Source organism: Nelumbo lutea, chromosome 4 (assembly GCF_056320005.1).
Source record: "Nelumbo lutea isolate HS-2025 chromosome 4, American lotus-T2T, whole genome shotgun sequence".
In the NCBI taxonomy this organism is placed as follows: Eukaryota; Viridiplantae; Streptophyta; class Magnoliopsida; order Proteales; family Nelumbonaceae; genus Nelumbo; species Nelumbo lutea.
The window spans coordinates 19207103-19278233 of NC_142687.1; the positions used below are offsets into that span (position 1 = coordinate 19207103).

Genomic DNA, 71131 nt, shown 5'->3' on the forward strand with positions numbered 1-71131 from the left:
TCCGAATTGGCACTTCAGTTATTTAGTCTCGAACTGGATTGGGTGTCGAGGTGTCTCTACGACGAGGTGGTTTTTTGGCCGAGGTGGCTAAATACCCGAGCTACGAATGCTGAAAACTAGGTTCATTTGGCTGAGTTGTCACCAATCGATCAAATCGCGTCTATGTGTCCCCTTCTTACTAGGTCGTGCCAAATCACCCTTCATCAATTGCCCCCCACTCCTCATGCTAGGGGTCCCGACCTAGTGCGGGGAGTTCATGACGGATCCAGGTGGATTTGGAATGAAGTCTAGGCGACTTGAAGGATGAACCGTTGGCTGGACCTGCTCAATCATCTGACTCAACCATGAAATGATCCAGATCATGTCTCGGTCATGTGCAAACGTCACATTGTTTATAAATTCTGCAGACGCCAAAGGGCGTGCTCAACCGATTTCGTCCTCCGGTAGCATGCAACCGGTTTTCATGGGAGCAATCGGATCACACTGATCTCAATCGTTGATTGCTGGATGTGGTGGACTATAAATAGGGTGCCGAATGGCCCATTATCCTTGCCATAAATCGTGTAACTGAGCTCTCTTGAGATCGCGTCGGAGTCCTTCACTAGTTGTTATGTCTTCTTTGGTGAGTTCATCCTCCTTCACTAGTTGTTCCCTTTTCCTTTTCCTGTCCAATATGTATAGTACTAGTATAGATATGTTACTTAGTGATTCTAGCAAGCTCGGGGGTGCCGAGGTGTGATCCTCAGCTCCCACCGTTGATGCCAACTCTTCGCTAGAGAGCTCATCTTTAAACCTTTTAGGAGAAATGCCTTTACCTGACGTCGGGCCATATCGGCTTGAGGAACCCAAACCTCAGGTAGAGCGGCCGACCTTTGGAGAGGGGGTCTTGTCTTCTACTCAAGGTTGGGATCCGGACAACTTTGGCCCTTCCATGATGACCTCAGATAGGTTGTTGTCCTTGATAGTTCGTTACCACTCTTGTTTTCAACATTCCTTTGGGTCAGTGCCCATGGGTTCACGATCATTACGAACTCGCAGGTTTTGAGGAGCAGCTCGTAGTTGGGTTGTGCTTTCCGCTCCACCCCTTCATCATAGAAATCATTAAGTTTTTTAACGTCACTATTGACCAGCTACACCCGAACTCCATCCGTACCATTGTTGGTACGATCTCACTTTTCCACGAGTATAACCGACCTCTTACCCTATACATCTTTAGCTTGACTTGTTCCAGTAAGAAGAACTCTTTTTGCCTGCACGGGGACACCCGACAGAGCTACTATATCTCACCTTGCCCCAGGTTCAAGGTCCTGTTTGGTAACCTGAACAAGGTATTGGCCTGGAAGAGGAGGTACTTCTTTGTTTGGAACCTTGAAGGATGGCCATTCCCAACTCACTGGCGAGTGGCCATTAAGGACCCCAGGGTGAGGCTCGATGCAAAGACTAGGGCGGTCATCCACTCTTGGAGGGACCTCGGCCTTGAGATGGAAGATTTCCTGGCCAAGGAGAAGCTTGTACGAGCTGGGCTGAGTCCTCTTGGTAGGCCTCCACCTCAGCACACACATTACTTCTCCTTTTTCCTTTTCGCACTTACTTCAGTTCGCAACTAACTCTTTTTCTTCTCTCTTGTAGAAGCTATGACAGGTGTTGACGGTGCTAACCTTTTAAGGAGTGTTTAGAAGGGGAAGAAGATAAAGGCCTCGAAGAGGTCCCGTTGGGAGGAGGCCACCTCTTCGATTCCTTCTGAACTCGAGGTCAGAGCGCCAGAGCCCACCCTTTACCGAGCTCCCAGGGGAGGAGGTTCATCCCCAACCTCCGGTTGTTGACTTGGACGAGGATAAGGATGAGGGGACCCACCTTGCAAGCCTGAAGGTACTTCGGTGCCTGAGCCTCAGCGCCCCTCAGCAAAGGAGATCATAATGACTCTGAGGCTCGGGCTCCTTAAGAGCAAAGATGTCGTGTTTCCTGCGGAGGTCACGGAGTGGGCTGACATGCCAACAAGTCAACTCAAAGGGAGGGCAACTATCTACTGTATGGTGGTAAGTAATTTGTCCCTTCGTTTTCTTTCTTATTCTTTTGTCAATGACACTTATACTTGCTTTATATTTTTTAGGTAAACTCCGCTATTCACTCGCTCGTCTACCAATCTGAGATCCACTTGAAGAGAGCTCGGAAGGCCGAAGAGAACGCTCAAAAGCTTTACCGCGAGTTGGACTTAGCTCGGGGGGAAGTTCTTAGAGCCAAGAAGGGAGCTCGAAGCTAGGAGGAGCTGATCCTAGTGCTGACGGAGGAGAGAAGAAGCTTAAAGGGGATAAGGAAGCTCTCCTCTAGGAGAATGAAAACCTTGAGGCGATGATCAAGGAGCGCACTAAAATCTTCGACACCGCCATTCAGGAGGCGAGGATTCAGAAAAGAGATCGCGCCATCAAGGAGTTCAAAGAGTCCCCTGAGTTTCACAACCTCTAGGTCGAGTATGGCTCTGGCTCGTACCAATCAGGCTTCAAGCTCTGTAAGTGGTTAATGCGGCAGAAGTTCCCTAAGCTCGATTTCATATCCATTTCCATGTCTACCATTACTATGGAGATGGCAAAGGAGGCTGACGAGGAACCTGACTTCTCCGATTGAGAGAGCGATGACAAACTTCTCGAGGCAAGACTGTTAGGGGAGGTAGGTCGAGATGACGCGAAGGAGGACCACATGGAGAATGGAGACCGACCTTCCTGTTGGAGGGGATTCTGGCAGATTTGATGTTTAAACATGTCTTTTTTCTTGGACCCCCCCATATAGTGTATGTCTCAGGCCTCCGAGCCCGGTTATAGTAACCATGTATTCATAATCTTTTTGTTAATGAAATATAATGATTCAAAAAATCTTGTGAAAAAATCTTTCTAAGTAAAAAAATTTCCTAAGTGTTGGTTAGCCCGAAGTGTCACACTAGCGAGTTGGACTCCAGGTGGGATTAACCTTATATTATTGTACGCCGAGGTGGATAGACACTGTAGGGTATATACTCGACCTGTCTATGCATGGGTTACTTAGAGGCAATTGGTTATTCCGAAGTGCCAGACTAGCGAGATGGACTCCAGGTGGGGTTAACCTTATGTTTGTTGTACGTCGAGGTAGATAGACACTGTAGGGTATATACCCGACCTGTCTATGCACGAGCTACATACTAACTCAAGCCGAGGAGGTGACTGGGGATCATTGCGCCTATGCCGAGGAGGTGACTAGTACTTATCTCCCTATGCCGAGGAGGCAACTAGGACTTGTCTGCTTATGCCAAAAAGGTGACTAGGACTTGTCTACTTATGTCGAAGAGGCGACTAGGACTTGTCTGCCTATGCCGAATAGGTGACTAGGACTTATTGTAGTGCCGATGTCATTTTGTCAGCTCGGCACCATAGCCCTTAAGTTATGGGAGTGACTCACAGTCCTCTCTCTAGTCGGTCGTCTTTTTTGAGCAATTCGGTGGTCACATAGACTTAAAGAAATTTTACCTTTGAGTCACGGGCTCATAAGTAGTACCTTCTTAGGTTATCGATATTCCATGCTTAAGGGACCTGCTTCCCTTCCAAAGTCTCGAGCTCATATGTGCCTTCCCCAAATACTCGTTTTACATGGTACTGACCTTCCCAATTCAGTCCAAGCTTACCTACGCCGAGCTCAGGTACCATAACTTTCTAAAGAACTAGGTCGCCAACACGGAACTATCATTTTCTGACTCAGGTATTATAGTACCAAGCTACTCTCTGTTGGTAGGTTGCAGTCCGAATGTAGGCCAGGTCCCGCACCTGCTCTGCCAGGTCCAGGTTGGTATGGAGCTCGTCATCGTTTGTTTCCTCATCATAAGCCTCCAATCGTAATGTGGGTACCTCGATCTCTACCGAGATCATCGCCTCTGCGCTATACGTGAGGTTGAAGAGGGTTTCACCCGTCGCAGTCTTGATAGTAGTTCGGTAGGCCCAAAGGACACTGGGTAGTTCGTCCACTCACAATCCCTTGGCTCGAGTTAAGCGAGCTTTCATTCCATGAAGTATCACCCTATTAATTACTTCTGCTTGTCCGTTCATTTGGGGGTGTGCCACCGAGGTAAAGTTTTTCTGAATCCCCATCTCGACACACCAGTTTTGAAACTTAACATCTTCGAACTACTTCCCATTGTCGGATATCAGCACCTGGGGTAGTCCGAAGTGGCATACTATGCTTTTCCAAAAGAAATTTTGTATGTTATGGGTTGTGATCATTACCAGGGGTTCGACTTCCACCCACTTTGTAAAGTAATCTACTACTACAACCAAGAACCTCCTATGCCCTGTTGCTGGCGGGAAAGGACCAAGGATGTTGATTCCCCACTGCATAAAGGGCTACGGGCTGGTGAGGTATTTCAAATCAGCAGCAAGATGGTGGTGGATGTTGGCATGCCTCTGACACTTGTCACACTTTTTTACGAGATCGAGTGCATCTGCCTTCATTGTGGGCCAATAATAGCCTTGCCTTAACACTTTCTGTGCGAGGGCTCTGCCCCCCAATTGTCCACTACACAAGCCTTCATAGGTGTCGCAAAGTACGTGCTCAACTTCTGAGGGTCGCAGACAACACAGATAAGGGAACGTGAAGGATTTTCTGTATAGTTAACTGTCTATGAGGACGTACTTGGCTGACTGACACTCTACCCTTCGAACCACATTGCGTTATGCAGGTAGGGTCCCATGGAGCAGATAACCAACGAGTGGGTCAATCCAGCTTAGTCCGCTTGTGACACGGGAGCAACCTCTTATGCCCCCTCGAGAATGCTGGGCCGGGGTAAGTCCTCTATGTACACAGTTCGCATAGTGTTGTTGTTCGTGCTCGCTAGACGTGACAAGGTATCGGCCTCAGCGTTCTCAGACCTCAGAATTTTCCTGATAAAGCAAGAGACGAAGTTGTGCAGGATCTCTCTAACTTTGGCCAAATAAGCTGCCATAGTTGGGTCATGGGCTTTGTACTCACCAGTGACTTGGTTGACCACTAGTTGTGAGTCATTGCATACAATGAGGTGCTTTGCTTTCATTTCCCTTGCTAAGGTTAGCCCATAGATTAGCGCTTCATATTATGCCTCGTTGTTCGATGCCTCAAATCCGAACCAGAGAGCATACTCCAGCTTCACCTCGCTTGGGCCGTACAATATCAATCCTTCACCACTTCCCTGCTGGTTGGACGAGCCGTCTATGTGGAGGATCCAGGGCTCCTCGTCCTAGGTCGGTTCCACTCTGACTGGGGCTGGTGCCGTACTAGTTGATACTCCTATCGTGTGAGCAAGCTCGGTCAACTCGGGGGTCACTGAGCCGAACGTGCACTCTGCTACAAAGTTTGCCAAGACCTGGGCTTTGACTGCTAGTCGAGGCTCATACTGGATATCGTATTCGCTTAGCTCGATGGGCCACTTCGTTAATCTTCCAGATACCTCGGGCTTGAGCAGAATCTGCCTTAGGGGTTTGTTAGTGAGAACAACGATAGTATGGGCCTAGAAGTACGGGCAAAGTTTTCAGGCTGCTATGATCAGGCGTATGCTAGTTTATCGATCTCCAGATATCTAGTTGCTGCATCATGCAAAATTTTACTAACATAGTAGATGGGTCGTTGAACCCGATCTACTTCTTTGATCAGTACCGAACTAACCACTTCATCGCTCACAGAGAGGTATAGTTTTAACACGTCCCCTTCTTCGGGTTGAGTTAAAACCGGGGCTGTACTTAAGTACTTTTTCAGCTCGTCAAAAGTGAGCTAGCACTCTTCAGTCTATTCGAAGTTCTTGCTCTTTTTTACAGCTTAAAAAAATGGTAGGCATCGGTTTATCGATTTAGACATGAAGTGGCTTAGGGCGGCTATTTGGCCAGTCAGCCTCTGGACCTCTTTTATTTTTCGGGGTGGTCTCATATCTAGGATCACTTTTATTTTGTCTGGGTTGGCCTCGATGCCACGTTGGTTGACTATATAGCCTAGGAATTTACCCAAAGTGACTCCAATGATGCATTTATTCAGATTTAATTTCATGTTATACCTTCGTAAACTTTGAAAAACTTCTTTTAAATCATCCAACAAAGAATTTGAAAGCTGGGTCTTCATGACCATGTCATCAACATAACATTCTACTTTATTGCTGATCAATGACTCAAAAATTTTATTTACAAGGCATTGGAATGTTGCCCCAACATTTTTCAATTTGAAGGGCATGGCCTTGTAACAATATAACCCAAGCTCAGTTATGAAAGCGGTCTTGTTTTTGTCAGCAAAATCCATCCTAATCTAGTTGTAACCGAACTAAGTGTCCAGGAAGCTCAGTAACTCATGCCCTGAGGTCGCGTCCACTAGGCGGTTGATCTTGGGTAGCGGGAAGCAGTCTTTCAGGCAAACTCTGTTAAGGTCGGTGTAGTCGACGCACATGCGCCATTTTCCATTGGCATTTTTCACCAGAATCGGGTTGGCCATCCAGCTCAGGTAATGGACTTCCCTGGTAAAATCTATCGTGAGGAGCTTCCCAACCTCTTCATCGACTACCCTCTAACATTCTGGGGCGAGGTTGTGTTTCTTTTGTCTTACTGGCCTGATAAAGGGTTAGTATTAAGCTTGTAAGTTATCATTTTTGGATCAATCTCGGGCATCTCTGCCGCGGACCAAGCAAAAATATCTAAATTTTCAAATAAGAAACTTACTAGCTGGGTTCGAAGCGGTTAGCTGATCGAGGCACTGATCTAAAGAGTTTTGGCTGGTTCGACGGCAAAGACTGGTATGTGGACCGTTTCTTTTTTCGGGGTAGCTCGCTCGTCAATATACTCCACCGGTTGCTCGAGCTCGACATCCTCTGCGAATTTTGCTTTTCCTTTTAAGGCAGCCACGTAGCACTTGCGGGATTCGAGCTAGTCACCTCACACGACTCCCACTCCGTAATCAGTTGGGAATTTCATTGCTAAGTAGTAAGTGGACACTATCGCACATAAAACGTGCGTGATAGGCCGACCTACTATTGCGTTGTAGGGGGAGGGAGTCGCGACTACCAAGAATGTATGTTCAAATTGCACAATGTTTGGCCACGTGCCGACTTCCACAGGTACTATGATTCGACCAAGAGGTTTGACCTCCTCGCCGCTGAACCCTATCAAAGGCATATATACTGATTTCAGGTCGCTCTACTATAACTGTAATTTGTCAAAGGTCTCCTTGAAGAGTAGGTTTGCCGAGTTGCCTGAGTCCACCAAGATGTGTTTCACCTCGAAGCCATTAATCCTTAGCTTTACTACTAAAGCATCACCGTGCGGGTACTGGATCTCGCGCGCATCGTCCTCAGTGAAGTAGATCGGTTCTTCGAGCCGAGATCACTTTGGCGGGTTTTTACCTTCGTTCTCCAATTCGCAGATTGAGGTCCTCCCAACTGCCAATGTACATCTGGCAATGATGGACCCGTCGGTGATCATGTTGATCACCACGTGGATTGGTCTTTCCTTTGGCAACTATCGTGGTGATTGCTCATTTTGCTTGCTGACATCGGGGCCATTCCTCCTCTGGTCCCCCTGTCAATCTGCCTGTTGGTCTGTTTGCACCCTCTCCTCACAATATGTAATTCTCCAGGTACCCACAACGTATAAGTTCCTCGATCTCGTCGCGGAGATTCCTGCAATTCTCTGTGTTGTGTCCATGATCTCGGTGGAAATGGTAATAGACATTCGGGTTTCTTGTTGTCGGGTCTTTCCTTAACATGGGAGGCCATTTGACAAAGGGGGAATCCTTAATAGCCATTAAGATCTCTCATTGCTTAGCATTCAAAGGGGTATAGCTCGTTTTCTCCATGGGCGGCGTCTTGGAGCACCGACCTGGCTTGTGAGTGTGCGAGGGGGACCAACTTCTTGACTTGCTTCTTCCCCTGCTTGGGGACTTGCACTTCTTTCTTTTCTGCCCACCATTGCTCGTCCCTTCATTCTCTCTCTTCTGGTGGTGGATTGTCAATCTTTTGGTTGATCTCCTCCTCGATATTGATGAACTGATCTGCTAACTTGAGGAACTCGATGATATCTTTTGGTTTGTTAGCTACCACGTGCCACTTGAACTCTTTATGGGTGATTCCTTTCTTTACTGCAGTGAGTAGCACAACTAGATCGAGGTCCGGTATCTACAGGCAAGTATCGTTGAAGCATTTTATATAGCTTATGATTGATTCTCCTTCCCTCTGAACCACGTTCAGAAGGTTTTCTTACGATTTCGGGTTCTTACTGGTAATGAAGTGCACAGTAAACATGTCAAAAAATTGGGGCCAGCTTTTGATGGAGCCCGGCGTGAGGTTCCGATACCAAGTTTGGACTACCCCCCTAAACGTAGTAGAGAAGGCCATACATATGCAGGACTCATCAGCCCTAGATAGGTGCATCTAAGACTGGAAGGAATCCACATGATCGTTGGGGTCAAACGGCCCGTCATACTTATGTAACGGGGGCACCTTGAAGTCTTTTGGCATCGGAGTTGCTAGGAGCTTGGGAGATAGAGGAGATGATGGGCAAAGCAATGGAGGCATAGTCTTTGTTGCCACTGAGCTCACTTCTTCCTTTTCTTTAGCTTTCTCCGCTTGCTGGTTTGGCTTCACTGGTGGACTGTTTATGGCTGAGGAGCGGCGTGTTTTGTGATGTCGTCGTTGTTGCTTCTTTATCGGCTCTACGTTGGTACTACTGATTTCAATATGGTATGGCATTTCGACATCACTACGAACATTATCGCGAGGTGGATCCTAGTTCCTTCTTGCCAGGTTCTCTTGGTTGTGGGGTTTGCATCGACTATCACAGGGGACTGAGGGGTCCTGCCTCGAGTTTGCACCTCCGACTTCGGGCTGGTTGTTATCTCCTTGCAAGCCGTTATTTTCTTGCTGGGAGTGTCAAGCCGGATTGGCCCTATTGAGTTTACTATCCCCGAGCCTACTTCTAAAATTTCCTTGTGAGACTGGAGGAGTGTGCTAACCGTCTCTCCTCCCATGGGGTGAAACCTGATCCCTAGGAGGAACTGACACCTGCGAGGTCCCCTTACCCCAATGGGGGGATCGGTTGATGTTTTGGCTAGTTCCAGGCCGATTCGGGTTTTGGCCCTGACGCAACCTTGGGTGCCAGGGTGGAATTGGTTGTTGGTTCGACTGCAGTGGTGGGAATTGCTACTGATACAGATAATACTGTTGATATTGTTGGAACTGTTGAACCTGTTGCATCTGGATCTGTATTGTCTGGATGCACTGAACGAGGTCATGGAATTGGGAGTGCCCAATTCCAGGAGGGACCACAGATGGCTCGAAGAAAGTTGCACCCACTAGGGGAAGTAGGATGTTCACTTGGGCAGTGCCCTACGGTACAGATAGTGACGGGGCTCCTGAAGCTATAAGAGGAATAGTAAACTGACCAATGCATACCGTAGGACCTTGGGGGAAAGTTGATTGCTGATTTTACCCCCCAATGACGTTCATCTCGATGCTTTTTTCAGTGTTGTTGGAAGAATCCATTGGGATAAATCGAAAAATAAAACTGCAACTAAGATTGGGATGACCTTTCGATCGAAATTCCCACAAACGAAACCAATTGATGGTGCGCGATCTAAATACTCCTAGTTGGAAGATGATTCAAGCTCCAATTGCGCGATGAGTTGGACCTAACTGCAAAATAGTAGATCAGAGAACTTGAGGTGGCTAACCCGACGATGTCGCTTTGATGCTTAAGTCAGTACTATACTGTAGATGCGAGCTGAATATTTGAATGCTTGAATGCTAATGAGTAAATAATCACGCATACCTTTACCTTGGGGTTTCATGTCCTTATATAATGAAATAGTTGTAGGCCTTACGAAAAAGCTTTGGGATCTTCAAACTGTGCGGATAAGATCTGTTTTGTTTTTGAAGGAGAGCAATGTGTTGATAAGGTTTATCATCTAACTCTGATTCAAGCGGAGCTAAGATGGGTTTCGTCGTGATCTCGAGAAATTCAAAGTCTGTTGGGAAAGCCTTTGGAGTTAATTATGTGGCGTTTTGGCTCTTTAGCTCCGAATTAGCACTTCGGTTCTTTAGTCTTGAATTGGATTGGGTGTCGAAGTGTCTCTACACCGAGGTGGTTTTTGGTCCAAGGTGGTTGAATACCTAAGCTCCGAATGTTGCGAACTGGGCTCGTTTGGCTGAATTGTCAACCCTCAAGCAAATCACGTCTACACGTCTTACTAAATCGTGCCAAATCACCCTTCATCAATTACCTTTAAATTTGAAAGTTAGCTTCACCCACTTTTAAGGTCTGTTTGGAAGGGCATCAGTGTTGATTGAAATAGATTGACTAAAGCCAATCTAAAGAAGCCACCAAACTAAGGCTACATTTGACATTCCTTATTTTAAGGACTTATCTCTTTTTTTGTGACTAAAATACCCTTATGAACACCAAGTTTTTAATTGCAAAAAGGAGATGAGCCCTTAAAATAAGTTATATCCAAAATGTACAATTTTCTTGTTGATGTACTATACTCTAGAGGTTGCAGAATAGCTTAACAAGAAAAATCTCCGGGTGTCTCCCACTGGTGGAAAAGAATAAGAGGAAAAGCTCAAGAAGTAATTTCATTTCAAATTTTTTTTTTTTCCTGAATCTTCAAGACTCGATAATCAGTAACAGTTATACCTCACGTTCCAGCAATTTCCATAAAATGCACCATGGGTTTTGTTACTGTTATCTTACATCAATTTTCATAAAATGCAGGTTTTACCATTATTTATCTCTCTCTCTCTCTCTCTCTCTCTCTCTCTCTCTCTCGTGTGGGGGTCTTTGTGTGCGTGCGCCAGCTCGAAGCTCATCCTTGAAATAGTTTAGAATTTTAAGCAAATATAACCTTATTAACAGAACGATAGATGAGTCGAGAACTCGAGAAAATGATGCATCTAGGTAGAGAATGTGACAAGGTAGGCCAGTCAACTGTTTACAAATACCGAGGGAAATTGGGTAAAGCCGAAAAAAAAAATCGCATCTTTATCTAAACAAAAGACTTAATTAAACACTTTCAATGCTTATGCCATGTCAATTTAGATGGCAATTGGTACCATTAAAGTCATGACGATTTACCTTGTTGCTGCAAATTAAAGCTGTCACACAGTAGAAGTTATGCATCTAGCCAACAATGCCAAATGATGCTAGTATGCTGCTATATTGTTCAATTAAGTTTGGAGTTCAAAGGAAGCACTGTTAATTAAGGAAAATTTCCAATATATACAAGACTTTAGGGGCTTCTTAAGGTTCTAAGATCCAAGAATCTAAAGTGGACTTTTGCTACAAAGAACATCTTGCAATCTTAGCCTAGATATGATCCAACATCCCCACTTCTCTCTCTCTCTCTCTCATTCCCCTCACTCCAAGAAAGGAATACTGAGCAGGAATAATTTAAAACACCCGAAGTTACTGAGTTATGTCACTTGGAATAAAGAAATCGAATGTGACATCAACAGAACCAGACCTTTCACCAGTATCTTTGTACTCAACGCCTGTTATTGTTCCAAACTCATCTACATCCTGATATTGAGATTTCACCCGTCGGACTGGCACTGTGACAGAATACACAGTCCCAAGATCTGGATCTGTTGAGACACTAAGCTGGACTTTATCCTGTGAATCTATCTCCACAAAATCAGACAAAACGCACACAATGTTCTTCACAATCTTCTGCTTTGCCTCATCACTAACAGCACATCTATCAGAGAAGAGGATCATCTTCATGCGTTGCTTGGCAATCTTCGCATTAGATCTCCTCCTCGTAATTAGTGGGGGGAAGAGTATCTTCCAAGCCAAGTTTAACCGTTCAAAGAAGCTCATGTTTATTGCATTTAGGAGGAAGCCCTCTACTTCTTGGTTCAAGGTTTTTGAAGAGAGATTATTGTCAGCTGTGATCCCAAAACTACGGTGGCAATAGCACTGCACATTATGGCATTCAAGGGCAATGGGGGGCCACTTGGGTGTAATTTCAGAAATACTTGATCCTCCACTAAGGAAACCACAGAATGCTACCATCTTGATGCAATGAGATAAAAAAAGTATAAAATCATTAGATTGACCAAACTATCTCTAATACAAAAGATGAAAATAATCTCTGATACAAAAACAATTTCAATATATGAGGTGCCATAGAAGTTATTCAATGAACAAGGATGTGGAATAAAAAGGTAGAAACTGTATGATCATATCATAACTCTATTTTACAAAGAAAACTAGTCTCCATATGATGGCCTCATGCAAAAAATAAGGCCTCATTAGTTTTTTTTGAATATAAATAAAGAAAAAAAATTATCACTAAAAAGAGTTTTACAGCTCGTAGGGTGACAAGAGGTCACCCCCAGAAACAACCAGAAGAAACAAAAACAAACAGGCTTAAAAGCAAAACAGAAAATTAAGCATACAAAGAGCTCCAGAAGTCTGCCCCAAAATCTTTCTTTAATCCCTGAAAATCTGGCAAAATTAACACCCAACCTATGACTGATGAACTGATCAGAGCGACCACCTCTTCCCAACTTTTCTTCTTATTCTCAAAGACTCTTCTATTTCTTTCCTTCCAAACTTCCCAGCACACCACGAATTGAATGCAGCTCCACATCAGCTTGACCTTAGAGCCACCCTGAACTCTTGGCCAAAGTCCAAAGGTTTCAGCCTGATCTCAGATTGATCACCGGTCCACCTTAAACAGCTTGAAAAAATAGAACCAAATTGGGGAAATGAAGCTGCACCTGTAGAACAAATGCATGATGTTTTCTTCTCCAGCTAAGCATAGGGCACATCTGCTTGGGAATTGAAATCCTTGACCCTTTATGTTGTCCTGAGTCAGAATACACCCCTTGGCTAACCACCATACAAAGGCTTCCACCCTTAGGGGAACACGCTTCTGATCAGAATTGAGTACATTGACTTGATTGTAAATTTTCCATCCTTGCATTCCTTCCACCACCTAATATCATCTCCTGACGGATTGATTTCCAAAGCCTGCAATTTGGACAGCAGCTCCACACATTCCTCCATCTCCCAGTGGAGTAAAGGTCTGAAATTTGGTGTCCACACCACAAAACCATTTGAGACTTCATAACAATTTGAAATAGATACACCTTTCCGGACCTAATCTGTACAGCCTTGGACAGATTTCACAGAGCTTCCCTAACCCAGACCAATCATCCTCCCAGAATCTAATGCTGGATCCATTCCCCACCCTCCAGGAATAGTGAGAAACCATTAAAGAATTGAAACTCATTATCCCTTTCCACACACAAACCCTATAAGAGTATTTTACTTCCTTTGAATCACACCCAAAGTTCACCATCCCATATTTTCCAGCCACTACTCTCCTCCATAAAGCCTCCCTCTCTCTTCCAAATCTCCACACCCACTTTCCCAACAATGCTTTGTTAAAGACCCCCACCCTTCACACCCCAAGATCCCCTTCTTTTTTAGGCTTGCACACCACTTCCCACTTAACTAAATGTACTTTCTTTCTTTCACCCCTCACACTCCACAAAAACTCCATTTCGATTTTTCTCCCCCAACACTGCCTTAGGAGCTCTAATCTAATAAAGATAGGTAATAGATCGACATGTTAGAAAGGACACTTTTTATCAATGTAAGTTTCCCAGCAAAAGACAGAAAATTTTCTTTCCAACCGGCCAACCTTTGGTCTATTCTGTCTAGCACAAGTTGCCAGGTAGAAGCAGCAGAAGCCCTAGCCCCAATTGGGAGCCCCAAATAAGAGAAAGGGAAGTTACCAACCAGACAGCCCAAGGCTCCTGCACACTCTTCGAGAACAGAATTTTGGATGTCTCCCACTCCAACCATAGTACTCTTACCAAGGTTAATCTTGAGGCCATGCAACATTTTAAAACAATTAAGTATGCTCCTAAGAAACTAAACCTACTCCAGTGACGCACCCAAAAAGATTAAAGTATCATCAACGTATTTGCAGATGTAATATGGTTAAACCCTCCTTCCCAATCTTGAACCCACAAATTAAACCTTCTTCACACCCTTTAATAATCAATTTACTTAACACCTCCACCACAAAAACAAAAAGTAACGGTGAGAGAGGGTCCCCTTGCCTTAATCCCCTTGAAGAGCTGAAAAATTCTGTTGACACTCCATTTACAATAACAGAAAAGGACAATGACAAAATGCAAGCAAAGATCCAGCTTCTCCAACTTTCCTCGAAGCCCATCCTCAACACTTCTTCCAAGAAGCCCCACTCCACATGATCACAAGCCTTCTCAAGGTCAATCTTACAAATTACCGTACATGCCCATTTCTAATCTGAGTCAGCACATTCACTATCAATCAGAACCCAATCCAAGATTTGTCTTCCTTGCACAAATGCCAATTGGGTGGGCCCCACCACAGTATGTAGCACCAACTTTAACCTCCCAGCCAGCACCTTTGCTAGAATTTTATATGGGCTACAGAGCAGGCCGATAGGTCTGAAATCTTTAACTCGAACAGCCCCAACTAATTTCGGTATGAGTGAGATAAAAGTTGCATTTGCTGATTTTTCTAGCTTTCTCTCCCCCCAAAACTCCCTAAACATTAACATTAGGTCCTTCTTAATGATGGCCCAACACATTTTGTAGAAGCTAATGTTGAAACCATTCGGCCCCGGAGCTTTACCTCCATTCATCTTCTTGATTGCATACCAAACCTCTCCCTCCTCAAAGTCTCTCTCCAACCACTCCCTAATCCCCTCTTCCAACTGCCCAAACTCCAAGCCCCCTAAGTGACATTTTCTATTTGGCAATGATTTAAACAGCTTCTCATAGAAGCCCCTACCATTTGGCCCCAGAGCTTTATCTCCATTCATCTTCTTAATTGCATACCAAACCTCTCCCTCCTCAAACTCTCTCTCCAACCACTCCCTAACCCGCTCTTCCAACTGCCCAAACTCCAAGCCTCCTAAGTGACATTTTCTATTTGGCAAGGCTTTATACAGCTTCTCATAGAAGCCCCTTATTTCTTCAGCAATCTCCTGTTGATCATCAACAAGTCTATTTTCCCCTTCCAATTTCATAATTGTATTCCTTTTTCTTCTCCCCCTCACCATAGCTTGGAAAAAGAAGTATTTTTATCTCTATACCCTTCTCTAAGCCACTTAACCCTTGCTTTCTGCATCCACGGAATTTCCTCATGAAGAATTAAGGCCCCGTTTGGCGCGTGGGCTGTCGGCTTTTTAGAAGCTCGGCAGCCCGCGTTTTGGTCTTTTCCCGTTTGGTTGGGAAAAGATCTAGCCGATAAAAGCCACAGCCCCGAAAAGATGCAGGAAGCCCATTTCAAGTTATTTTCGGGAAGCTCCAAGTGGAGCTTTTTGCCTTTTTTCAACTTGTTCTCGCACGGACAGACACGCCTTAACCAAATGGTCTTCACGCTGTTGAGATCTTGATACAAAAGCTCACATTGTCTTTTGACTGTCAAAGCTTCCAGAAGATATTTCAAAAAAGACTTGCCAAATAACCCCTTAATTTTTCTAATTCTGCTTTCTCTCCCTCTCCATCCTCCCTGCCTGAAATAGATTATCTTCCTCCTCCAATCTATCCAGCCTAGCCATTCTGTCTAGGACCTCCTTTTTTTTTTTCTCAACATTCCTGAAAACTTGAGAGCTCCATTTCTTTAAATCCTCTAAAAATTTTAACTTCTTCATTAGATTGAAACCTGCCGAACCTTCCACCTGATAAAGATACCATTTCTGCTCTATGAATTCCAAAAAATTTGGATGATCCATCCACATGCTCTCAAATCTGAAAGGTTTAGGACCTTTCAGCCTCACAAACTCCCTCATTAGTCACAGGAGGAATTGCTTCAAATAATGCAGATGGGCTAATTGCCAGACTGAGAACATGATAGCCATAGGGCACAGAGAAGCAAGGCTATAATGATGTGATGCAAGATATCAAGATATCATATATAAACTGCATTATCTACATTTAGTATTACAGTATTACTTAAAACAGTATGTATCAACACAAGTAGCATAGGCTGATAAGCATAGTTTCATACCATGAATGTTCTGTAATACAAGACAAACATCCCTTCCAGATTTAAAATGAGATAAAAGAAGAAATCCATAAATAAAACATGCACACAATTTTTTGAGAGCCTGTAAGCATATCTGCCACCAACTGATCCTACTTTCCATCTAAAACACTATATTATTCTTTGGACAAGTTCCCTGACATCCACTCAAATACCAAACTAGCAGGAAAGAGTAAATGAAAAGAGATAAAAAAAAAAAAGACAAAAAGAAAAGGAGAAGGGACAAAGGTATCACAAGCATCATTCATTGTCTCTTTTTTTCTTCCTCGAGTCTTGAAGATAACTTGTCCACAAGATCCTCTATGCCAAAATGCCAATGTACAAAAAACTACCTCAAACACTCTACACTAAGAAACTATCATGTTAATACCCCTTTTAAACTGTTATCTTGATTGGAAAATCAATATAGCCAAATGTTAATGAACCTATTGGCAGTGTGAAGTGGAAGCAATAACAGCATTTTCAATGTTTTAGTAGCTGGAAAGATTAAGTATGGAGATTAGCCACTGAAATGGTATTCTTATCAATTAGCCACTGAAATGGTATTCTTATCAACAGGTATATAGAGAGTCATTTGGTTATCATGGCTGTTTGGAACATCTTTTGCAGAAATATTGCCATTTATACTTTTTTTTTGGTATTTAACAGAATAGAATAGAGGAAGAGGATTCATGTAGCTGACCCCATATAGATGGACCAAGGGTTAGATAATGATGAGGATTGCAGATTGCTATTTATACTTTTTGGTGGTCGGCTTCTATCTCAATCAATGTGTGTGTGTATATAAACATGCAATATATGTATATATAATTATTTTTGAGGCCCAAAAAGGTTTTTTTTTTTGGCAAAAATAGTGGGGCAAGGTGCCTTTGGTGCCTTGGGATACATAGATCTCAAAAAGTTACCCAAAATAAACAAAGATCACCCCAATTGGACATTAGAGTGCAAAGTTATTGCCTTTGAAAGTTTGCACATTGAATGTGCAACCCACTACCCAGTGAACGGGTCAAACGGGTCAATAATCGAACCACCCAGGTTGAACTTTTTTTACCAGGTCAACATTTTTTTGACCAAATGGTGGGTTTCAGCAGAACCAGACCCGAAATTAAGGCTGGTGGTGATTTGAATGGTTCAACTGGCTGGATCAACGACAGGTTGAAAACACTGATCTCAATGGTTAGCAAGTTAGCAACTTGTTTTATATGGTTGTTGATACCTTAACAACAAATTGGATCATATACAAGAAAGGGGCTATCAAGCACTCAAATCTTAATTTTACAGGGTGACATATGCAAAACCTAAACCATTTGTCTCAAAAGAACAAAGCCCAACAAAGCCAAACATAATAAATGAAAAGAGACAATTCACACTATTTTGCCAGATTCCTGAATATTATTATTTAATATGAAGTTTCATTGGCATTTGTCTGTAAAAACACAGTAAATATATAGAAGTTAAAACATGAGCTGCAGAACTCCAACTCTTAAAAAGACATATTGCTACAAATGGGGGTTGTGGACAAATTTGGCATAATATGAAATCAATCATTTGAGAAAGGTGGAGATTTTCAATGGGCCAACATTCACACAAATATATACAAAGTGGGAAAAAAGAATCAAATATAAGTAATGTCACCAAGAAACCTCAAAAATAATTGTTCCATTGGTGCTGACTCTAGGCACTTAACATTGACATGGTATTTCTTGTAACATGTTGATAATGCTTTAAGCTAACATAATAAAACAGATTTCACTCCTAGACAAGTTATCGCGAGAGGGACACCAAACTTTGGTTCTCCGGGTTTATATTTAATTCCTAGCCTTGGTATACCTTTTAAAGTATTGATGTATTTTTACACCTATATAACCATGTTTCTATATCACGATTTCTAGAGTTTAATTTAGCTTACTGGACAATGATACCTGCTTGATGCCGATAAAAAAATGATACCTGTTTGACTTTCCAGCTAGAATGCAACCGGAAAGAGAACATGTGATCTTAATCAAGGATACAAGAAAAATTAATTTTTGTGGGGAAATTCTTCTACTTTATTTTATTTATAATTATAGGGTGGAATTAGCAGTATATTCATCTTAAAGATGCCTCGTTTTTAACTTTGCAACTTAATGATCTAAGAGTAACGACTCAAAAGCATGTAAATCAATTGCAAGCAGCACAATGAAAGTAGGATTTATATTTTTCTGGACAATCACTTCCTAAAATGACGAAATGCTTATTTATCAATTTTATAAGGAAATACCAGGTACCAGAGAAATAAATCTCAATGCAAACAAACAATTGCTCGGAAGAAATGTATGAATACTACCCAAAAAGAAAAAAAAAGTCACTTCTCCATATGCCCCCTATTTTAAGATGATATGAGAACCATGGTAGCTAGAAAACCAAATTCCATAAACAGAGTTTTACATAAACGCTTTAAACAAAACCTACAAGGGAATAGGCGTTTCCTCAAAGGAATCTCTTATGCATTCAATCTATGTAAAATATGGCAAGATTCAACAGTTACTTGCATGATATCATTAATGAAGCCCCATAAAGGAAAATTCCATTTTTATTTTTGTATGTACTTATAAAAAATAATTCCATTTGTATGCACAAGTTCTTTTTGCAGTGGCAGAGGTTTTGGGTAGAACAAGAACTCCAACAAGCAGAAATTCATACTTGAGCTACTCCAAAAAGGAATCCTAAGTCATAATTACTTATTATCAGTAAAAGAATAATAATGAAGAGCTCTACGGATGAAATATTGATAGGCTGCATGTAAACCATTAGACAAAAGTTAAGATTTTCCATTGACAATCGAAAAGGGAAAAATGAACTAACCTTTGTAGGTGCAGAAGAACGTCGAAGGGGGTGCGCAGGATAAGAAGAAGCCAACGTCGCAGAAACCCTCAAATCTGCAGAAATCGCCATCACTTGTCTTTCTGCCTCTCTCTCTCTCTCTCTGCCCTTTTTCTTCTGCTTTTACCCTGTCTCACTTCCTCTCGTTCAAATCTAAGGGCTCTCAACGCATTTCATCTACTTTCCTTTTTTCTTCAGGCATATTGGAAACTTGGGACTCCGGGGACTCGGGAGTCGGTACCAGCAAAGAGGGAAGCCAATTGGTGAATTTTTAGTTCACATCGGCGCCTCGCAGACGCCCTACAGCACATCCGACCGTGTATTTGGAGCATCTCTCTAGAAAAAGTACGGGAGATGATCTCAATGCACGCTGAGATGTGCATGTGGGGCGCGCCTGTGGGGAGCTGATGTGATCTCGGGGCCAAAGGGCACTTAAGCATTTTTAAAGTGAAAAGAAGGGCACTTTAGTCATAATGAGGCCATATTAAATCACCCCTTCCCTCCATCTCTCCCGGATTCTTCTTCCTCTTTTTTTTTTTGGGTGGAAAACATATTCAAGAGGATTTCTTCTTCCTCCTCTGGTCCTCTCCATCTGCCCGCCAGACCTTCGGCGACGGTAAACAGGGAAAATTAGTGAAATGGTTGAAGAAAACGAAAATGGGGAGATGGAGAGCTTGCCTTCTCCTTAAAGACATAACAATAAGGTCTCAATCTCTTCTGCATTGCCCAATTTTATTGCCTCAATTATTACCCGCTACGATATCAGGAATTAAATCGTTTGGTTGTAAATTTCTCTCTGCAATTCCGGCCCCAAGTGATTTTTATGACAATGAATTTATTAGTGGGAATCCCCATTTTGGCCAGAAGTACACCCTGGAACTTAAGGAGGAGGAGAGGGTCGGAAAATTTCCTGTCAAAGCATACTTCCCCTGTACCAGGTATCCTTTTCTTTTTTTGGATGTTACTTCTTGTTTTTCCTTTCAGTTTGATATCTGGGTTTTGTTTTTTGGTGTCTTATTTGCCATATGGGCTTTAGCTTTCCCAGTTTTTCAATTTTGTGTTGCAGTTGTGGTTTTCTGGATGGTTATTTCCTTTTCCTTTTTGGATTGATATATTTTTATATTTTCTTTTCAATATGCGTTCATCTTAACAACATCAGCACTCCTAAATGAGATATTCAGAGAGTACCACTACCACGGTACCACCTAGCAGTCCAGTAGCTTATGAATTTCCACTGTGTGTTTCTGTCATCACTAGGCGATTTTTGTATTATTCCTTTTCCATGCACCCGGTCAAAAGGAGATGCCGGTGCATAATAATCTGGTATTGGGTTTGGTGCCCTCATATTCATGCTATTCCACACAATTTGGACTTTGGACTTCTCTTTCTCTCGTGATTTCTCTGTCCACCTTCGATCATTTTTAGTGCCATTATATCCTCCACCCTTCTTTCGGTTGTAGCTTCTTCAACCTAGGTTCGAAGTTGGCATCCTTATTTCTGCAACAGCTTCTGTGATTATCTTCTTATTTGTCAATTTGGGGCTTTGGCCCTCTTCCTCCTGGCCAAAATTGGGTAGACAACAATTCAACTCTAGTTGTCATTCGAAAATCAGTCCTAGCTCTTTAGGATCTCTTGTCTAGTTATACATAATTCTTCATTGCATACGAAGTTGCTAGGGATAAGCTCAATTAAATGGTTCAAGCACTTTGTTTCCTATATCACATTCACGTATGAATATATTGGCCCTTTCAAACACCGGATGAATAGTGAATTGACATCTGTAGACAAGTTCCTAACAGTACACCCTAGGGGGTTCCTCTTGGTCAAGTCTGTAATATGCAACTATATAATATCAGAATCAAGTGCTATAATTTTGGATGAAATTTTAATTTGTAATACTTGATAGATAATAAATCTCAGTTATAAACATTAATAAACAACAAAGTTCAGTTGTAAATTGTTTTAATTATTTTATGTCGTTTGCATGGATTTATGTTTCTGCAATTAAATCCTTTACTTTTTTAATCAATTCTGGTGTTATTTTATACAAAATAATTGACATTAAAGTATCAAAAGGTCTCAGGTTGTGTTTTTTTTTTTGGGATTTACCTGCATCCATGTAAAGTAGCTGATCTCACTTTTTTAATATCTTTATACAATTCATATTTCCTATCCTGCTGCATGGTTTATTTCATATCATTTTCATTCTCTCTCTCTCTCTCTCTCTCTCTCTGCTATGAATTATGATACCTCGTTGCTTACAAGGGTGCTATATCATGTTACACAGTTAAGTGTTTAAAGTAAATTTTGTATCCAGCTCTGCCCTTGCCGTATCTGGGTAACATAGCATGTGTTTTGTACCTTGTACTAATTATTTAGGGCTCCCTCCTTACTCTCACCCCTTTCTTTTTGTTATCTTTTTGTTTTTTATAATTTGGCTGTCTCAAATTCATGCTTTTGCCAGTGTCAGTTTGAGGAGAATGCAAGCAATGTTGTTCTTCGTTCTCATTCATCAAATTATGTTGTCCTCAAAATTGCAATTTCCCTAAAAAATCACTGTAAGAAGATGGATGTGTGTGTATATTTGTACTTGTTTTTGACGGTGCATGCCTATTTTGAGTTTCTTATGTGAATAAGACAAAAGGATGATTTCATTCATTTCTTTTTCTATTTATTTACTTTTACTACTACCACTGGAGCACAAAAACATGCAGAGTAGAGGGTTATGATGTGCTTTTGCATACACTTATGCATCAGATATATACAAAAAGCCATAATGAAAAGGAAAAAAAAAAGAGAACTAATGATATTGTTGATTTCAACTTTCCAAAACAAGAAAAGAAGAAATTATTGGTTTTTAACTTGTTTTACTTTCAACAATTAAGAAAATTGTTTTTTACTTTTGGCCTTCGTAGTATGAGTGGTGATGAAACTGAGTTTTATGGAGTAGAATGTTCAATATAAGATAGCATGTGACAATGAGGTCTCACTGCTATATGTTTGAAGAGAATGAAATGAAAGGTGTATTTTGTTAGTCACTTGGTCCAAGTTGAAGGCTCTGGTAGGACAATGTGAAGGGAAAAATGATATGGATTGAACCCGTTTAAAACAGATTTAATACTTGCTTTAATAGAAGATCAATGTATTATGGAGTAGGATTCACATGCAGTTAGCTCCATTTTCCTTTGACAATTCTCTTAGTACTAATGGTGGTTTTATTTTGGGAAGATCCCACTTGGAGCTGTATAGATTTCTTTCCAACTCCTGAACAAGAAAGCCAAGGACATGGCAAGCTGGCTGACCTGGTATGCGTAATAGGGTGGGGTTAGGGAGCTTATATGAGGCATATCTGGAACATTAAAATGGATACATCTCTATAGGATCAAGCCAGAGTCTGTTATGACCTCAGCCTTCTTGTTCTGGAGTGGAATTTTGATAGTCACAAGTGGAATTTGAGAGTCTGAGCCTGCTGTACAGTAGAAGGTGCCATGTACCATCGAAGTAGTGGTGATAATATGATGACATTATGAGGGGATATGAAACATCCTTTAACTTTCCTTGAACCATCAGTGAACCAATCATTCTCTTGGTCTCGTTCTCCCCCTTTCTTTCTTCGAGAGGGATATGTGCCCTAATTTTATTGAGATGAATTGGAAGTTTTAGTTTTAATTATTAATTAGGGCTCCTCAACAGACAGATTTCATAATTGATCATAAAATTTGACATCGAAGCCATCTTTCTCTTCATTTCTCAACATAAACTTCTTTTTCTGTTTTCACTTGTTTTATACCTTCATTGTTAACTAGTAAATGAATCCATGCAATGCACGGGGTTGAATAGAAATTGGTAGGAACCTCTGGAAAAAGATTTTATATGCATTAATGTCAATTAATAAGGAAATATTTGAGGACCATGGAATATTTTTGTCATAAAATATCATTCAATAGTTGTTTATACTTTATAGTGTTCGACTAATATATCATCATCATCTAAGCCTTGCGTAACTATATGGGGCGGAGTTCAAGTAACTATGACATTTAATAAGTACATGATATATGGCTAATATTTATATTAAAATAAACAAAGAATCAAAGAAAAAAGAAAAAGAACATTTCTTGTAGACAGCTTAACTTTATTTAATGGTATCCAATATAACTACAAAGCCAAAATAAAAGATAAAATGTGAAAATTGAAAAACATGGGTGGGAAGGCTTTCGAACTTGAACAACCCGCCAAATCATCACACGTTGTGATGGGTTTAATTTAGGTGGGATTTTAGTTGGCAAATTTGGCTAACCTTAGTCTAGACTCAGATCTGAAGTCCATGTCTTAAGGCTGGGCTTGAGCAGGCTCTTAATCCAACCCAACCCATCTAATTTTATACCCCCACTTTTATTATAAACTTGAGGGAATGTGATTGAAAAGGAGAGATGGAAGGATTTAATAAATGAGGGGGAGATCTTACAAATATTGACCATTTGGGAGAGATAGAGAGGGATAGAGTTGATAATGGTTTTATTGGAGATAGTTATGGTAGTTTTTTTTAGAAAGAATTAAGACTTGAGAGGGTTTCATTGTAATTTATATTTTTTAATTTAAAATTAAATAACCACATGTGTGAGAAAGAGAGGAGGAGGTTTGTTCGAGCATTGACATGAGAGGACTCTTAGCTCCCTCTTTTAGACAGATGATTTTCACTAAGGACCAATTCGTTTGACCAATTTCCTTGTATTCTTTTACAGGGAGGTGTAGGACTCAGGGAACCTTGGTAAATTTTTGGTCCTGGGTAAGTTTCTCTTCTCCTAGGTGGGTAAATCACTTACCCAGGTACCCATGGAGGAAAATTGGCCAAAATTATTGTGGAACTAAAATGCCTTTGCCAATACATAAAATTAGGTCTCTTTTGAGAACTTGTTTCATTGATCCAACTAACATTTCTTGACAAAAGAAACAACTTTTTGGCAAACGAATGAGGTGTAAATGGTAAGCTTCTATTAGGAACCTTCCAAGGCTTGACGTTTGGGTTGCAGTTGGATTCTAAAATCAGATTCCATACTTGATTTATATAATCTGTATATATAAAATATCTATTTTCGACAAAATTTGATTTTGAAAATTTTTGGATTTAGTAATTTAGCTAGGCTCTATTGGAGTGGAGGAATACACTTGGGCTCAATTCGGAAGGAGTACAAATGCAAATATGTAGAGTGCAAAACTTGGTATTTTGTATTATTTTGTATCTACTAATAATTAAACACATGCATTGTATGTGAGAAAAATTTCTTTATATTAATTACTTGAGTTTTAGATATATTATAGTTAAGATAAAAATAAAAAATGAATAAAAGTAATAATATCATTAAAAATAAATTTGAATTCCCATGGTAAATGTGCATGTGCATTGCACATGAAAATCTTAAATTATAATAACAATTATTGTTATTATTATTATTATTATTATTATTATTATTATTATTATTATTATTATTATTATTATTATTATTATTATTATTATTATTATTATTCGGTTTCAGTTATAAGTAAAAATATTTTTGCTTTGATTTAGTTTTAAATTATATATTTCATCTATATTATATAAATAATTTTTACTTATCACAATTAACTTTTGTTTGGCATAATTAATATATAATTTTTTATATATCTTTTATTACTTGTACTTTTTATTACATTTTAAGGATTTATGTTCAATATAATGAATGTATAGTATTAGAGATGTACCCAATAGTTTATCTTTTATAAATATATAACATTAGATTTTTGTCCAAAAATTTCTCTATTTTTTTATTTGTGTGATTCTTTGTATTTTTTATTTTTTAAATTTTTATTATTTGACTATGGTAGCATTTCATTTCTAGGTTGATTTTAAGTTTAACATTTCATTTTCATCATTTAGATTTCATATTATTTTTGTTTTTTATAGTAAATATACAATATTAGAGATGTCTAATTCTTTTTTTGTATTATATATTTATTATTATTTATTTTTTTTTATTATTTAATTTGACATTATTTATTAACCCATTTAACCCCAAATGGTTGAATTGCTTACCGACCGCCAAGAGGGAAGAAAATGGTTTTGTTTTCAAATTAATTTTCAAAATATTTATTTTTATACTATTAAAATTAATATTATGGATTTAATTAATAGAATTTAATAATGAAAAAAATATATCTTAAATATATGAGTTAATGAGAGAATATACCTTAGATATGATATTTAATGAGAGAGAATAGGAAAATAATTTTATTTTCAATTGGTTTTAAGTTTTATATTCTACTTCCATTATTAATAAAAACATTTCTTATTTATCATACTTGTTATTGTTTAATATGTCGAATATATAATGTTACAAATGTTCTCAAATTTTTAATATATATATATATATATTTGTATTTATCTATTTTCGAATTTTATTATAAAAGTATAAGTTTTATGGTATTTGAATTAGTAATTTATTATGTGTGGATTTAATTAATAGAATTTAATGATGAGAAGAAACAGAAATGCCTTAAATATATGATTTAATGAAGGTGAATGGAAGATAATATATTCAATGTTGTATTTAATGAGAGGGAATTGAATGCATTGAATACCTTAAATTTACCACTTTTCAACTCATTTAATATTAATAATTGATTACCCTAATTTTTATCAATAAATTTAAATATAAAGTGGTAATTTTTGTCCTCAAAAAATTTCAGAAATATTCTTAAGGCTATTCGTGTTTTTTAAAGTAGTATAGATTTGTATTATACATATTTGTATTATATTTGTAGGCTTTGTTTGGAAGGAGTACAAATACAAATATGTAGAGTGCAAAACCTATTAATTTATATTATTTTGTATTGTACGTATTTGCATTTGTACTCTTTCCAAACTGAGCCTTTATTGCAAATTAATATTTAATACACCATTTGCAATTCCTGGAGCAATTGAATTCTCCCTCCACAACAAAAGAATGAAAAGAAAAAGAGATTGTTGGTAGATGGAAATTTGATTCATTTATATTTGAATTAGAATTGAATCTTATCCATCGGATTTATATTGGATTTGAAGCAAAATAAAATATACTAAAATGACTTTCATGTTGTATTTTTTTAACAAAATGAATTGAAAATTACTAAACTTGAACTTATGGCAATTTAATAAATGACAACATTCAAACACAATATAAATTTTAACTATATATATTTTTGCTGAAAATTTTCAACATTATTAAGTAATTTGGTTTTAGTAAGATACACTGAAACACTAAATTTAAATCTAAATCTAAATCTCAAATGATCATAAATAAACCATATACAGATAAGAAACACATGATTTGATATATCATGTGAAGTATAAACTATCGGTAAACATTGAAATCAATATTATAGTTGTTAATATTTACAAGTGTAGATTTTAATGAATAATTAATTAAAAAACATCACAGGAATGCACTTAGAAGAAAAGTAAAGACTTTAAAGCTTAGAAATGATGAAACTATAACAGCTAAGTAGGCGTGTACCGGTAGGTTTGCTGGCTTTCATCTAACCTAGTTTTGAATCTTCTGGCATGTCATTTTTGTAACATAAAAATTGTGGGGCTGTACAAATTTTAGTGGGTTATGAATTTGGTAAAATTTTAATTCCAAGTATGGGAAGTGGAGAGAATTAATGTATTAAATGGCCTTAAGGTATGGAAGAAACTTTGAATGTCAATCCCAAAGAGTCAATAGGAAAATGAACATGCTAATGGAGAATTTATTAGCCTGTAAATATGGTAGGAGAGAGAGAGAGAGAGAGGGATGCTGTGTAGGGAGCCCATCCGTCTCATGTAGCTTACCAGTTGTCACATACCAGGCACCCAAAACATATTTTAATGTGTTTACACGATTCATGTATCACTATTAAAGATTTTAAATAAACGTTTTATATTATGGTCACAAATATTTGTTTGTGTTATATGTGGGATAAGAATTTAAGCTGATATTTTGCCCTATCAATTTTTAAGGTGTTTTACTAAAAAAAACCTTTAAAGTGGATGGAATGAGATTTTTTAAGCAAAAAGTCTGCATATACTGTGAAAGCATAGGAATTTAACCACACATTGGGAATATCTTTCCGTGATTTTGACACACGTGGAGATATTTTTCAATATATGGCTGGATGCTATGTGAACATAATTTTTGCTTTGGGGAGATTTGGGCCCCTATTTAAGGGGTGATTGGTATTGTCAACAAGAGATTGCTTGCTATCGGTTCAGAATTTTTGCTTTCGGGAGATTCAGGCTCCTATGAAAAGATTGGTTCAGAACTTTATATCATTCCCTAATTTAGGGGGTGTTTGGTATTGTCAAGAAAATTTATGCTATGGACTGGTCCATTGGGCCCATTTTTGATGTGGTTGAAATCACGCCACACATGTACAAAATGTTCTACACCGTGGTGTGAGTGTGAATGTCCATCGACAAAAAAATCTTGTAAAACTTTATAAGAATGCTTAAATATATTGTGATGTGGGCATGTATTGTGTGCATGGGCCCACGTTAATTCCAAATTATGTTAATAAGAGTGTCATTGGCCGAAGTGAACCATCCAAATCTTTGACCACGGATCAATAAAAAATTTGAGAGTGGTTTGGATGGATCGGATTCTTAAACCTGAGATCTTGTCATCATAATCACACCCAAATTTTTGATAAATTTTCATTGGTTTTTTTTGGAAAAAGCCCGTAAGCTGCTTCATTCAACATCAAAATTCATAGTAAAATGCGAAGGTGATTTCACAACTTATTTGATACAAATGGATAAATTTGAGGATTGAAAACAGACTTCTGATATGGCCATCTTGGGTCTTGGCAAGAGTGGGCAGGGCAGCCTTGTTGGCTTCACGTTGGACATGGGAAAAGGACCCCCGTCTCCTGATTTTTGTTTTACATTCAGGGGTCAGAGACCAGCTTCCAAGGGAAAGTTGGGGCAGATCCTTTAAGAATCTTAACTTTTGTGAGTGAGGGAGTGAGTGCCCTTCATTCTCCAAGTTGGGCCAGAGATGTGTTAGGGGTGAGGGCTGAATGCAAGCGCCTCTTCCTCTAGAACTGAACAGGAAGGTCTAGACAGAGCCCAACCCAGACAAACTGATCCATATCTAATCACTTTACACCTTGATAGTTAACTTGATAAGAATACTAGTTAGGCCAAAGAGAATTTGCTCACAACCCCCATTTGAATGGTTAGGGTTGAGACATTTGAATAGCTGAGGATGGAAGCTGGCTCAGATTTCTGGTACATGGTAGGGTTGTCGAAGTTTTGCCTAACAAAATGACATTGATGTCACAGTTTCATAGCTCGACTTGTGGCCGTGGCCCATGGGTATCTGATTATCTGGATGGGTTGCCCAGGTTCAAGAATTTCAACCATACTGACTTGGGTTTAGGTTCGTAGGCATTCAAAATTTAACAAATGCTCAATTTAACCGGCTGGATGAAACCAGACTTGAGAATGGTTCTATCCAATGGATCCATGAGTTCAATACCTGTGTGCTATTGAGTTCAACCAAATGATTACCAAAACTGAATAAATAAAATATGTGAATATTGAACTTCATAGAAGATAACAAATTTACTTATTTTTTTTTACTTTTAAGGATATGGATGCAATAGAGTTTAGATTTTAGTAGGTGTTTCAACCTCTGTTAATGTATCTAGGACTACTAACTGTACCAATTCAATTCAATCCATTTATAATTGGATAAAATATGTATCAATTCCTATCCCGTTTTGACAAATCAACCCTTCCCCGTTTGAATTTTAATAAATACCAGTTGCTCACTTGCTTGATTACCACTTGATTGATTATAGTCTTTTTGGTATCGTATCTTTCTAGTATCACGGTCCAATCCATTCAAATTTGCTACATATTATTTATTTTTTCATTTTGGTTTGACATGATGCGGAATCAACCGGCGTCGTAAAAGTGGTAACCATTCAGGTGGGTTTGCCTTAAAATTCACTGGAGGGTATGGTTTTAATAGGGATGCATGTACTCTCTATAACTATAAGAGCCCATGGGTTGATTCTCCAAATCAATAGTTTGTTTAAAAAGCTAACCAAAATAAGCAAGGAATAATCAAATGTAGCTGTTACTCTCTTAGCAAGAAATACCGACTACAACACAGCAAGCAAAAACAGTCTTTTAATTTCCCGGTACCAATACAAGAAGTAAATGTTCAACCAAAGGGATAGAGAAGAAATCGCTACCGGAAACTGAAAAGAGAGTTTATAGTCCAGGCTACAGCCAAAACAAGGGCAGCTGGCAGTATAATTGAAGGACTAGAGGAGGTGGAGCTGCTTTTGGTGGAGGAACTGGGAGAAGGTGCGGCAACGGGAGGAGGTAAGGGGAATTGGTGAACGGGGACAGCCAGTTTCATGCCATGCCAGCAGTATCCTCCGCTGCTGAGGAAGTAGTAGGTTTTGGCTTCCTTAAGATTAAATACGTCCCTTCCCGCTCCACGTGTCACGTTTGTGATTGGGTCCCTGTCATTGCATGTTTCGTAGCTCGTCTCGTTTACCTCCAACACGTTGTAATAATACCGATCATATCCGAAATCTGAACCCCCCAAAAAAACAAGAGAAAAAAGCAAAACAGTTAAAAAGCACAAACAATAACAACTTTAACCCTAAAAACCGGTTGAAAAGTTGAATAAAGGAATCTGTGATGCCATCAGATTAGCTTTATAGTAGAAATGACGGAAAACGTGAAGAGAAGAAAAAAAAAATAGTATGGATTTTATTAGTCTGGTATGGAAGCAGAAAGAAGAACATTTGAGAGTTGAGATGAAATTAATATATGCTAAGTAAAAAGCTTCGCGGAGAAGATCTGCGAAGCTTCATAATCTACTAGAAATGGTGAAAATGTAGACTTGAAAAAGGGGAAAGAAATCTTGATGGGGCGGAATGAAGGGAAAATCATCCATACGTGAAGATAATACGTAGAATTGGATAGAAGAAATCGAGGAGGCAATGATAGAGAACACGTTAATGACACATTAATTGTAATACCAGGAATACGTACAAATGCGGGGAACCTGAATTTCTATTTTTAAGATCAAATCATTTTAATACAGAAGGAAGCATATCAATGTAACAGTAAATATGGAATACTAGGGTTTTACTTAAGAAGACGACAGTTAATATAGGAAAAAAAGATTTGCTTGTATGTGTTTCAGAGAGAGAGAGAGAGAGAATTACAGAGCCATAAGCCGACGTAGAAGTATTGTTTACTAGCCCATTCAGTGTAGTTGACGTCGGGATTCCACCCTTGTGATGATCCTCCAACACGAAGCATTTTCCCTGAAACGCGTCCAATGCAAACTATCATCAAGAGAATCATCCATTGAAGAAGTGCTCTTCTCGATATCGCCTCCATTACTAAAACTCGCTTCTTCTCTGTCTGTCTGTCTGTCTCTATCTCTCTCGTGCTGGGAATGGACTCCTAATCTACTATTTATAACGATGGAAAGGGCCGAAGGGAAGGGAAGGAAGGAAAAGTAACTGTCACAACGAAAGAGGGAGAGAGAGAGAGAGGCGGGTCAATTTGAGTAAGAATTAAAGCTGATGTTGTGAGCATTACGGTGCACATTAGCAATAACAGTAGCGATGGAGCCACGGGAGAATCTGTTGGAAGCCAATCCGACCTGGGGGGTGTTAAGTCGAGTGGCTCGCCGTTCGTCCGATTCCGATCCTAGGGTTGCGAAGTGCATGTGAAAAAAAACAGTTACTGCCATTGAGAGAGAGAAAAGCGTGAACTGCAGCCGTTTCATTTTCCTTTTATGGAGCAATACGTACATCATATATTCTCTCCACCACAACCAGTGACCACCACTCACCAGTGGCCCACAAATTATGGACAGATCGGACTTATGATGCCACTGCCAAGGGAACGTGCCATCAAGACTCTAGATCTAGATCCTTCTGCACCGCTCAACTAGGATTGACAGTTGGCAAACCATCACCATCGGTGGGCCATTGGATCTTGTACGCGAACCGTGGCCATTTGATGGGCTACGCTGACAAGACAACTGCATCATAATTAGGGCTCTCAAATCAATAGGCTCAATGGCTATTTGGGCTTGGTTGATAAATTTTGTGTTGGGCCGGGCCAAAGCTGTGATCCGTTGTCACTCAAGGATGAGAACAATTTCCATACGCCCTACTACGAGCAATTCACAGACCCTGCTAGTGCTCTCTATAACAAATAAAAACTCTAAATTACAAGAAAGCCCCTTTTATGGTTGCAAGTTGCAACAGTCACAACAAATAATTTATTGGGGTCATCAACTGCACATTATATGCTTATCTGCTCCGTTGGACAAGTCACAACAAATAGCGATTTCTATTCTGATTTGAATTTATTTTTAACAACTTTTCTGTTTTCTTTTGAAAAATGGTTTCATTCAACTTTTCAACCACAGTGAACACAACGAGAAATAATGGTTGATTTTTATTTGTTCTAATTTCCAAATCCAAATGGCAATAAGAGATGAATGGAGAAGGTCGACGTGGAGATGGACATTGGGTTGAACTGGCTTTGTATAAACGTACAGCAAGATCCACCCAAGTTGCACGCTTTTGACAACGCTCACCAGTGGCCAGTCAGTCACTTTTTAGCGAGGTTAGGTGTAATCAGTTAACAGAGATAGAGAATAGGCGAGAGATGCCTCCTCGCCGCAACGCACGCATCCCGCCTTCTCAGGAGCATAAGCATAATGCATGGGACCCGCCGTACAGAGGCAGCTTTCAACGCACCTACAGAAATCGCGATCCGCAATTGCGATAACACCAGACCACCACAGACTGCGTCCTATTTAATTTCGTCCCTCGGGGTGCCACATCACATTAGAGGGGATCCTTCTTAATTTTAATTTTAATATAATTAAAAAGAAAACACCTAACATCAGATATCAGATCCTAGTCAAAGGAGAGGAATAGAGTTGTGTAGGCAAACCGGAGAAAGTGGAGGCTCTCTTAAGAGGTCTCTTACACGGCTGACGGAAATCTGCTCCTCATAAATTGGCGCCTCACATGTACATCCACCCTGCATATTAAGAATAATAAATACGAGAGATGCTCCTAATGTATAATAGGATGTGTATGTGAGGCACCAGGTAAAGGAACTAGTTTTGGCGTATGAAATGGATGAATGAGGGGTTTGCTTCCCCTTTATACTGTACATCTCATGGGGAACAGGAGTATTTTGTCATCAGAGTATCAATGGACCGGTTTTGGATTGGACTTCATCCGGTCCAAAATCAATTTGGATGGATTGAATGGATCAATAAGACATTAGATTAGATTAATTCAGTCCAAAATATTTATTAAATTAGATTAAATCTGGTCCATCCATAACAAATTTATATTGGATTGAGTTGAATTAAGTCAATATCTAATTCATTGATATAAGATAAGAATATATATTTCAATGGATCCTTTAGTTTAAAACCAATCTAAATCAAAATAAATTTGAAAAGATTGAATGGTCTAAATATTGAATTGGACCAGTCCTTGGTCCATAACATTCATTAAATTAGATATGATCTATTTATAATGGACTCACATTTAACTGCATCGGATTGGACCAAATTAAGTCCAAGTGATACCCCTAATCACACAATCCTGTGTCCTGTCTTTGATATTTGGACTGGACAGTCTGGACGGGCAGAAGTCCCATCTTATTGCCAATCCAATGGCTATAACTAAAGAATGATGCCTTCCCCTCAAGTGGGACCCTTACTGATACTTATACTGCATCACTACCGTCATCTGATGCCTCAAAGTCAATAATAATAATAATAATAATAATAATAATAATAATAATAATAATAATAATAATAATAAGATGCAATTCAATTATACTTCTGTGGGATGTAAACATCTGCTGTGACTAATCTTTGAAAAATGACGAGAAATTAAAGCTTTTGCTTTCCCCCTTATCTATACATTGCATTTGCACAGTTACAAAAGAAAGGAAATGCCAACTAGGATGCACATGACGAGTCAGAGTGAGAGGGCCGGGGGCCAGGCCCAGGGGTTTATGGGTTGTTCTTACCCCGAGTTCACATTCCCCCCCGCCCCCCAGACGCGCCCTACATGCACATCTCCATTGAGAATATCTCCCGTGTCGTAGATGTGCATTCCCCTCTGCTTCTTATTCCATCCCCAAAAAATAACCCACTCTCATCTCTGCCAAACATGTCTTTCCGGTCGTTATAGATTTTTGAATTTTTTTTTCGATTAATGACGATTTCGAATCGCCATTCAAATTGTGGTGGCCCAACCACTGCTACCAGACCAGCCGACCCAGACCCGATTTTTAGGGTTCTGGTCGGCATCACAGTACAGAATTCAGAGCCGGTTAATCCGATGGATATCAAGTGTAAACCGAAATGGATGATTCACTGCCACCTCAGATGAAGATAAATAAATAAATGGTAACAATAACACGACGCGAAAGAATGCCATTTCCAAGTTCCAACCACCACCTGCCTGCCTCCTCCGACTAAAGCTGGTTGTGTTGTGTTACACTCTTACCTTTCATGACTAAATAAATAAATAAACAAACATTTCAATGATCCCATCCACCGACGCTTTCTTCCGCCTTCACGCTCAGCTCCGCATTCATCGCTATTTTAAATTGCGGGACATCAATCAACAAAAGACCGCGTTTTACTCCACCGTGGATCGCGGACTTCGGGTCATCCTTGATTCAACTAGAAAAAGGTGAAAACAACTCAAAAGCAATCACTGTTACAGAGTACAAATTTGAAATTCCCTTCCTTTTAACAACTTCATTCAAACGTTTACAATCAAACTCTCCTTCACAAACTCAAGCTAGGGACTGGGGAGCGTGGGGCAGTTGGTTACGTCTTACTAGTACCAAAACCCAATGAAGTTGTCCCAAAAGAGTGCAACAATGGCGAACACAGCTGGCAAAACAATCTGGCTTCCGTAATTGGACGGAGACCCATTCTTGCTTTTCTCCGGCAAAGATGCTGGCGGTGGAGGCAATTTCTCGACGTGGACAGCGACTTTCATGCCGCCGTAGCAGAATCCTTTGCCACTGATGAAGTAGTATGTCTTGGTGACATTGAGTGGAACCACATCCCTCCCTGCGCCGGTGGTCCAATTGTGAATCGGATGGTTCTCGTTGCACGCCTCGTAGTTTGTCTTGTTCACTTCTAGCACGTTCATCTGGTTCCTGTCGTATACAAAAACTGCGAGCAGGGGAAGTGCAGAACTGGGTTAATTAATAACGGAATAACTCAAATCAAAATCATTGGCAAACAGAAAGAAAATCAGCAAATAGCGATTTTTCATGGGTTTTTTATTTGGCGAGCACGGATTTTCATGGGTGGGAAAATCGAGCTTGGACGGTTGAATTAAAAAACCAGAGCTCTGTGGTGACACCGTGAGGACCCGAGTTCCAATACGTTCTAGAAAGTAATTGTTTCGTTGAAGAACACGCATCGTCTGCTCCTCGGTCAAGTTCGCAACCTGATTTGAAGCAGAAACCAGAAAAGACTCCAAAGACGGAAGAGATGGAACGAAAATAACAAGGATTGATGTAATTCAAGTAAAATGTAGTGAACTAATCATTAATGAAGTATTTAGCAATCGTCAAAACACAGCTGAAAAGGCAGTGACAAAAGAAAATGGAAAATCCGTCGAGGTACAGAAGATCTGAGATGTTCAGAGGTGGTCTGATTAAAATAATAAAATAAAAAAGACCCAGGTGAAAGCAAAAAATGGGCAGATCTGAGTTCACCGTTAAGAGAGAATCATAAATGAAAGGCAAATGAAAACCCAGTGAATGGACTGAAATGTAAGTCCATTATTAACCGAAATCTGAGAAACTGAGCAAAGATTGAAGAATTCACAGCCCGTATTGCTGTATCTCATCTCAATGCTACCCGTTATTCAGAAGATAACTTCCTGACAGATGTGTAAAAATGTCTTTCGTTGTCCTCGAGAATTGAAGAAAACGAGACAAAAAGGTTCAAATTTAACCAGCTTCATTACTGGAAACATTAGCGATCCAAATACAAGAATGTTAACAGCAAAAGTTCAAAAAGTACACGAGAAATTAAAAAGATATAAGAAATTAAGATTTAAGAATACACAGGAAATTTTCATCAGCTACATAAAATTTCAAAAAATTAAAGAGACAAAAATGCGAAGGAATATAGGAGATTTAAGATCTGAAGCGGAAAAAAAATACGGGTTCAAAATGCAATCCAAGCGATTTCGTAGCAGAAATCAAGCAAGCATCGATAGGACTCCAAAATGGTATCTTGGTTTTACCGAAAATGGGGAAGATTATTCGTCAGTGCAATTATTTTAAACAGAAAGAGTACAAGTGAGGCATTATGAAATGCCTTAAGTTTCTAGCTAAAAATTAGGGGGAGAACAGCATCAGTACAAAGATCTGAAGCAAAGAAGAGAAAGAAGCAGAGGAACAAGCAGAAGCGGCCCGAAAGAAAAAGGCAGATCTTAGCTTAAATGGCGAAAGACGTAGATCAGTCTTAGCGAGAGAGAGAGAGAGAGCACTTACAGAGCCAGTCACCTAGGTAGAAATGTTTGCCTTTTGCCCACTCAGTGTAGTTGACATTGGAAGTCCAGCCCATGTTTGCTCCGACGATGAATCTGGTGGCGGAGACTCCCGACATCAGGAAGAGAATGGTGCATGTTAGCACCAGAAGCAGCGTCGACGACACAGTCTCTCGTCTCCATACCTCCATAGCTCCAGAACCCTCTTCTCTGTCTCTTCTCTCTTTCTTTCTCTCGCTCTCTTCTCTCTCTAGCCACTCCCTTACAACCACTCCCGGTTGCACGGTCATTTATTTATGAGAAAAGTGAGTCCAGATAATATACCTTAATAAATACGGAGAATATCATTTTTTTTATTTTAAAAATTAATCCCTTTTGTTAAATGAGAGCGGGAGATCGCCTACGCGTACGCGTACGGTACTGTTGAGTGCTGTGCTGTGACTGACGTGGATAACCGTACACCCAAGATCCAACTGGTGCTCACACCCTGTCTTATAATCTTATTTTCACGACAATATGGGACCCACAAAGATTTTATAAACCGAGATTTTGGTTTATCAAACTGAACAAATCTTTTATATATATATATATATGAACGGGAAATAGGATGAAACTTGCACTCCAGCCTTTTTTTTTTTTCTCTGCATAATATAATTTAATCTATTAGATCACTTCAAATACAAGGAGAAGGATGCTCTTCCCAAACTCCATAAGTTTTAGTCCCCAAACACCAAGTAGTAACCTTACGAGCTAGTACATTGATGTTTCTTTTAATATGGGAAAAAGACAATATGCAATGCGAATCAGCAATAGTCTTTGTATGGCTCAACATATGACTCTATCCATGCTAGTGGTGACTTAGAACGTTGCATGTGTGTAATCATCGATAAGCAATCACCTTTCATTTGAATCAGTCTCTCGGTTATTGTCTCCACTATCAAAAATAAAAGGGTTTCTAGCATATAAGGGTAATTTTTTAGGTTTAATATCAATAAAAATAATATATTTAAAAATCTTTCAAAAATAAGTTAAATTTTTAAAAATAATAAGAATTGTGGTTTTGAAAAATGAATTGATGACCGAATCAGTCAGGGTCTGGTTACTGGTTCGAACGGTCTGAAAGGTCGTTCTGATAAAAAATAAAAAATAAATAAATAATTGAAAAATGGTCAAAACGGTTTGAACGGTTAACTGGTCGGTTCAGCAGTTTATTGACTAAAATCAACAGTTTTGAGAAAAAAAGCAATTTTGGAGGAAAACGAAACCGGCAGGTGATCAATTCTTGGTTTTTCCGGTCCGACCGTCTCGTCTGGTCTGATTTTAAAAATGGTGATATGAATAAAGGGAACAATCTTCTTGTTCTTTCCATTTGTTCATCAGAGCCACGGCTAAACCGTTTTGACATAAATGGAATTAAGAAACTTGGAAATTTATAATTAATTGACATAAATTTAAAAGATAAGACAAAATAAAGAATAGTTAACTAGTTTGAGTGCCGACAGCTAAAGCCTAACCGAACAAGTAACCGACAGAAACTTGGAAACAAAAAGAAAAAAGTTGCCCCGGCCCGCATTCCATTCGTTGGATTCTTTGGCCAAGAAGGATGAGTTACTGCTGTCAATTTTTCAATTAGTGCAGCACCAAGTCGACCGTGTACACTCGTTGGATTTCCGTTGGTTCTCCTATTACTTATTAGAGTTGGGTCACGGCTGGAAATCATGGTCTAAATGGAATCCAGCGTGTGAAAGGCTGAAAATCACTCTGGAACTCATGTCACATTCAAAAGTTCAAAATCACTCAAAAAACAATTTCTATATCTTGCTGGTAGTTTTTCGTTTGAGAACTCATATCTTTTTCATACCTAATTACAGCTTATAATGGAAATCAATCACTTCCTTTATAATCGTTGATTAGGGATTAGGGATTTGCCCATTTGAATGATTATCTTTTTGAAGAGATATAGTGCTGAGCAAAGTTGTGGGCATGTGGGCTCATCATAACCCACTGGCGATAACTGCTTCCAAGGACCCAAAAAAGCTCAAGAAGAAATATGAATGGGGACTATGGCTGTACAGACTGTAAGAGCAGGCACAGGCACTTTGCTTGATTCTTAATCACACTGAGCTTCAACCTCTGAAAAAAGATCACAACCTTAAAAACAACCCTTTGTTACCTCAAAGCCAGTAAAGAAAAAGGTAAAGCAAGATTGTCCAAATTAGTGTGATTTCCTTTGATCACTCCCCGGTGTTCATTATTACACGAACAAATCATTGACAGCCCCCAAGGGAAGATGGATTCCAATTACCTAATCAAAATTTTCAGGGCCATGGATTGGAAAAGGACAGAATTAGAAATAACATACAATTGATGTTTAATTGGCACAAATCTTTCAGGGTCAGTTTCGTTTGCAGAATAAGGGTCTGGAATTGGATTGGGGGAAATCCGAATCCCATTCCTGGTAAAATGGCATTCCCCCATTAGAGAGAATGGCCAGTCCTTTCCCCTCTCTTGGGAATGAAAATCAATTTCAGCTGATTCCAATTCCCATATAAAACAAACAGGTGGGAGGAAAGATCATTCTGATGCCCATTCCAATGAATTTTGATTCTGACTGTGAACCAAACGGACCCTCAGTTCGTTTTTTTGAGGGCGGGGACTGACTTAAACGAACATGGTTGATACAAACTAAAATACAGGAGACCAATGGAAATGGACCCGCAAAATCAACTCTGCGACATGAAATCGGTCGAGATTGGCACTGCATTAACTTTTATACTAGAAAGCAATGCAAGAATAAATATCTTGCCTCTCGACTCTGAACCCTTTTGTGGGAAAACAAAACTGACACTTGTTGAGATTTTGGGGTGCCCTCTATATCATCGACAGTTCTGCCATGCTTTCACTGCTCTATGCTATAGTGCCAGAGCAACTTAAGCCGGCAATGCAGGTTTTTCTGCAAAGCAAATTGCTTTGAGGTCGAAAATCCAGATCATCCACATGGTCTTTCTGTTCACCTTAGCTTAGAGCCTACTGCTTGTTCCTACTAAAAGCCTACAAATCGGAAACCATTCCTTCTTTTCCATGTGACAGAAGGCTATTTAGCCAAGCTAACATGGGCCATGCAGTGTCAATGTAATCTTACTTATCAGAAGAAAAAGGAGACCCCCCCCCCCCCCAAGAGAGAGAGAGAGAAGAAGAAGAAATCAGTGCATCATGTGAATGTGAAAAGCACTAGCAAATGGGAGCTATAATGAGGATAATAATTTTGGCAAAAATGATGTTTGAATTCTAATCTCAAAATTCCTCTACTTTAACGGAATCAAGCACAATTTCATATGCATCCTTTGGCCTGCACTTCTTCACACCAGCGGTGAACCAAACCTTGTCGAATTTGTAGCTTTCGACAGCTACACTCGTCACTTTAATCCATACCAGGACCTTTGTTTTCATTCCTTCTATCCCTGTGAGCTTTCCTCTCATCAGTGTCCCTTTAACTCGAGTGGCATACCTCACTACAGAAGAATCCTTGAAGCTAACTTCACAAACAGAGGGCAAGTACACAATCAGCTTGGCCTTTGATTCCTCAAATTCATAGCATATTATGTTCCGAGGAAAGAGGCCTGGTGGTAGATTGTACTCTCGTAGAAGATCTGGCTGGGATTTCAGTGGCTTGCCTGTAGAGAGAGAGAGAGAGAGAGACAGAAGAAAAACACCAGATATATAAGCTTCCATTATATTGGGTGCACAAAAGTTTGTCTGTGTGCACACACATTGACAAACATGTTTTTATCATAAATGAAGTAATGAACATCACAAAATTCATGCACAGTCGTGCGTAAAGGACATCTAATAGCTAATAATGTAGAAACAACTGTTGGTTAAAACACTCAGATTGGTCCAAGTGGCTGTGAAGAGGCAATGGTTGTGACTAGACCAGAAAAATAGTAGACAATTGGTTGACATATAGAGGGGAATCCTACAACACTTCCAGACCAGAGAAGTTGAATTAACAGAAGAGTTCCTTGTTCAAATCCTATAATGAGAGCTGATCAATTTAGAGAAATACATAGAAGCACTCAGGCTGCCACCTGAACTGCTATCACTTCTCATAGAGAGCCTAAGGAATTATAATAGATTCAGAAAATGAATCCAGTCCATCTAATTACCACACAATTTAAAAGTATGATTAGTTAACCCTTCCATTGTCCTGCTCATCATTGAGATATATTCCATAAAGAATTTTTCCAATCTCAAGAAAGTATTTCACAACAACTGGGGCAGCAAGAATGAGATTTCTTTGTCGAATAATTAATGGAAAATACATGGAATTCAATAGCCACAATCTGGCAACAGCGCATCCCAAAACCTCAGACTTATATCCTAAAAGAGAAAAGCTTAAAATCACATAAAATATTAAGTTACTCTTTTTTCCCTCAATAGATAGCAAAACTCAATATATGGCCACATGTCCAAATCTAAGAGAAGCTAGGATTCACACTTTCCTTCAGATAATTGTCCAAAAAAGTGGAGACATCTTAAAGAGGAATGGAAGGGTGACTTGCGTCAGCTCATCCATTGTGTGCTTCATCTGCAATCTAAGTTGTCTTGCCAAGCAATGCGAAATTGGATGAAGGATGCTGAAGGAGTAAAATAACTCAGCTCCATAAGTTATGAACAAACAACATTGGCATGAAAATTCTGTGCTTGACCATGACAGGTAAGATGACAAAACCTACCAAATGAACCTCTCTTGCTTTTGTGCTTGAAAATATCTTGGGATCTCCAAGAAGACAAAATCCCCACATCTTACATGGAACAATTTAGGCCCCCATATGAGCAAACAAGCCCCTTTCTCCCAAAACATAAAACTTAATAACCCCAAGAGAGAACAATTGATAGAAGAACATACAAGAACATAGGTAAGCAATATATTTATGAGAAATCAGTTTTGGGGCTTCTAGAGAGGAATTGTTGTTTCATCAGACTTACATTTCCTTGAACCAAGAAAAGATACATTTATATAAAATAAGATCCACACCTTTTAGCTTGTTGAAAATCCATTTAGCCTTCTCTTCAACAGTGCTCGAGAAAGACTGCAATTATATGTAATCATTTCAGTGCAAGAATAAAACCAATAGCAACATATGCTTTCCGGTTTCACTATGACATGAATTTTGGAACTAAACAGGTAACCAAGGGCGAGATAGAATTGCAGAGCATAGATAGTTCTAAGTCAAGCTATCCAAATTCCAAAGAGTATTGAAATCCTTGGCTGTCAAATCAAATTCAAAGCTAACCATAATTAATGCTGTCAATGGGCCAAATTAGGCCAGGGTCAGGGTAGACCTGGTCCTGAATTGGTAATAAATGTTCAGGGCCAGTCCCAAACCAAGATCTCATAGTGTTTAATAACAGACCCAGAACAAACCTAATTATGAATCGGGATTATCAGGTATGATCCAATAAGACCCTATTATAATTGGTAAGTCTAATTTTAACCTGTAATTAGACAATAAAACTGCTTGCTTTTTAAATTGACATATTTGGACATGACAATATGATGATATTACAACCATACCATGGGAAAGGCGGGTATTAAAAATAGTTGTCTTTGTAGTATGATTAGTTCAGGCTGGAAATTAGGAACCAAAACCTATCACAACCCGGTTTGGGTCCATCCAACTCATTGATGGCCTTAACCATGAGTATACTCATTGACAGCCTTAACCTAAGGACTCAATTTATTACATTTTGATCCAATCTCCCATTAATAACCCTATATAAATAATGATTTAACAAAAAGTTTAGGGGGTCAAGGACACCCACCAGTATACTTGGCTCCGCCCCTTTCCCCAACAGATGGCCCTCACACAAATTGAGACAAATGTTTATTTGATAAACAATTTAACCGAACAGCGTTTCAAACTCTATTGGGAGAAATGGCTATGTGGCACAGAGCTGACACCGTTTCTTCAGATAAATGGCAACAGAACCGAGAACCATCTAAATTGTAAAATAAATTTGCAATAAGAAACACCATTAAATAAGATGACAACTGTTTAAAAGTAATATAGAGAAACAAGACAACCAAGACAGAGGAGAGCAATGAAACCACGAGATATTAAAGTTTCTCCTATCAACACAAGGGCACAAAACATATTGTAGTCTGCGTAAGCAGGCACCTTATGCATGCAGTGTAGATACAAAATCATCAAGATCCAATGAACAATGATCCACAGTAATCCTATCAATTGCAAAGAAGAATCTCCACCTTATCCAACAAGAAAATGATAACTAGAAAAGTGATAAAAAAAAATGATAACTAGAAAGATACATTGGCAGTTGAGCATTTAACTTTGATAATTTAGCAACAGAATGGAGTATCTTGGAATTGAGCTTCAAGGGCATAACTTTATGGTGAATAGTGGAATTCTTGAGCTGTGCTAAGTTAGTAATAACATGGGGATTTCGAGATTGATTGAGCTTCAGGGCATAATTATATGGGGAATGCTTCAACTTTCTCTGTGCTATAGCAGGGTGTTTAGCTCATCTAAGACCGGAAGCTCTCATTGATTTAATATAATCACAGCCCATATTTCACCACTTTGTAATCTTTTTTTTTTTTTTAATTTACTTTGAAGGATGGAGCAGCGTACAAGACAAAGATTTGAAAATACCAGAAACTTTTCAAAACATAGCTTTGAGATCGATGATATCTGTCTCATTTCAGTTTTGATTGACCAGTACAAAATAAAATATAAACTTGTCCAAAGAGGTTATGATTATGTGGAAATAAGAACCAAAGGAACAGAAAAGCAAAGCAAGGTACTGGAGGAACACTCAAAAACATCTTACTCCCCCCCATCCAGAACCCTTTTCATTGTTCATAACAACTCATCTTTCACTTTTCTCCCTCTTTTATTTTCGGATAGATGACACAAAATTATCAATTAATGAACCCCGCAGAACAAGATCTTTTCTTCCTTCTTTTACACCATTTTTTTTTGGGAGGAGGGGGGACAATGATTTCCCCTTCAACCACTAATTTTGGAATATCGATGCGGAGCTAACTGAATATCATCAACTGGATTGGTGGGTTGCCTAGAAACGAGTGGCAATGTAGCAATAGGGTCCACAATTAGCAGATAAATACAAGTTAACCCAGAATTGTAAACAGGAAATAGAAATGGATGAGTAACCTTTTTAAATAGCATCATCAGCACTCACAGTAAGGTCTTCACTAACATTAGAGATCTCCTTGGCTTTCCTCGAAATCCAAAAAGTCCCAGCTTTTAAGCTCTGAACCGTTGTCAAGGCTTTTTCCATTCCTGTCTCCTCTCTTCCCTTCTCACCAAGGTGAAGGAGCTCTCTACAATCCAAAATGCTCTTACCGGCTTACCGCCTTCTGCCTTCAGCGGTCCAGCCTCTCTCTCTTCCTCCCTCTAAAACGTGGCACAGTCGTCAGAGACAGGCACGCCACTGTTGGAAGAAAGGAATCCGGATTCAGTGGACCCTTCGGTTCACGGGGCGCGTTTCGGGGATTGCTATTCCGTTAACGTAACGTTGTCAATCCGAACCAGTTAGATAAAAACAAAACCGGAGCCCTATCTTCCCCCCCCCCCCCCCTCATTCGTTTGAACTCTCTTTCCCCAGTTTCATTTTCACCATAGCCCTAGCTCAAGAGCAAGAGGGTGGCGTGCAGCGATTTCAGGGATGGAGTCAATCAACCGGCGGTAAGCATCCATTCTCCTCGTTTTCCTTTCAAACCTGCTATTCCTCTCCAATCTAATATTCTTTCTTTCTACAGACCACCGATGGCAATTTCTCTGTTTCAATGAGCTCTAACGGCATGGAATCAACCAGAGACAAGTGTAAACCAGCAATTGGGTTGGGGCGTTTATCACCGGCTATCCAATATCACGAGCTTTGACCCAATTGCATCCTCGTTTGGATCAATCTACGTAATGGACAACCCACTCATAGCCACACCCGATATAAATTCAACCCTCATGGGGCGTGCTCAGGGGCTCTATGCCATGTTTTCGCAACAGAACAAGTTCAGCCTTCTAATGACTCTCATCTATGCATTTGTCAGCTGACCATACAATGGTAGTTCCTTAAGTGTAGTGGGTCGGAACCCAATCTTGAATGAAGTAAGAGAGATGCCAATCGTCAAAGGCACGGGAGTTTTCCGGATTGCATGTGGGCATTGCTTGGCAAAGAACACTCCATGGCAGTATTTGATGCAGTAATCAGATATAATGCGACCCTGATACATTAATTAATGGAGTTCTTATTTTTGTCATCACCCATGGAGTAACATATAGACTGTACTGGGACAAGAGTGAAAGTCTTGTGAGTTGTGAAGATGCCAGAATTAAATGGCCCACATCTTGGGAAGAACAAGGTCTAATTTATGGGTCTTCACGTTGTCGTAGATTGATCAAAAGCTTGAAATGTTGTCCATCTATCAAAAGAAGTATTCCCATCCAATAATAGCTTGTTCTCTCCATTTTTTTTATCAAACCTTTTATCTAAGGAAATACAGATAAGACAAAAATTGTTAGATTTTGAATGTTAGAACTTTAACAATTAAGACTGACAAGTAAAGCCGATTTACACTTGTTGTCGGTTGATTTCACACGGTCGGAGCTTGGTGAAACAGAGAAATCACCACTAGTGGTGGTCTGTAAAAAAGAGCAATATCATATTAGAGAGGAATAATAGGTTTGAAAGGAAAGTGAGGGTGGTGGATGCTTATCGCCGGTTGACTCCGCCGTCGGACTCATTGAAATCGCTGCCGATGGTCTCTTGCTCTTGAGCTAAGGCTTAGGTGAAAATGAAACTAGGGAAAGAGAATTCAAACGAATAAGAGGGAAAGATAGGGGGCTCGGGTTTTATTTTTATCTAACCGGTTGAACCGGACTGACAACCTTAAAAAACTCGTTACGTAAACGGAATAGCAATTCCCGAATAGGGCGACGTGCATGCCTCCTATTGAAGGGTTCACGCGCCCCATGAACCGAAGGATCCACTAAAAAGGGAAAAAGGAAAACAGGAAGGAAGTGGAGCCCATGGCCCATCGGTAGGGAACGCCGAAAAAAGAGGAAAATTTCCATTAGATGGGTATTTTGATAATCTTACCAGATGGCCCTGCCTTGGCCACGCAAGTTATATGAGTGATCTACCGAGTACCGACGAGAGACGACAACGGCGACAAGCATCAACAATTATTTTGCGCTCGAAGATTGTTGGTAGCGAGCAAGGTTTAACCAAATGCTTTAGTGATAAGGTTTTATGCCAATATTAAATATATGGGACCCGCATCTTTTACAGTGGCACCATGAATTGAATACCGGCGTAGAACTGTAAAACCTCATCATCATTGGTTTCACAGTCCGACGAAATCACCCTTTTATTGTTTGAACTTTGAACGCTGGAGATACGATCATGAGACCGGTGATTATTACAATGGTGCTTGCTTTTGCCCACTATCCGAAAAATGGCACCAATTCAATGCTACATAGCTGTTTCTCCAAGTGCTTTGAATTTGAAGTATTATTTAGACCATGTTTGGAATCATTGTCGTTTTTTGATAAGTATTTTTTAGAAAACGTGATGCATTGATATGTTGTTTTCTAAAAAACTTTTTATTTTTATTTTTTATTGCTAGATGATGCTACATAAGAGTTTTTCAACACCACATCAGCATATTATTGTTAGAAATAGTAAACAATGAGAAAACACCAAAAAATACATAAAAAACAACATCGATTCCAGACATTGACTTGGTTAAACCGTTTATTAAAGAAATGTTTTTCTCAGGTTGTGTATGAGCTCTCTGTTGGAAGAAATGTCTTATTTTGATATTTTTCCAACGCTTAAGTGCTTTTTCACTATTCAGCTTATATGGTGTTCAATGGCATGTAATGGCACCTAATTATCAAAAAACCATTAAAAAGGTTTTTCAACAAATTTTGCTCATTTTTTGGAGAGAGAATCATACAAAACATTTGTTAAATAAACATCAATCAAACTAAACAATCCCTATAGTAATAAGCTTTAGAGACATTTTTTCACAATTTGAGCGGTGATTAATGGCATCTAATGGCACCTGAGACCTGACTACCAAGAAATGTTAAAAACCTTTCTCATGGGGCAGACATTAAAAAAAAAAAAAAGCTTTAGGGGAAATGCTACCCCTCGACTTGTGTAGCACAATAAGGTTTTATCAAAAAATAATGTTAAAAACCTTTTTCACTATTTTTTTTCGTATTTTCAAGAGAAATTTCATACAAAACATTTATTAAATGAATGGCGATGGAACAAAACAGCCCCTATAATAATAAGCTTGAGAAGACGTTGCAGGTTTTGTTGTTCTCAACTAGATTACTAGACCCTAGCTCGTACTTATAAAAATGAATGTACAAAATCTACAGATAAAACAAGAGAGAGCTGTGACAGAGTCGAAGACAATCCAACTGTCAGACCTTGATTATTCATGGGCTGAAGCTGAACAAAACCTCACTAAAGGTCCACACCACAGCTTGGCTCTTTCCCCCAATTGGAACCATCGTCACCCAGTTTTGTTGAAATATATGCGCAACAAGAGGGCTATAAGAGTGGATGCTTTCCAAATCATTAAAAAATAAAAACATCTCAATGGATCATCAATAAATAACGTAAACACACTGCGCCTCCTAAAGACAGACAGGACTGTGTGAGCACCAAGAAATAGAGAATTTGACAGAAACAATAGCAAATAAACAATGGCACCCACCACTGCCGATTCACAGAGCACTGAGCCCAAGTGACGGAACCTAGAAATCAAACAATAAAGACTACAATTGGAAAGCTCTTATGTTTCCAATCAAAATAAGTAGCATAAGCAATGGCAGTTGTGAACCCATGCTCTTGTAATGCGAATGCCTCCAAATAATGCCTTGGGAATATCTGAAGTGGATTTGGGACATGCTGTACTAATTAAAAATCCCAAAAACTAATCCAATCCATCTTATATGTTAACATTGGCATCCACAAGATGACAAGGCCTCCATGTTTGATTCTTTGTTTATTTTCTTTGATTTGAAGTGGGAAAATTCTCTCTTCAATCCAACCTTCTCAACAAGTATTCAACCTGAACCTCCTTTGTCAAAGGCATGATCCATTCTCCATATAGTTCAGCGACTAAGTTTGGCCTGATTTTATATACAGGATCATCTTCATCTCTCTCCTCATTGACAATTATTTCCTGCCCATAAGTTTTGGCCTTCATCTCTACTCTTCTCTTTATTGCCGCTTCCACAGTTTCATATGTTAGCATTTGCATCAATTGGGCCCTGTCCTGCAAAAGCAAGCAGCAGAACAAAACTGAATCCAAAACAAGAAATCATGAAAGTAAATAAAATAGACCATATAACATAGAGGAAAGAACGCATACCTGTTCTTTAATAGCGGCTTCATAGGCAGCAGGAGAGGCCCGGAACTTTGCCTCTGCTACAAATTTACCATAGTGGATTCTCTTTGAGAGTGCCTACGGCAATAATGTAGAAGAAAGAAGTTGGTAAGCAAATAAAAGGTGAAGAGTTCCAATACCAGAGCCTGAAATAGACTATAATACCACGTTTGCAAAACTTTTTTACAGGTGCTACACCAAATAAAAGCCTCATCTGTTTGGATCGCAGAAAGATAACCATTCATTTGATTTGAACCATATAAAACACCTTCATATTTGGACATGGCGAATTCATTATGGACATGTCAGGTGCAAGTGTGAGGTCCTATCACTGAATTAATCCTGCATATGATAGTAGAGAATGGCCACCCCGTACTAAGTACCGGGCCAGTATTCCAATCAATTTTGTTTCATACCCATTATTTATACTGTAAATTTAGGTTATTTTTTATTTGATATATAGATTTTTTTAATTTAAGAGACAAAATCAAATTTTATTTGCAAACAATAGCCCATTTTATGGATCCTACATCATTTGAAATGAGTTTTTTCAGTGGAGATAATTACCATTGACTTTTTTGAGAGTGAAGGTAATTACCCTTTGAAGCAATCTAAAGACTTTGTTTTAAATTTCTAATGTCAATGAATCAAATTTGGGTCTACCTATCATCTGTTTACAGATAAAAAAAAATGTTTCCATCAATACCCCATGCACACAAGAGGATAAAAAATGTGATGTATTGTGGCCATATCAAATCAAATCATCCATGGTGTGCCCAATCATTTTTGTGTCAAAAGTCAAACCATTTTTATGACGTTTCGCATGAAGTCGTAACATCATAATAGGAAGTAAAATTAATGGACAAAATAAAATAGAAATTATTAATTTTAATAATTACTATTTATAATCATAATTAATAATTATTATAAGAAAAAGTTGTTATATCCTCTTGTATACTATACTGTAATTTAATCATTCAATGTATGGTGGACCATCCGTTCTATCTACCTTATCAAACATTAAATTCCTTTTATTGGAACTTATGCCAAGAGAGTATATTAGAGTGAGGGGTTGGATCGTAAATATCTTGCTTGTTATGGTTAGTACGCAAGATTGTCTCTGCTCTTTAACTCTGACATTAGAACTTAGAAGGTTGCTTTTCATTTCAATCCCAACTAGCTTCTCACAGTTTCTTAACCCATATTTGTTAGAATTACTACCATAATACTTTCAATGGGAAGAATTTGATAAGTAATCACCAATAAAGTAATAATTTAGGTAACTTTCTCCAGGTTGCAGGTTGTTAGAAAGCACAAAGGCTAATAAATCTTCTCATCAATTTGAGTACCCAAAATTCCCCCATATTAGTAAATTTCATTCCATGAGCACTAGAGACCGCTATCATCAATGTAACAGTTGGAGTTTATAACATTTAGAAAAAAAAAAAGAACAATTATAAAAAACAGAAAAAAAAAGAACTATGCTTGGAGAACCTTGTTTTAATATATAGATATCCAAGTGGTTATGTTTATCAAATAGAAGCATTAGTTCAACAATCTTATTTGCATATAGCAAGAAAGAACTCGTAATAGCAGTCAGACCACACAGACTTATCATTACCAACCATATCAAGCCATGTGGGGTTCTCTAGATAAATCCAGTTTCTCTATCCCACTCTATCCAGTGTCACAACTTCTGTTAAAAATGACCTGTAAGATATTTTTACATTATCTGAAGCCAGAGTCTGATTTTGTCTTCGCCTTGCCTTTCTGAGAATCATCATTAATTGCTTTCCGTTCCTTTATGGCAGAACATTCTCTTAAGTTTTTTCTATCCTGTTGTCAGTTGTTTACCCCATGTTGGTGCAAATATTGAAGCAAGGAAGATAGATGGAAAAACAAATTAATTTTCTAATTCCTACACCATTTCAGAATTTTTGGATGGTAGGATATTGGTATTGGTTCAGTTTTATTATTAGTTTTCTAGTTGTAGGTGTCTTAAGAATAGAATTCTGTTTTTACAATTTTATTGCTATTCCGAAGCCACCATTTGTGATAACTTTTGGGCTTGCTATTTATAGTAATTCTCATAATTACTATGTTTAGTAAACTCACAATCTACTATTTTTAGTGATGTCTGGTGCCTTTTGATTAAGTTGGTTTTAGTGGGATTAGGAAAGTATTAGCAGAGTTATATTTATCAAAAAAAAAAAAAAGTGTTAACAGAGTCATTTTATGAGTTAGGTCCTTGTTTATGTGTCTTTCTGGGTTATCTATGGATTTGTCTTAGTTCTAAAGCAATTTTTGGATCAGTTTCCTAGTGCAAATTGGAGTCTGTAAAGGGACATCCGAGTTCATAAATAGAGTCATCATAATTGGAGTTTAAGAGGAGTTGATTTGAAGAAATAAAATTTGGTTTAGTGAACTCTAGTTGTTGCCAGGATTTTTATTTTTCCTTTTTACCCTCTCTCATCTATTTGTTCTTATAAGTGATCGATCTCTTTGCTGTTTACCCTAACAGCAAGAGCTTCCCTCTCTCTTTCTATGTTATTGCCCATTCTTTGGTGGACAGCAATCTACCTGCTAGCTTTCTTACCCTTATTCTTTACCCTTGATTGACCAAAGATCACCAGGTCTTAAATTGGTAGGACCCCTACCCCGTCCTACATCACAGCTTTCCTGGATGCATTCATTTGTAATGTTATTTTTTCTAGGCTTACCACTTTGCCAAGGTAAATTGGACAAAACTTATCAATTCTTTCAAGTTTCCCACCTTCTCACTGATGCCTCCATCACAGAAGATCATCAAGTCATCTGCAAACTGCAGGTGAGTTACTAGAATTCGGTTTGTGCCTACTCTCCATCCCCTTATCACATCTTCCCTATCAGCCCTAGTGATAATTCGACTGAACACATCAGCTACCAAGATAAAGAGAAAAGGTGAAAGTGGGGTCCCCTTGTCTAATACCCCTGCTAGTTGGGAAAAAAATCCCTCACCACCCCATTTACTAGGACGGAATAGTGACAAGAGCTGACACAACCAAACACCCAGCTACACCATATTTCCCCAAACCCACACTTCCTCAAAACCTCTACTAAGAACTGCCAATCCACCAAGTCAAAGGCTTTCTCAAGATCAAGCCTACAAACAAAGCATCTCTACTTGGACCTCTTCATCTCTTCCACACGTTCATTGGCAATTAGGATTTGATCAATTATCTATCGTCCTTGGATAAAAGCTCCTTGGGCCTAACTAATAATGGAGGGAAGGATTTCTTTAATCCTCAAAGACAGGACCTTGGCCAGGATTTTATAGATACTAGTCACCAAACTATATGGCCTGAAGTCTTTAGGATGGATAGCATCAGATTTCTTTGGAATAAGAGCCATGAAGGTAGCATTAATGCCTTGATTAACTATATGCTTCTCTACAAACTCATTAAAAGCCTCACAAAGATCAACTTTTATCAATCACCTCCCAACAATCTTGGTAAAAGGCCATTGTAAAACCATCTTGGCTTGGAGGTTGGATCTATCCATCAAAAACATCGCCTTCCTAATCTCTTCTTCCTCAAAATTTCTTTCCAGCCACCTAACCTGATCTTCATCCAATCTTGGCCAATCTACCCTCTACCCATTCTATTTCCATCCACTCTTCCAAGTGTCTTCTATAAATCGATTTGAAATGATCCACAAACTTCCTGGCAATATCATCCTGATTAGTGAATGATTCCCCCCTACCTCTAACTTGACACAAAGTTCTTTCTCCTCCTCCCATTTGCCACATCATGAAAAAACTTAGGATTTCCATCACCTTCCTTTAAGACCTCTCTCCATCTTTGTTTTATGTTTCTTTGTATAAAAAAGAGGTAATCTCAAAATCCCTTCTCTATTAAACTTGTCGGCCTTGACTTAGGATTTTGGTCTTCGTAGAGGGTTAAGGGATGAGGAAGTTGACTGCTTGTTTAATATGCTTTGCCTCCTTGAAAAGGTTTGGTTGGATCCCTCATCCCAAAGGTGGGTTTTTTTTTTTTTTAATATTGTGGTTCCTTTTTAAATTCACTTTGGTTACGTTTGTTTGCGGTCTGAATCCAAATTTACACCAAGGATTATAACGTTGATGGGTTCATGAGAGTGTAAAATGGGAACTAGATGTTGGTCCCATTTAACACTCTTCACATTTGGTAAATCGGTTGAGGAAAAACTCCAACCTTGTTAAACTCAGTGCTTTCTAACCGAGAGGTTGCAATCCATGTTGGCTAGACAAGAGAAAACCAACTTCATCGGCGTATGCAAATACAGTAGAAGACACAATAGCATCACATAGAGAAGAACGACCCTTCACCAGAGTGGAGTGGCATAGAAACTTAGAAGTCCACCGGACGGCAGTGGAGGAGACTATCTTCCAAAATGGAGCACCGCCTATTTCAATCTCTAGCAATAGCAACCACCTTAAATGCAAATACGCCACCGACGTACGAAGCCCCCACTATTCTCCTCATCTAACATCGCAAATACACTCTCAATGCCTTGGGGATCCAGATTGTCATTTGGAGTTACTTACAATGAAGCACTCTAAACCATTTGACCGAATATCGTAGAAGGATTTATCCTTTCTTCGTCCTCCAACCTCAAAGCCTAACCAAAAACCCATCCCTTATATGCCATAATGGAAACAACCATCTTCCTAAGCCCCCCCCCCACCACCAAAAGCAAACTTGACTATTGGTGTGGTGGGAAGGAGATGAAAAAGAGAGACGTTACGAGCGAATGAAAATGGTGGGAGGAGTTTTACATCGAAAATATCAGCGTGTTTTTTACATCGATAATCGATGTAAAGTCTTTCAAAAGGGAGTTTTACACCGCTCTTCAGTGTTCTTTTACACTCCATCCAAACAACCACAAAACCGGACCAGATTGTAATATTACACCGATCTGGTATTTACACTGCAAACAAGTGCGGCCTTTGCAACATATCCTCTCAACGGAGTTTCCCTTTCTAAGAAGTTTGGTGTAGGCCAATTCCCCCTAAGGTTATGGCTTTATGTTGGGAAGTGTGCCATGGGAAAGTTAACACCATGGATAACCTACAAAAGTGAAGACCCTTTCTCTATATCTCACCTAACTAATGTACTCTTTGCATATCTCATGGCAAGGATTGTTATCACTTATTTTTATCCTGTGATGTTACTACGAAGCTTTGGGTTTGGCATTTCTCCTTATTTGGGTGCAGGTGGGAAATGCCAGCCGAAATAAGCATGTTGTTTAACTCATCTACTTTCTCTTGGCCCCATAAAAGAGGAAGAAACATGTGAAGGTGTGCGAGAGCAGCTTTGATCTGGACAGTTTGGGAATAAAGGAATACTAGAATATTCCAAGAGAAGAAAAGGAGCAGTCAGGCCTTGAAGGGTTGCGAATAGGGCAATACACTCTTAAAGTCTATGGAACTATTTCACCATTTCTCTTTTAACGATCTATGGAGGAACTAGATAGCAGTAGCAAGCTGCTCATCTTTAAAGGATTGGGTTTTTACGAACTAAATCCCCTCCACAAGGTTTTTTGAAACTAAATTTTGATGGGAGTAGCCAGGGCAACCCAGGGCCCTCTGGATTGGGAGGAGTTCTGAGAAATGAGGCTAGAGAGGTTATCCTTCTCTAGTCTAGCCCATTGGGAGTTGGGAATTCTGTTAAAGCAGAATTGTTAGCTGCCATACAAGGAGTCCTTCTTGCAAAAGAATTGGGTGTGGAGAAGCTGTTGGAGGGGACTCTTAGGTAGTAGTGGAGTGGCTAAATAATCTAGAGGTTGCATGGGTTTACAAGAATGAGCTAAAGAAATACAAATGGCTGACAAGGAATATGTCTGTTACAGAGTGGGTGGGGAGATCAGCGAATGCCTTTGCTGATACCTTGGCAAAACAAGGGGCAAATAGGGAAACACTGTTTTGGGCTAAACTGTAATCATGTAGTAGCACTCATGTACTTTTTGCTATAGTTTTTGTGGTTTGTGTTTTATGTGTTTTCTGTTTGGAGAGGTGGCATATCATGAGTCACACCTTCCCAAGGGTCTGTAATTTCTCTCTGAATTTAATGGAGCGTGATATATTATTTATCAAAAAAAAAAAACGCCGCCACTGTTAGACAGCTTTGTATGCCCTTAGCTTCAATCAAAATTGATGTACGTTATGAATTTATTGTAAATGAATAAAAGTGCATATTTGATTCATGTTCCCTTGGTATGTTTCTGTGTAATACCCTTAAACTGGACACTTATTGAGACTCGTGTTAGTTTAGAATATTCACAGCCAGTGAATCGGTCTGGGGAGACCTATCCTGACAAGGCTGACACTGTGGTGCCACCAAGTCGGTTGAGGTGGCTTAATCTTTGAACTGGACCAAATTTCCAGTATTGCCCTGGACCTTGGAGATTAATGGGCAAAACTGGAAAGTTACACCCAACCCCTAGACTCGATTATGATACTGCACTAGGTGTCGGATCGGTCTGTCTTTTTGATGTACCAATCAATGAGATCCTTAGCGGGGGTCAAAACCTGGGTATGTTGGGACAATCCGAGAATTCATCTGAGTGGGTGATCATAGTGATAGGATCAGCTCCTTTATCGGACAAAGGTAATGATCAGGGATGCGCTCTCACTGTTGGAAACCAAGACTGCCGGCAGCCGATTTCAACCGTTGAAATTTGTTTTGCAAAGTATATTTTATATGAGATATAAAAGTATATAAATTATGGTTTCTAAAATGTTTGCAAAAGGTTTTAATTCCCGGGATCCATATAAGTGGAGAGTGCAACACTGTTCCTTGCAGCCGAGGGAGAGGTCCTCTCTTGTTGGGCAGTGTATGATCATTAAGGGCTGAGAGGTTAAGTGTAAGACCATTGAGGATAATACCTGATGGGTTAATCTTGCATCTGCTCACAGTCCCTAGGTGTTACAAGGTGGCTTGATCCAGGGACCACTTAGGGTAAGTGTTGGACCCATAGAGCCCATTTGATGGGTTTCAGGGGGTGCGCTGTCTTAACAGTGTATTCAACCAGACCTTGTAACAAAGGCTGGGCCAAACCCATGTGGCTGATGTGTAGATCAATGCTTGGGTCCCACGCCATACAGGAAAGTCCAACTGGGCAGCAGTTAGCAAGGTTAAGTGAGCACATAAGCTTGATGGGCCTAAAGCCCATTTCGAACTGGGCTATTTATTTAGTTAATTAAAGAGGTGAATTCTGAGATGGATTAGCAGATAGGATAGGGTCTTAATCCTATCCACTCAGAGAGTCCAAATCTGAATGTGATTCAGATCTAGAAACCTCCTAATGGGATTAGGATAAAACTAATCTAATCTGCAGATAAAATAAGGGTTTATCCTTATCACTAGAAGAGAAGGCTGATCCAAATATGATTTGGATAAGCACCTCCTAATGGAATTAAGAGCTGATCTTTTAAGTTAACAAAAAGAAGGAGGGGGCGGCAGCCTTGAGAGAGACCAAGAAACACATCAAATCCTCTTTAGTGCTGAAATCAAGAAGAGAGAATTCTGCAGCCTGCGAATACTCTCTTGCCACCTCCCTGCTCTTGCCGCCCTGTTTGCCAGTTCGATCTCCAGCTGTGGGAGAAGTCAATATTAGATCTTGACATCAGTTCTTTGAGAAATGATTGAAAAGGAAGCTGTGCTCACATTCCATCCTACTGTTTCTTGCGAAGGACAGGGTTCTTGGAGAAGAACACTGTTGATTCTGCTCCATCCTACACTGCGCCATCTTCAGTGGGAGCAGTCTTTGGATCCTTCCTTGGGCGTGAACACCTTCGTTGGGAGACATTACTTCTCCGTATCAGGTATTATTCTCTCCCATTCCTTTTGGTTCAGATCTGGTTCAGTTTAAGGTTCAAGATTAATCCTTGAAAATATGATTTTCTAAATAGGGAATGTGATTCCCAGTTGAAGGGAGAGAAAAATTTTTGAAATTCGCCCCCTATTCCGCAATCTTTGGGCGTCCATGGGATAGATCTCTCATTCCTTTCAACCACGACTCCCCACAATAACTTTTAGAATAAAAGATGAGAATTAACCTTTCTAAAATGCATACCTGCAGGCAAATTGTGTCACAAACAGCAACAGATCCACAGTTACCATCATCTCCTTTTTTAACCAATCTTGGAAGAAGATCTCCAAAATACATATCCCAGATCTTGTTGTTTATATTGATAGAATCAGCAATAGGATGCAAAACCTAGTAGGAGAAATATAATATGACAAAGTAAGAAGCAGCTACCAGGCAAATAATAAAGCAACAGTAATATGAGCATTATACAGAATTATGAAAAAAGGGTTACCAAAGTTAGAATCACTATTTATCTTTACATAAAGGGATGCAAACTAGAGAGTTGGTGAGGACTGGAACCAGCTTGAAATTAAGCTCTCTTGATCATAATTTTTAGATCAGCTGCAAAATTTTGGACAAGATCTTCACTGTTTTATTTTCTGAAGTGAACTTTCAATGTCATTCTCAAAGTTTGCAATATTTATATCAATTGGAGAACCAAACCCAGAACACAGAGTAAAAGGTTTTAAGATTGACCAGCCAAATAGAAAATGAAGCATTTTAAATTTCAGTTCAACCATCAGAACTGATTAAAAAAATGACTGCATTATTTGGTAATATGCTCCTTATATATGATCATGGCATGATGACACCAAACGATCGTTCAATAACTAAATAATCAATTTGGAGTCTAGCATATTGGACTGAGCTTGGCAATTGACCAAGATTGGACAACATAGTTCACATTGTATAAATAACAACCACTTATGAAGTTGTATTTGACCTGTGGGTATTGAAGAGGTGGGAGCATTGGCTCGGGTAAATCGGCTGGAAAGAACGGATGCTCATCTGGGCTTTTGTATCTGCCAACCTAAACATGCAAGAGGAAAGCAAGTCAAGAAAACTTGCAAAACTATCAGTCGCTTTTTTTTTTTCTTTTGTCTCTTTAAGAGGTTTAGTTTTACCTGAGCATGAAGCTTTTCAGTTTCCCTGACCATGAACTCAACCAAAGAGCCTTCAAACCCATCCATGGAGAATACATTATGATCATATGTGTCAGCATTGTAACAGTACTGAGCTCTCTCTAAAAGGCTAAATATTATACTATCTTCTTGACGAATTAAAGAATGTCTTATACTGTCCAAGGTCAAGCTTTCACTCTCATCCACCCTCTTCTTCCTCTCCAATCTACAAAAAATAGTTTAATATCAGAATATAGTTGAATAGGACTCAAAATCACAAATGCTGACTGAAACCATTAGAAGTAATCTTTGCATATTTTAAGACCACAATGCAGGTACATATATGTATATGTATTAATGATTCACTTGCTTTATTTCATATGCCACAGAATTAGTTAAACCTTTTAATTAGTTCAGTTGTCATTGAAACCTCAAGATCAGGTGTTGAATTTCAAAAATAAGCATGCACATATGTCCATGTGCTGATGTACACATATTCTTTCATGTCTCACTATCAGCATATTGGTGTCTTGATACGCAAATGCAAGTATAATTATTTATAACATTGTTATGCATAACTATGCTCAAGCATTTCACGAGCAATGAAGGATATGATGCACTTTCTTAATAAATCTATATTTACAATTTTACACATATCAAAGACTTGTACATCTACGTGTAATTGTGTACACATATACCTGCATGATTTATTCATTTTCTTTTTCCTACATCACCATGCCATTTTTCTCTTCTATGCTAGCTGAGATGAATTTGGATGGGCATCTGACAATGAAACAACTGGCATCCTTCAATTCAGTTATCAGCTTGATCCCATGAAGCTCATTGAGCAGTTAGTTTGCAGGAATAATTTGAGCCTATCACTAAACAGGTGTTCAGATAATTCTCTTTGACCAGAATGTATTAAGTCATACCAACATGAGCATCCATTCTATGCAACTGTATGATTGTAGGCATCACGACGTATGCATGGTAATATGCAGGGGTGTTGATTGGAACGGGTCGGATTGGTCCAATCCAATACGAGTCCATTACAGATGGACCAGGTCCAATCCAATCCGATGAATACTCTGGACCATTTCGACCAGTCCAATTCAATGCTGGACCGCCCAATCCGTTCAAATTGGTTTCAACCCAAACCTGGTTCATTGACACCTGTATTCTTATCTTCTGTCAATGGCCCAGATATATAGGTTCAATCCAACCCAATCCAATATAAATCCATTACTCATGGACCAGGTCCAATCCAATAAATACTTTGGACCATTAAGTCTGGACTGGTCCAACTCAATATGTCTTATTGGTCTGTCCAATCCGTCCAAATTGATTTTGGACGGGGTCTAACCCAAAACTGGTCCATTAACACCCCTAGTAATATGCATCACCTTCTTCCATCCTATAATGTTTGTTAAATTTATTCTCATCATGAAAAACTGCTGAGAATAAGCACATTACTTTGGACCATTAAGTCTGGACTGGTCCAACTCAATATGTCTTATTGGTCTGTCCAATCCATCCAAATTGATTTTGGACGGGTCCAACCCAAAACTGGTCCATTAACACCCCTAGTAATATGCATCACCTTCTTCCATCCTATAATGTTTGTTAAATTTATTCTCATCATGAAAAACTGCTGAGAATAAGCACATTACATAACCAATACATGTCGGGAAGTTAAACCATGTGCAGGAACCTATGATAGACCCATACAGTGATTATAATTTACTTGATGGGGCCACAAGGGGGGCGGGGGATATTACAAAGTGCAGAGAATATGAAAAACCACATAACCTCCCTTGGTATCGTTATGTGTTTTACCTGAGAAAACGACTCCATGTCACAATTAAGTACTGCGAGTTAAAAAATGGTAAGATGCTTTGCTCTTCTCTCTGTCTAATTTTTTCGTGGATCGCCATAAATCGACATTGTTTCACTAAATGCCCACAATTCATGGGGGAAAAGGTTCGTTCTCCATAAAAATGGGAAATGGGATCAAAGAACAAAAGGAAAGGACCCCTACCATCAATCACAGCAGTAAATTTTCAAGTAATTGAGAAACTATAGCATTAAAAGCATCCAAATTTAATTCAAAGTCAACATTACAGGCATGCCCAATTGGGCAAACATCTTAACAAAGAAAAACACGCAAAACAAATGAGCTTAGTAACAACGATCAGACTATGGAAAATACACATTAAGAGTTTCAACTGAAGTTGAAAAGCAAACACAGGCAAACACATTAACAGAACTAGAAAATTGGTTTTTTCTGTTATTACCCGGCAGATGAAGCCGCAGAAGCTTTGACAGAGTGAACGCATCTCCTTGATGAACTTAACTGAACAAACCCGAAAATGGAAGATTTCCTAGTTGCATTGGGGAAAAGGGTGATCGGTCGCGAAGATTTGAAGAAACAAGGAGTTGAAATCGCAGTCCGAGAAGTGGGTTTTAACAGATTTATGTCCATCGAGGGCGAGATGGACGAGATCAGAAGCGCAGGGAAAATACAAGAGAAAGAGAGAGGAAGTGGGAAAAAGAGGAACGAAACGAACCGATGAAGCAAATGAATAATAATGGAAGAAAGGACAGTAGTCAGCTGTCAGCCGTAATGTAGGGGAAGATTCGGAGTGGTAGATGTGACCTGTGCGAACCGGGAAACTCGTGGGTCGGTAACGTTAGGTCCAAGTTTTCTGTTTCTACCGTGAGTCTGCGAGGCAGGGAAGCGGGGAAGGAGAACAAAAAGCGATTGGGTCGTGTGGATTCAGGTACCAAACATTGCTGTTCCATATATATATAGTGGCATACCAGTCTGATATTTGTGTGGATTCACACATATCAGACGATTAGAAACTCTTAGGCCCCGTTCTTTTGCACCGTACAAAAGGGACCCATTTGCCCACGGAATTGCAATTTTGTGCAATTTTGGTGAAAAAATCTATATCTATATCTCAACAATATTTTTTGAATTTTTTTTAGGATAAAATTTACCCTTTATATTTAAGTTCATTGATAAAAAATAAGGGTAAATAGGATAGTTGGTTATTGATATTAAATAAATTAAAAAATAGGTAATTTTAAAATTTTCATTACATTCAATTCTCTCTCATTAAATTCAACATTTAAGGTATTAATTTACATTCACCTTCATTGAATCAGATATTTAAGGCTTTTTTGTTTTTTTCATCATTAAATTCTATAATTAAATCTATATATAACTAATAATTTCAATAACATAAAAACTTATACTTTTAATATATAGCTAGAAAAAAATAGTGTTTTCATCTAGGTGGTGGTAAGAAATTAAACCATTTTAGTAAAATGGGCTAATCTATGTTACCATAATTAAATAATAAAATTCAAATATATATAAAATGCAAAAAAGTAGAAATTAAAAAATGAGAATGTTTTTAACATCATATATTTGATATATTAAACAATAATAAGTATGATAAACAATATTTTAAAAACCGACCTAGATGTAGGCCCGCTTTTGCCTTCGGGTCATAGGTCATTAGTTCGACTATCAAGGCCAAACGAGTCAAACCGCTTTGCATCAACTGTGTGTATGTGTAAAATACATATTTTATCAATAAATAGTATAATTATGTTTTACATATATTATAGACTTATAGTTATGTTATAATTATTTTATCAATATATATATATATATATATATATATATATATATATATTATAATTATGTTTTACATACATTACATATAATATATGTATTATGTTACATTTATTAATGTCTTTTAATTCAGATTTTAAATTTTTATTTATAAAAATATTAAAATTGCAATTTGGGGCCCAAAAAGGGGTTTTCTCGCGAAAATAGCAAGGCAATGCGCCTAAGGCCCTTGGGACGTATAGATCTTGATAAGCTACCCAAAATAAAAATTAGACAACCCCAATCAAACATCAGGGTGCAAAGTTATGGCTTACAAAAAGTTTGCATATAATTAAGTGCACAACTTGCAACCTAGTTAATGAGTCGAATAGGGCAATTGTTGAACCACTCAGGTTGGACAGTTTTTAACTGAAAAAGGTGGAGTTTCAACAAAACCAAACCCAAGATCAAGTTCGAGTGACAGTTTGATCAGTTCAATCAATCAAGTCAACAATATGTTGAAAACATTGATAATAAATAATAAATGTTTTTAATTAGTGATGGAAATGAAATTGCATATCTAAAGTATATTAGCGATGGAAATGAAATGTAAAATTTAAAATCAATTGGAAGTAAAACTATTTTCCTATTATCTCTCATTAAATTACATGTCTAAAGTATATTTTCTTACTAAACTATATATTTAAGATATGTTTTCTCATTATTAAATTATACTAATTAAATCCACAACATTAATTTTAATAATGTAAAAAAAATATTTTGAAAAATAATTTAAAAACAAAACCATTTTCTTTCCTCTCGATGGTAAGGTAAGCAATTCAACCATTTGGGGTTAAATGCGTTAATAAATAATATCATAATTAAATAATAAGAAATATAATACAATACAAAAAAAAAAAAAAGAATTGGGCCACACATCACTAATATTGTATATTCATTATATTGAACAAAAAATAAGTATGAAATGTAATAAGTATTTTTATAAATGATTAAAATAGAATGCCAAAATTAGTATCAACCTATAAATGAAATGATGTCATAGTCAAATAATAAAATTTCTAACAATAAAAAATATGAAAAATAAAAAAAAAAATTTGTGCATAAGATATAATGTTACATATTTATAAAAAATAAAACATTGGGTACATCTATAATATTATACATTTATTATATTGAAGAAAATTAAATATTATACATAAGATATAATTTTATCAATAACAGAAATATAATGCAAAATTTAGTGTCAACCTATAAATCAATCTTTTTTTTTTTTTTGGGGGGGGGGGGTCATGGGTTAGTGGTTTATGTCAAATGAATTAATTGATGATATGATAGTTAAATAACAAATGTTTGAAAGGTAATAAAAAATTATAAGTAATCAAATGAATATATAAAAAATTATATATTAATTATGTCAAACTAAGTGTGATAATTAAAAATTATTTATATAATATAGATGAAATATATAATTTAAAACTGTTTTGAAAGCAAGTTTATTTTCTTATTTAAATGATGGGTCAATGGTCCTAACTTTTCAAAGAAATTCATGATGTCATAATTGAATAATAAATATTTAAAAAATATTGAATATAAAAAATAAAAAGTATAGAGTTTTGTCAAAGACATTCTAGAGTATTTCTAATGTTATATAATCATCATATTAAATAAAAAATAATTGTTAGTAGTAGTAGTAGTAATAATAATAATAATAATAATAATAATAATAATAATAATAATAATAATAATAATAATAATTTTATGCATGTGCACATTTAGTACAAGTATTTAAGTTTTTTAGTCATATTGTTACTTTTATTAAATATCAATTTATATATTAACTATGTTATATCTAAAATTCAAGTAATTAATATGAAAAATAAAAGTTCATACGTGTGAAACGCATGTGCTTAATTACTAGTAATAGGAAAATTCTCAATTAGTATCTTGTACTTTGTGTTAATGCCACTTTGATCTCAGAACTTTAAAAATGAAAATTCAATACCCAAATTTTCAAAATGTGTCAATCTAGTATCTATCGTTAACCAGTCGTTAAGTGGCATTTGAAAAGAGACAAATGCCCTTCAAGTGTTATCTAATTTTCCTTTTCAAACATCTAAATTTGGCAAAAAAATGAATAGTACCAAATTGTTGACTCTTCTATTCAATAAAGTTGTGGTATTTTTTTCATTTTTGTGTGAAAATAGTGTAAATATGTATTTCTTTTCATTTTGTATTTTTATATTATATTTTATTATTTATTTATGACATTAAAGGTTAACATGTTTGACCCAAAATTTGAACTATTGATCTTTGTCAAATAATAAAATAATTTCATTTTGGTTAGTTCTAAATTATGTATTTCATTTTCATTACCAATAAAAATAATTATTGTTTATTACACTTTTTTTTATTTTATTAATAAAAACATCATAAATGTGTCTAATTTTTCTACTTTTTTGTAAGTTTCTATATTTATTTCTATCTTAACAATTTTATTACCTAACTATGACTTTGTAGGTTGATCAATTTGATTTGGATAGCAGGATTGCTTAGCCACCACTTGGGTTAAAAGTGGTTTTATTTATTTTTAATCAATTTTAAAATATATGGGTTTATATTGTTAAAAATATTGACATGGATCTAATTTAATATGAGAAAATGAGAGTTAATGATTTGAGCACAAGACTTGATGAAATGGGATTAAATGAGGTGGGAAGTAATAATTGAAGTTACATTTTCAACGTAACCATTAGAGATTGACTAAATACACAATTATGAACATTTTAATAGTCATTAACATTGGCATTAAAGCTATAATAAAATGGCATTTATACATTTTCTCAAATAAATAAGTAGAGGGTAATTTTAGTCTAAAAAATAGTTTCACATTGCATTCACACTTTTATATATGGTATAGATTAGTTGTGTTATAGTAATAATTATAGTAAGTGTGCACGTGCTTTGCATGTGGCAATTCTAGACAATGATAATTATAGTAATGATGTATTCAGAATTTTTCTATGAATTTGATGTATTTTTTATTATTAGTCAGATGCATATTGCAAAAGATTAAATAACAGTTGACAAAACCATTGAAATTATTAGAGAACCGTTGATCCAAACATTTTAACTATTAAAACTAATTCCAATTTTTTATTTATTTTAGAATATAAATTAGAAAAAAAATTGAAAAAAGAAACTTCCACATCTCATAATCTTGTTCGATTATTCCTAATGGTCATAATTAGTAAGGGTTTTTAGTTTTTCCATATGGGATATAAGATCTAAGAAGAAGGCAAATGGTGTTGTAGCAATTGTGATGATGAACATGAAGATAGCCACTAGTAGCGGTTCCTTCTTCTTCTTCTTTCTCACTTCTTAACTTTAACTATCTAACTCCTTAAAGTTTCACACTCCCCTCTCATAATAATGTATATATACAGTGGACTTTAACCTAATTCTAATCTAACAGTCAAAATAAAAAGTTACATTTTATCAGCTTGACCCACTCAAATTGGATGATTGAATCGTCGATATGAAACCAAAAGACAAAGCATTCCACAATCTTGTTCATATTTTTAATAGTAGTGTAAATATAAAATTATACATGTGTTCAATTTTTTCTTTATTTTTTTTTGTATTTTTGTGTTAAAAATAATTTTGATATGCCACACTTAGTTTTTTGTTTAATATGATGAATATATGATATTATACATGTGCCTAAATGTTATTTTTTTTGCAAAATTTATGCATTTGTATATTTTATCATTTTTTTCTTATTTATTTATGACATTAAAGGTTAACACATTTAGCTTAAAAGTTAAACTAATTATTATTATTTTTTATATTTCATTTTTGGTCAGTTGTAAACTATGCATTTCATTTTCATTATCAATAAAAATAGTTATTGTTTATTACACATATTTTTTTTCAAACTTGTTTAATAAAAATATCATAAAAATGTATATCTTTTCTATATATTTTTTGTATTTTTTGTATTTATTTATATTTTAAAAATTTTATTACATAAATATGACTTCATAGGTTGATCAATTTGATTTGAATGGTTGAATTGCTTAACTAACACTTGGATAAAGAATGGTTTTGTTTTTGAGTCAATTTTAAAATATATTGGTTTATATTGTTGAAAAATATTGAAATAGATCTAATTGGTAGCATTTATTAGTGAAAACAACTTAAAAACATAAGATTTAACAAGAGATAATGAGATTTAGTACCTTAAGTATAAGACTTAATGAGTGGGAATTAAAAAAAGATGGAAAATAATAATTAAAGTTACATTTTTAACCCCTACAATTAGAAATGAATTAAATACACATATAAGGAATTTTAGTAGCCATTAAAGTTGGAATTAAAGTTATAATAAAGTGACTTTTGTACCCTTTATCAAACAAATAAATAAAGGGCAAATTTAGTCCAAAAAAAGTTTTACATTTGCATTCACACTTTTATATATAGCATAAATAGGATTATAAAAGGCTTTCAACCTCCCAAGCTAGGATACAAGTATTGACTTCTCCTCACATGCTTTAAGGCATTCAACGCGTCACAACTCCCCACCCATATTCTTTGTCCTTTTTTGCTTTGTATAGTGAACATGAGAATTAACACAAATACACAACTAAAACCTTGAATTTCAATTACAAAAATGCCCCTTTCTTTTTAATACAATCTATTGGGGTTATGAGGTTACACTTGTGATATTTTCAAAAATATATCAATGACCAATGCAATCAGCCAAACAACTTTACCACCGTGAGAAAAGGCCACAATAAGTTTGGAGCCCAAAGTCCTTCTTCTTCTTCTTCTTCTCTCTATATATCTATCCAATTTTCATGCAACTCATAGACTGACTTGATCAAACCGAGAAACTGACACAAACTGATCCTTCATGGTTAGGTTAGTTTTCCCTTATGATCAGTTGGTTTCAGTTTACCTATTTACCAACCCGAGAGGTCAGTTTGGTTAGTCAAAATGCTTGCAACCGAACTGACCGATGTGTGAACACCCTTATCAAGTACATGAAAATTATACTCGTACAACAAAGTGTACATATACCAATGGACAAAGGTTGTTGGTAAAACCAAAACATTCATTGGTCTATCCCTTTATGGGTTATACCGACAACCACACTGATTGTTGCTATAGGTGTTGAAGCTCTTCGTCATTATTATCATCATCCATGTCTTATCCCAGCTATATAGGAATCTAAAAGAATTCGGTCGTCGATATAATAGTATATATATAGATGCTATTTATTTATAAATATGTTTATATTGCATTTTTTTGTAATATTTTATATTATTTATTTTTTTTATAAAAATACATGTACAAATAAATTAGCAAAACTCTCATAGCCCATCTCCTTCCAGCCAATCTGAATCTCCTACTAACCACATTCTGCTACCCTTCCTACTAACTCGATGACAACTGTCCAAAATAACCACTCGCTACCTTATCCTTTCAAACCATGAAAATAATTTCCGAGGAAATTACTCTCAGCTTCTACTGTTAAGGTTTCAAAGATAAATTAATAAATCATAATCATTGCTGATCTAGTCCTTTTTAATTCTACATTTGCTTATATATTGTATCCAGTCCAGAAGTTTGATTAAATATGAAGGAATGGTTTATTCAAATAATGCTAAATGGAATATATAGAAATATCTGGGTTAAGAGGGAAAATCTATGATGCAAAAAAAATATGGCATGGAAAGAGTTTTGATCAATCAAAATCTATCCATAAATTTTGATAAACAACACCTAATTGACTATCAGATTTTTTATTCCAATTAATTGATGGAAAGTCTTTCAGATATCATATCTTTCCCATATCATAGTTGAACCCAGTTTATGAGTGATCATAAATGTGAAAGATTAATAGTTTTTGGCATTTGCCATGGTCATTCCTCCTGATTTGATGTTCGAAATTAATATAACGTCAAGATCCCAAAGACAATATATATATATATATATATATGAAAAACAAAATGACGCATTGGTACAAGTTTGTTTGGAATGAAAGGTAAAAATCTATTCGTTCCTCATGTAATTGTATTTTTTTTTTCCAAAAAGAAAAGCTTATTCAGACTGAGCCCCTAATTCATTTGGAAGCACCACCTCTATTATTAGGTTAAATTACAAGGACGGAAGACCCCTTATACTATGGGTCAGTGATAAAGACCTTGCATATTTTTTTGCCAAAAGACCTTTTTAAATTTTGGCCGTCAGACAAAGTCCCCTTCTTTAGTATTTCGTTCGTTATCTTTGAAAAAATCATCATCCGGCTATTTGAAAATTTTAAATGTCCAAATTACCCTTATACTATTCATCGTCTTTCCTCCGCTGCCATCCCGTTCGTCTTTCTTTTCTACTCTTCTTGTACTGACCGCCTTCTTCATTCTCTTCCTTGTTTGATAAACATAACAGAATATCATAGCCATAACTTTGATGCCAGCCAAATCTCCAAACTTGATGCTTGCTATTGTTCCTGATCTGAAATCACTTTGCCTTTGCGATTGAGTTCCATTGGCCGTTCCAGAAGACCCAGTTACAAGGGTCAAGTCTATGGTGTTCGGAATAGCTGTAAGTGCAGGAGAAGTAATTTCAAGGACACTGGGTGTAGTAGAAAGAATGCACAGAAGTAAAGACACAGGGTTCTTCAGTGGTTTCCTGCATATAGATCCAGGTTGCCAACTAACGATTCTGTTTTCTGATTGAGAAAAGTTTCCGGGATTTCTCCTGCCAAATTGTTGAACGAGAGGTCAAGTGTGACATTCGCCGGGATTTGTTTCCCAAATTTCATTGGGTTCCTTCCGATGAGTCTATTGTGATGATGCGCTATTTGCTCTCTCCCTCATGTCAGTGATTAGTCCCGAATTAAGTTTTGATTTGGCAATGCTGAGCTGTACTGCCAAGCTGGTAATTGTAAGTCCGAATTGAAAATGACTATAAAAAGAGAAGAATTAGAATGCCCATGTAGGTTTTACCTAGAAGGACACTCTAATGCTTAAGTCAGTAAGGAGATTTTAGTGAAAATATGTGAAAGAGTTGAAGAACTTCTATGCACATACCTTTCAGAGTGATCTTGGGGTTTTTTATAGCTATCTGAAGTTCAGGTGCTATCAGGCAACGTCTCTAAGTCTCATTTGGAGCTGTTTCTGCAGTTTGGGCATGCTTGACTGCCAATTGTTAGATTCGTACGATGGTTATAGGTTGCCCGCGGGTCTTGTGGCGTATGGTTTGGCAAACTGTTCCTATTAGTCACAGTAACGGTGTTTGTGAGGGCACGACACATGGAACGGTTTTTGACGAGTTGGTGTTGTCGACGGGCCGAACTCGCCCCAACTTGGCCGCACACCTGATGTTAGTTGTCACGTGTTGGTTTATTGAGCTGTGTTGCTGAGTTAGACGCTGTATTGTCAACAATGTCCACATGTCGATAGTTGTACGGAATGACTAAAATGCCCCTTATCATATTGTACGAGAGGTTCAAGCAACAGAGGCCAACTCCACTACCGAAATCTGGTGGCAACGATCCGTTAATCAAATTAGAAGACAGGTCTAAAATTTCGAACTCACTTGAAACACCACTAGAGAAGCAATTGTTGCTCAAGGTAACGACAATAAGATGTCACACAAACTTCATATCGTTGGGGTTAATAGGAAATTAAAACAGCCGTGAAATCTCTCCTTACTGCTCTTAGCAATCCGGAACTGGAATCACCAACATTCAGGTTTTTCAAAACATCTATATCTAAATTGCTTCTATCAACCCAAAGTAGATACCAATTTCACTACCCATTTCAATAATCTCAAAGCTTCTCAATAGTAGTATCTCAAAAAGATTACCCCTTCTAAAGATCTCAAATTCACTTAAATGATGACAAACACCAAGAAATATAATTCCATAAAATAACCTTCAGATTCCACCAACCCAAACAACCCTTCAAGGTTTTCTTTTGAGGATTTATGTGACCATTCAAGAGCAGGGAGACAGGTAGTTTTTTTTGGGGTTTACGTACAGACAAAAGATACGCCTTTGATACTACCACAGACCAAAGATACTAATTTGTACTCTGCATATAAAGAATGATTTTGTTACAGAAACGCCAGAGGACCATTTACATGACTTTTCCAAGAGGATACTGTGTTACAGGTACAAAAGAACAGCAGAACACCATTCTTTTTTTCTCTGTCTATCATGTTTTCCCTTGACTGACAAGGCTTTGTTCCAAGGAGTTTATTGAATTGAAGCAGCTAATCTCTAATTCTTGGGACCCAACCCAAATTTGACTTTGGTGGATGATGCTACAGCAAGTAGTACCACTAACCGTGCAAAGACTACTGTCCAAACAGTCCCTATTGTCTGTGTGAATTTGTGGAATAATCTTTGAGAATTTTTGCTAAGTAACCGGTGAAACTGTGGTCTGTGGGAGGTGGAATCCATGTATATATAGGGGTAAAATAGATTTTTAAAAAGTTCTAGACGTCTTTGGCAATTTTCCGAGGGAGGATTTTGTACTTACCGAAAACATCGGGGCTGTGTGTGTAAGTAATTTACCGAAAGGACACAAACCCGTGCATTGCACGCGTCACTGTCAGGCGGTGAACACTACTGAACAACCCGTTCACTAAGCAAGCAAGCAAGAGCCAAGAACCCGCGTAAATACGGGAAAACGAACAGCTGCAGTTGGAGTGAAAGAGATAATCGTAGATACCAAATTCGGTCGATTCTCTCAACGGCTGTGGCTAGGCTGAGCATTGTCTGCCACTCTTCCTGGATTCTTCGATTCGGACGAATACGTACGTCTTCAAGCGTAGTGAAAAAGGAAAAGGACGATCATGTATTCGATGATTATGAATTTTCGATCTACCTTGTTGTTGGGGATATTAACTTCATTGCCTCCTTCGTTCTCAAGTTCGCGGGAGGCTATGCTTTTATCGCGTTCAGGTTTCTTACTTGTGTGGTTTCTATCCTCGTTTTCGCTTTCCACGATTTTTCTCTGTCAATGCATATTGATGACGACTTCCTTTTGAGCTGGTCTTGTTGCAGATTGGATCTTCGGGTTTAATCCTCATTTTATTGGGAACTTTGACTTCTCCCCCACTTCAAGTAAGTGAAACTTAGTTCCATGTTTGGTAGCTTTGGTATTTTTTTCGTACATTAAATTGAGTTTGGGTATCATCACGTTCTTAACATGTTTGGTTGCACAATCAGCGGCTTTGGTTTTCATTCTCGAAGGGGAATCCTTTTCCAAACTCAAATGTTAGAAACTGAAAATTTTCTCTCACTTTCGTTGGTATCTTTGTGCTTCTTAACTAATTCAGAGATTTTTTTTTTTCGTTTGCTTTGTACTGCCTACCTTTGTTGCCACCTCGAAGGTTGTGTCTGGAAAAGCAGGCCACCCAATGCAATGCAACCAATTTGCCCCTTTTCCTCTCCCTCACTTCTTTAAGAAGTCTTCTTCCTTGATTTGTAGGTAACCCCCGACCCCCTCCTCTCGCACAACGAATAACTTAGACACGTCTCTATGCGAGTTTAGGTTAGGAACTTTGACACCTCTCTGTTCAAGAGTTTACACATGCTAGACGATGCAGCTCTTGCCTCACCTTTTGTAGTTGAATATCATTTTCCTTTTAAGATTTTTCCAGAAAATGCTTGGTATAACTAGGGCTACAAATGGATTGAATTTTATTCCAATTGAAATCTAAATGCAATTCGTTATTGGATATCCCTTTAGCCATATTCGGGTCAAATCAAATATGAAATTATACTCCGCTTAATTATTGGATCATTTTTTAGCATTAAAATTCTTTAGAATTAAGTGGGATTTAGAATTAAATTTTATTTTTCCATTTACAATGTATTTTTTGTTTTATATTTAATTTTGTAAACTTATGCTTATTTAATATAGATTTACCAATACTTTAATGAAATTGGATTCAAATCTGAAATCCTGATATGAAAACAAGTTGGATTTCAACACATGTTTTGCATATCTATTGGATATCAGTAGGGATGGCAATGGAGTGGGTTTGGGGAGGGTTTTGTAAATTATGGACCCTCTCCACCTTGCCAAACCTCCCAACCCATACTCTCCTGGAAATCCATAGCAGGTTGGATTTTCAAAATCTAAACCCTCCACCCTACCTACCCTCCCTGCATTTGAGGGTGGGGTGGGTTGGGTCCAAAACCTGCATCTAGTTTCATGTTATATATAAGAAATAAACAAGCAAAATAACATGAATAAACAACATCGAAGTATCCAATTATTTTATTGAAACATGTAGAAAACACATAAGCTATCAATTATCATTACATAAGATTCAAAACATTATTAAATTCAATACGTAAAACATAAGTTCATATTAGTAATTTAATTATAAGCAGCTGGGGCATTTTAGTGTAAATTTGATAGACAGGTCGGGGAGGGTCAGGTTTAGCTTAATATCGTACCCATACCTGTATGGGTTGTAAAATCCCAAAACTCGTCTGGTCGTCCCCGTCCCAAAGTCCAACTTATTTTTTTTTTCAAAAAGAACACCCCACTCCATCTGGATGAGTAAGGGTGGGTACACCGGATAGGTTGGAACTTGGAAATTGCCATCCCTAGATAGTGGTTTGAATCTCTTGGATTCTTATCAGATCGGAATCATCAGATTTGGATGTACCCGTATTCGAATTCAATTCAATTCGTTAGTTACAAATGGTATCCATTTGCCTAAGCAAAGGGCTCTATGCTTATTTTATTACAATTCCAGTAAAGTGCTATGATTGCTAGTACTGATAAAATAATGCAGTAGCAGTCTAACAGATGGTTTGGCAAGATTGAAGTTAATTGAGATGGCGTGTATGCTGGATACACATTACCATGGAACGTTTTGTATGGGTGTAAATTTTTTGTAGCTTAGGGTTGATCTCTAAGATTCTTCTTTGGTGTCCATCTTACACATAACCTTTTCCTAATTGTTTAATACTCCTAGAAATACTTTGTAACTGTTGCTATTCATAAAGAAAATTACAACTTCACATATATTACTAAAGGTATATGTAACTTCTAAAGACTAGAATTTGACCCATCACAACTTCACATATATTACTAAAGGTATAATTACTTTTGAAAATCAATTGAAGAGATCATTACCCAATATTGGTCCTAACTCTATCTGAGGTCCTGGAGAGGTTTACCGGTTTTGGAAGTGACTTTTGGCATTTTTTTTTGCACAAAGTAGCTTCTTGTAGACTCAAACCCACATTCTCATGTTTGTTAGCCCAAGATTTTACCATTACACCAAGTGATGACCCACGACTTTTGAAATCAATCCATCCAAATATATTAAAAAAACTAATAAATCTTTAATTTAATAATCTCAATATAGCCAAAACTAATAGTTCTTCATATAAACATACAAGTTATGGTTTATTTTTTTATTATTATTTTTAGTTTTGAAATCTATAACT

General features: G+C 37.9%; 6 protein-coding genes and 2 long non-coding RNA genes across 13 annotated transcripts in view; 3 read left to right on the forward strand and 5 right to left on the reverse strand.

Moving 5' to 3' along the window:
• Nucleotides 1–11190: 11190 nt before the first annotated feature.
• Nucleotides 11191–19635, reverse strand: LOC148854370 (cell division topological specificity factor homolog, chloroplastic-like). Its single transcript, XM_088941073.1, has 2 exons — nt 18915–19635; nt 11191–12032 (listed from the first exon to the last, which is right to left on the reverse strand). Exons 1-2 carry the CDS (start codon nt 19002–19004, stop codon nt 11424–11426), a joined length of 699 nt encoding a protein of 232 aa, XP_088797199.1. The 5' UTR covers nt 19005–19635; the 3' UTR covers nt 11191–11423.
• LOC148854371 (uncharacterized) lies at nt 19496–21590 on the forward strand. Its single transcript, XR_016094835.1, has 3 exons — nt 19496–19636; nt 19797–19870; nt 21397–21590. It is a non-coding gene; the product is annotated as an uncharacterized LOC148854371 (long non-coding RNA).
• Nucleotides 21591–29044: 7454 nt separating this feature from the next.
• LOC148854372 (early nodulin-like protein 20) lies at nt 29045–30473 on the reverse strand. Its single transcript, XM_088941074.1, has 2 exons — nt 30180–30473; nt 29045–29538 (listed from the first exon to the last, which is right to left on the reverse strand). Exons 1-2 carry the CDS (start codon nt 30355–30357, stop codon nt 29186–29188), a joined length of 531 nt encoding a protein of 176 aa, XP_088797200.1. The 5' UTR covers nt 30358–30473; the 3' UTR covers nt 29045–29185.
• A 2939-nt stretch (nt 30474–33412) lies between these two features.
• On the reverse strand, nt 33413–35838 carry LOC148854373 (early nodulin-like protein 17). The gene is made up of 2 exons (XM_088941075.1): nt 35539–35838; nt 33413–34201 (listed from the first exon to the last, which is right to left on the reverse strand). The coding sequence occupies exons 1-2, from the start codon at nt 35822–35824 to the stop codon at nt 33858–33860; spliced, it is 630 nt and encodes a 209-aa protein (XP_088797201.1). The 5' UTR covers nt 35825–35838; the 3' UTR covers nt 33413–33857.
• Nucleotides 35839–38773: 2935 nt separating this feature from the next.
• LOC148854374 (uncharacterized protein At5g01610-like) lies at nt 38774–42990 on the reverse strand. Of its 2 annotated transcripts, none has more exons than XM_088982263.1 (3): nt 42762–42990; nt 40573–40627; nt 38774–39208 (listed from the first exon to the last, which is right to left on the reverse strand). In XM_088982263.1, the coding sequence occupies exons 1-3, from the start codon at nt 42858–42860 to the stop codon at nt 38829–38831; spliced, it is 534 nt and encodes a 177-aa protein (XP_088838389.1). In that variant the 5' UTR covers nt 42861–42990; the 3' UTR covers nt 38774–38828. The 2 variants fall into 2 exon arrangements, with proteins under 2 accessions (XP_088838389.1, XP_088838390.1); XM_088982264.1 differs by having other exon boundaries at nt 42734–42912.
• Nucleotides 42991–43149: 159 nt separating this feature from the next.
• On the forward strand, nt 43150–44043 carry LOC148854375 (uncharacterized). Its single transcript, XR_016112275.1, has 2 exons — nt 43150–43267; nt 43342–44043. It is a non-coding gene; the product is annotated as an uncharacterized LOC148854375 (long non-coding RNA).
• A 2132-nt stretch (nt 44044–46175) lies between these two features.
• Nucleotides 46176–58782, reverse strand: LOC148854376 (chorismate mutase 1, chloroplastic-like). 2 transcript variants are annotated; one of them, XM_088941076.1, is made up of 6 exons: nt 58295–58782; nt 56004–56226; nt 55823–55909; nt 55084–55227; nt 46975–47067; nt 46176–46878 (listed from the first exon to the last, which is right to left on the reverse strand). In XM_088941076.1, exons 1-6 carry the CDS (start codon nt 58480–58482, stop codon nt 46642–46644), a joined length of 972 nt encoding a protein of 323 aa, XP_088797202.1. In that variant the 5' UTR covers nt 58483–58782; the 3' UTR covers nt 46176–46641. The 2 variants fall into 2 exon arrangements, with proteins under 2 accessions (XP_088797202.1, XP_088797203.1); XM_088941077.1 differs by lacking the exon at nt 55084–55227 and having other exon boundaries at nt 58295–58778.
• A 9528-nt stretch (nt 58783–68310) lies between these two features.
• LOC148854377 (WEB family protein At1g12150-like) overlaps nt 68311–71131 on the forward strand; it is a 6164-nt gene continuing 3343 nt past the window's right edge. For 2 of the 4 annotated variants that reach the window (XM_088940908.1, XM_088940909.1), the window contains exons 1-2: nt 68311–68620; nt 68723–68782. Coding sequence is in view for 2 of the 4 variants with exons in the window: in XM_088940906.1 (XP_088797032.1) it covers nt 68512–68631; nt 68723–68782 (180 nt within the window). In the remaining 2 variants the exon portion in view is untranslated. Of the gene's footprint in view, nt 68632–68722; nt 68783–71131 lie in introns of all 4 variants that reach the window. The other 2 variants (XM_088940906.1, XM_088940907.1) reach the window with 2 other exon arrangements.

Excerpts from the sequence above, each read along its gene's own strand:
- LOC148854370 (XM_088941073.1), bottom strand. The coding sequence starts at position 19,004 with ATGGCGATTTCTGCAGATTTGAGGGTTTCTGCGACGTTGGCTTCTTCT. Across the intron at positions 12,033-18,914 it reads GTTCTTCTGCACCTACAAAG|ATGGTAGCATTCTGTGGTTT; the intron begins GTTAGTTCATTT and ends CATTGCATCAAG.
- LOC148854372 (XM_088941074.1), bottom strand. The coding sequence starts at position 30,357 with ATGGAGGCGATATCGAGAAGAGCACTTCTTCAATGGATGATTCTCTTG. Across the intron at positions 29,539-30,179 it reads CTACGTCGGCTTATGGCTCT|ATTTCGGATATGATCGGTAT; the intron begins GTAATTCTCTCT and ends TGGGGGGTTCAG.
- LOC148854373 (XM_088941075.1), bottom strand. The coding sequence starts at position 35,824 with ATGACCGTGCAACCGGGAGTGGTTGTAAGGGAGTGGCTAGAGAGAGAA. Across the intron at positions 34,202-35,538 it reads CTACCTAGGTGACTGGCTCT|TTTTTGTATACGACAGGAAC; the intron begins GTAAGTGCTCTC and ends CCCTGCTCGCAG.
- LOC148854374 (XM_088982263.1), bottom strand. The coding sequence starts at position 42,860 with ATGGAAAAAGCCTTGACAACGGTTCAGAGCTTAAAAGCTGGGACTTTT. Across the intron at positions 40,628-42,761 it reads ATGTTAGTGAAGACCTTACT|TCTTTCTCGAGCACTGTTGA; the intron begins GTGAGTGCTGAT and ends ATATAATTGCAG. Across the intron at positions 39,209-40,572 it reads GATTTTCAACAAGCTAAAAG|GCAAGCCACTGAAATCCCAG; the intron begins GTGTGGATCTTA and ends CTCTCTCTACAG.
- LOC148854376 (XM_088941076.1), bottom strand. The coding sequence starts at position 58,482 with ATGGACATAAATCTGTTAAAACCCACTTCTCGGACTGCGATTTCAACT. Across the intron at positions 55,228-55,822 it reads CACCTCTTCAATACCCACAG|GTTTTGCATCCTATTGCTGA; the intron begins GTCAAATACAAC and ends TTCTCCTACTAG. Across the intron at positions 46,879-46,974 it reads AAGCCGCTATTAAAGAACAG|GACAGGGCCCAATTGATGCA; the intron begins GTATGCGTTCTT and ends TTGCTTTTGCAG.